Genomic DNA, 72,089 nt, shown 5'->3' with positions numbered 1-72,089 from the left:
TTACCATATCAGGATCAAGCGATAGTGAATCAGCAGATAAAGGAATGGATGGAGGCTGGAATCGTTCGTCAAAGCTTTTCCGAGTATTCATCTCCTGTGGTGCTAGTTTCAAAAAAAGATGGCAAGAAAAGATTATGCTGTGATTACAGATAGCTGAATCATAATAAAAAGACAATTTTCCGACAGCATTAAACTGCAGAGAGGAAAGGTGTTTACAACCCTTGATTTATGCAATGGATTCTTCCACGTTCCCGTAGACGAAAGCTCACGGAAGTTTACATCGTTTGTTACTCAAAACGGCCAGTTCGAGTTTAATTTCGTGCCATTTGGGATAACCAATTCGCCAGCTGTATTCATGAGATACATATTTGCAGTCTTAAGGCCACTTATCGATGAAGGGATTGTTATTTTGTACATGGATGACATTATCATACCATCAGGTGATGAGGAAGATGGATTAAATAAGCTGAAAGAGTATTAAATCTAGCCGAGACTTCAGGACTTAAAATTTAATGGGAAAAATGTCAATTTTTACAAAGGCGAGTCAATTTTCTGGGATACATAATCGAAAATTCGACTATCAAACCGTCCAGAGAAAAGAATATGGCTGTGGAAAGTTACCCAATCCCAAGAGACAAAAGGGGTTTACAAAGGTTCCGATTGTGAAAGACTTTGCAACAATCGCTAGGCCGTTGACGAATATGATGAAAAAGATGTACCATTCATGATGAATGAAGAAGCACTTGCATCCGTTAGACAGTTAAAAGTATGTGTGTCAAATCCGCCAGTATTACGTTTGTTTAATCCGATGGGCTTTACCGAAGTTCACTGTGATGCTAGTATGTATGGTTATGGCGCTATGTTACTACAATTTAATTCTGAAGACCAGAATTTTTATCCAGTGGAGTACATGAGTCGTAAGACTACACCAGCAGAGAAGATGTATCACTCATATGAGTTGAAAGTACTCGCCATAATTCAGGCTTTGTCAAAGTGGAGGGTTTAGGTGCTTGGGAAGAAGATAAAAATCGTTACAGATTGTAATGCATTGGCAATGACGATTAAAAAAAGAAGGACCTTTAAGAGTGGCTCGATGGAAAGAGAAATCATAACTATGGGGCACCGCCAGGGGCATTTTGGAATTAAGAAGACCATAGATGTTCTAGGAAAAGATTATTATATATCAAACGTTGCCAGCAAAATTGAGGTGGTTATCAAATCGCGTGTGGAGTGCATTGTGAGCAAGCAGAAGCATGGAAGGAAGGAAGAAATTTTAAATGTCATCGACAAAGGTGATGATCCATTGACAACGTTTCACCTAGATCATATAGCCCCCATGGAATCGACAAAAAAGCAGTATAACCATGTTTTGGTCATAGTAGATGCTTTCTCCAAGTTCGTCTGGCTATACCGGGAACCCAAAACGTTTTATAACTGACAGAGGAACTGCTTTCACATCCAACATGTTTAAAGAATACTGTACCTCCCAAAAGATTCAGCATTTACTTATTGCTACAGGAGTACCTCGTGGAAATGGGCAAGTCGAGCGTATTAATAAGACTGTTTCAACGCTATTGACCAAGTTATGTGCAGAGGAACCCAAGTCCTGGTATAAAAACGTTGGCAGGGTACAACAGTTCATCAACTCTTCGCCACCCCGGAGTACTAAGATCTCGCCTTTTAAAATTTTCACTGGTATTGAAATGAGAACGACATATGATCAAGAGTTAAAGTCTCAGTTAGAGGAAGATTTACTTATAGAGTTGCAACTGGAGAAAGATGAAATTCGTAGATTAGCAAAAGATAATATAGCAAAAATACAGGAAGAAAATCGTAAGTCATATAACAAGTTCAGAAAGTCAGAAACAGAATACGAAGTGGGCGATATGGTTGCTATGAAGCGTACCTAGTTTGGAGCAGGGCTGAAGCTTAAGAAGAATTATCTAGGGCCGTATAAAATTGTTAGGAAGTTAAGACATGGTAGATATTCAGTGGAGAAGATTGGGGATGGTGAGGGCCCAAATAGGACCAATACCGTAGCGGAGTACCTGAAGATGTGGAATCCATCATTCGGGACGAATGAGACTGTAGAATGGCCGAATGTAGGATTGCGTGAGAACCCCTAATGGTATCAGAATGCCGATAACGATATTAGTTTGATAGATATCGATAGAGGCTTGAGTTGCTGGAAGAAGAGGTTGTGTTGGTCTCGTTAAATTGAAAGTCTTCAATAAGATGGTTTCTTTTTCTTTGGTTAATAATTAAATAAAAATGATAAGCTAAGATACATAAAAGCAAAGCGGTGTGCAGAGTATTTTATTTTGGTCCGGTGGATTCAGCCTTCCTACACAAATAAATTTAATGTAACACAAAAACAAAAAAAAAAATCTATAAGCTTGTGTGTGTGGTGTGAATTTTTGTTGTGCGGCAAGCCGCAAGCTTATAGTTAGGTAAAAAATTAATTGAATCCTGTTTTTCCATTATTCCAGATTATTCCATAAAAATAATTATCGCAAATGTATTGTAATTCAAACATTTGTTTTCAGTTTGGTAAATCAAAAGTGGCATAAATAACTTAACGCTTAATGTTTAATTAAAAAATTTCGTTAATTTTTTGTAACTTTAATGTTAAATTTGACTTTTCGTGAATTATTAAAAGAAAGCCAAATATGTGATAGATATGAAAGTAAGCATCATTGAATTTGATTGTTGTTGCTGTCACTGATGCTGATGGCCTCGCATATAAAAATATATATTTTCATATTTTGCCACGCCCCATTATATTATTTTACTACGCGGAGGCGCTACATACATTTGGTTTTCCAAATTTGAAATATTTGTTTCACTTGGTGTATGGTATACCCAAGTCGGCAAGTCGACTTACTTACTTACTTCATTTACATTGAGTTCTGAACAGAATTCTGTTTGAAGCGACTGAAAGGCATTTTGGACATCCCCTATACAATGCCTGCAAGGAGAGATTAGCATCATACAGGGGCCAGTTCGATAGCAGCTGTGATCATGCTAAGGAGGATAATGACCCTTGCCAGCTATAGAGACTGATTATTCTTCCTATTTCACAGATGGAGAACGATCCATTCATTTAGATCGAGAAACTGCCAACAATAAAAAAAAAAACAGTCATGAAGGATGCCTGCAAAACGTCATCGCATCAATGACTATCAGAAGTTCTCAGTTGTCGAACCCATTCTTTGTTATACACGTTGCTTTTTTCAAAGCTGAGATTATTTGATGAGAAGACGCGCCGTTGGCAATTGGCAGCCATGCGCCGCGACCTAGGCATTCCTCTGCTTTGGGCTCATGTGAATGGATGTAACCAACGTCGGGACAGAAATCCCTGCAGCACCACCTACCAGCAGTTTACCTGTTAAAGATTTTCATGGCCAACTAGAATTTAGAAGTGAGATATTTTGTCAATATACAGACATGATTATATTGTGACCTTATGGAAAATCTTATTCTTAACTAATTTGATTTTGTTTCGTCGACTTGATAATAGTTGTAGATATCAGCTCCCAGCTCATCGGCCACACGTTTGCGCTGCCATTTGTTTGGGGTCGATATCGAACCAGCCCTTCTCGCTGGCCACACAACGCATCAGACAGGGCAACTCTTCGCGTGTCCATTCGCCATAACGTTCCAATTTGTTCAGATCACTATGTATTTATGCGTTCGGGAGTGCTGATCTCCCGCAGACATTTCTCCAATATCTTGGCATCGCCCTCCAAATCAGCTGCAATTGTTACCTATTCGACAATTAGCTTTAGCCAAAAAAAACACACTTTTGTTCATTTACCAAAATGGAGCAAATGCGAGCGGGTAAATAATATTTGAGATCATCATGAACGATCACAATGAACAGCAATGTATAAGATTTCATCTCTCTTCCGAGTCTTCGAATGTGTCGTGGTAGCCAGCCAGCTTTAAGATTTTCCATAATTTTTTTATAAATGTATGTATACACTAAAAAATCGAGAATGCATTGCCCAGCCCGATCAGGCCAAAAAGCCACCACCAAGTACATATATAACATGTGTGGCACTAGGTGGTTGCTAGCTGGCTGGCTGCTGGCGCTTGGGTCTTGGTGGTACCCTTGCGTCAGTTTGCTCTTAAAAAACAAAAAAAAAAATATCAAAGAAGCTAACTTCGGCTATGCCGAAGTTTTTATATCCTTGCAGTCCTTGGCAATAATATTTTTCTTTTTGAAATTTGTTTCTTTGTAACTCAATTCATCAATACACAAACAAAACATTATTACTCTTTTTACTACAATTTTTTTCTTCCTTTTTCATCTTTCCCTAAGCAACGCACGGCACGCATACACATACAGTTCATGTAGCGTTGCGTCTGTGTGTGTGTGTATGCATGTGCTCTTTTGTTTTGATGATGACGTAGTAGGCAGCAAGCAGCGCTACCGGCAGCGGTTGAACCGATTTGTATAGACTGTAACTTGTGTTCTATTTATCCGATCAGATTCAAATTTTGGAATCTGAATTCTTATATCCAATTCTATCATCGTAGTAAATTTCATGGGGATACTCCAATTTTCATGAAAATGTTTCTTCTAGAGCTATATGAAATAGTGGTCCAAATACCAAGTTTCATCTCGATGGCTCTTAAGATGGCGGCGTGAAGTTGAAGTTGGCAATTTTTTTGTGCACCTATCACCTATTTTTTGCGGAGAAAAAGTAAAACATTTTGTTTGTTTACTGTTTTTTATGTCACGCGGCAACAGCACATCCAAATAAATTAAAGAAATTATTCAATTGAATTTATTTATTACCAAAGAATTTGAAAGCTCAACGGCACTTTTGCATTTGTGTAATTAACGGCAGGGTATATACATATAATACACCATATAGGTGGAATGTGCCACAGACAGAGTGGATCGGCTGTGTGGATTGCGTGTAAACTGAAACCGAAGTGTCCAAATGAAAGGATTAGCCTTGGCACAAAATATCTATTTATTGTCTGAATCGAAAGCAAAATGGCAAAAAATTAAGAAAATTATATTCGTTTTTTTTCCGTTTCTCCTTCTTTTTCGTTTATGGAACCAAATTGAACGTTTGCCAGAATAAATCCAGTGATTAGATTACTATAGTTAAGTTAGTGAAATATTTTCTCTCATTCCAAAAATTCTTTGGTTCTCCGATTTTATACCTTAAATCAAGTTCTAAATTGCCCATTAAATATTTGAGCAATTTATATATTTTTCAGTTCTAAATGCTTTCTTGTTGGTAACCAATTTGGCCGAAAGTTTCATTGCAGTTTGTGTTGAATGAAAATAACTGAACTGAAACTATAAAATAAAAATGTTGAATTAATATGTGACTTTGGAAATGTCAAAACAACACACACACATAACGCATTTATCGCGGCACAGTTGGCATCACATTTTTATGCGGCTGACGTCGCCATTCACCATTTACCATTTACATAGCTTCTAACTTCTAGCTTTTAACTTCTAATGTCATAAATTGAACAAACTGCTGCCTCGAACCATCCAGAAGCGTGCCAAATAAAAGCCATGTATTTATTTAAAAGTGCTAAAATACTTGCAAAACGCTTCATAAATGCATTTCGACCACTACCCAACAAAAATTTTTTTTTGGAGGCCGCCAAACGGACACGACTTGGACCATTATATATACACACGTATATATTCTAGTTTTTTACATATGTATGTATAATGTAGATACCTATGCACGTGTAGTTATTGCTTCCTTTCGCTTGACTTTTTCGCCAATATTTTGCGTAGAAAAAAATTCCTATTGAAAATAAATCATATTCTTTTGCCTGACTTTTGGCAGCCAGTAATTGCGTTAATATGCAATCCGACGTAGATGAAAATTCAGATTGAATAGCAAAAGGTTTTACGTCTGGAAATAAAAATTGTATAGTAGCCATATTTAATTAAATGCAGACAAGCCATAATTGATTTTCGAACATTTTAAATGGCCATAAAAAAACACAAACCACTTGGTCGACTTTGTAAGTAAATCTAACTACTAAAAAGTAGAGCTGAAATATAACAATAATAATAATAAAACAATAAAATTTAATGTAACACAAAAACAAAAAAATTAAAATCTATAAGCTTGTGTGTGTGGTGTGAATTTTTGTTGTGCGGCAAGCCGCAAGCTTATAATTAGGTCAAAAATTAATTGAATCCTGTTTTTCCATTACCAGCATATTTCATAAAAATTGATAAAGTTATCGCAAATGTATTGTAACTCAAACATTTGTTTTCAGTTTGGTAAATCAAAAAGTGGCATAAATAACCTTAACAGCTTAATGTTTAATTAAAAAATTTCGTTAATTTTTTGTAACTTTAATGTTAAATTTGACTTTTCGTGAATTATTAAAAGAAAGCCAAATATGTGATAGATATGAAAGTAAGCATCATTGAATTTGATTGTTGTTGCTGTCACTGATGCTGATGGCCTCGCTTATAAAAAAATTATTTTTTTCATATTTTGCCACGCCCACTTCCGCCTCCATAATATTATTTCACTACGCGATCCATTAGGCCAAAATTGGCCGTTGGCTAGCGGAGGCGCTAGAGTGCTCGTGTGTTTGTAGAGTGAGCGTAGTATGGTATGGGCATGTTAAAACAATTTGGTATACATACATTTGGTCTTCGAAATTGGAAATATTTGTTTCACCTGGTGTATGGTATACCCAAGTCGGCAAGTCGACTTACTTACTTCATTTACATTGAGTTCTAAACAGAATCCTGTTTGAAGCTTTCAAGTTGCGAACATGCTCCTTAAAAATTGGTGGCATTGGCACAACAAATCCTTTTGGGTGTGCCAGAGAATAAAATTATTAGTAGAAAAGACTGAGATTAGTTCTGCATGGATAGCTTTTGAAGAAAAGCAAACAAATATGGACAAATATGTTTTGTAGGGAACTTTGCTTCGAATGCGGTACGAAGAAAGAAATGGTCCACATAGATCCACTGCGCATATCAAAAACGGGAGTTCGGCCTGGATCCACACTGTTAGGCGCAGGATCGCTATTAAAACCTTAGCAAGTAAAGTTATGAGTCTTTGGAAGCAATAACGGCATTCTAGTGGCAAGGACGGCCTCCAACACGGATAAGTCGAATATTTTGTGTACCGATCTGTTTATTTGAAATGAGTGGATTTAATTTTTAAAGCTCAGGATTCAGACTTCGTCCTGCTTGTAAGTCCTTTAGTTCTTTCGCAAATACATCACTCTGAATTGAAGAGATTATATGATTAAAAGCCCATTTAAATTCTTCTACTGAAACGCTTTTGGTAGCACTTATCGTATTATTGCGGTTAATACTAGTTCGGTTGAAAACACCTAAAACGTATGCTAAGACTCTTACAATCATACGAAACGATGATAGTTTACTAATGCTCTTCTCAGCTATGCTTTTTTCTTTATAATTAGCATGTTTCGTAGTTCTAACTCTTTGGGCTCGAAATCTGTCTTTCTTTCAGATTTCGGCTAATGCAATGCTTCAAGTGCTACGAACTTTGGTCCATGAAATCAAATTGTCTGCATCAAAGTGCGTGATTCCAATTGATATCCTGTGATTGAGTTTGTATGGTTGATACGGGATCGGCAATAAAGCATTTTAGAGTTTGTGGGTGCATTTTAATCCAATTAAGAACGACAGTGGAATCTGTTCAAATATATGTTTTGCAGAAAAAAATTTTATCAATTTGTGTTTGATTTTAGTCCATGCTTGGCACAAAGATATACTTTGTGATTGGGTGGGCACAACTCTCGTTCTCGAAATGATCAATAAAGTTACATATTTTCATGGATTTCACACTTATTTTTGCCATCTAGTCTGTAAGAGATCTCTGCAAACGGGTCGTCCCAGTCCAAGCGCTGGATCCACAAGTCTTCGATCAGGATTTTGTAGCGCACTGCAACTGGCACTAACAATCTTAGCAAATCATAGAGAACAAATCAAAATAATATAAAAAAATTCATAATTCCATTTTGTTAATTCTAAACCGGCCTTGGAAAGCAACTTGGTAACTTCATGCGTCTTAATATTGAGTTCTTCGATTGAGTCAGCTCCATAAAGTAGACCATCAACGTTGACATATCCTATTATAATTGGATATAATTCTTTATACGACTCTGATATGAATTTTAAGGACCTTATTGCGAGAAATGGAGCGCACGACATCCCATAGGTAACAGTATTCAATTGAAATAGTTGAAGAGGTTCTTGCGGTGACCATCTCCACAAGATTTGTTGAAAACTTCTATCCTCAGGAGAAATTATCTAAACATTTTTGGTCTGTCAGCTGTAACGGCATCACGGTACAAACGAAACGAGAGTAAATGAAAATTTAGTAATAAGCAAGCAAACGAACGATCAAGACGTGTTCTAGCAGTGGCATACACAGTTCCTTGAAGTTAAAGTAAAAATAAAGTTAAGTTCTTATGAGAAATTAAACACAGTGGTTTATTGTTCATCATATTTTGGTCCTTTTAGCCGGATCGTTGGGCATTGTTTGTTTGTTGCTCATTGGTTAATAATTTATTGCAATTCGGTAGCAATTAATTGTTAACCTCAAATTTAGTAGTCGATAGTTCTGGCCTACTATCGAATAGGCAATCGGTACAAATGGTGGCGCCATATGCCTTTCGGTATCTGTTATCGATAAATCGACGAGATCGTGAGAGAACACATCTCTAGGAGAAACAAGCGTCTTAAAATTTTGGGTCCACACAAGCAGTGGAAATTTCTTGGTATTTCATCGTGGAGGAAATGAAAACGTTCATCAAGGCCAGAGGAAGATTGAAGACAACCATTACCCGCATATATGAATATGCAGAGAATCCAGCACAGGATGCCGACGATTTTACAATTGACACCAAATTGGAAACTTTGTCCAATGCGTGGAAGGAGTTCGTCAAGACTGGTGACGAATCGGCCAAATACGACAAACTGGAGGGTTATGTGGACCCTACTGAAGACTACGAGATATACGAGGATAAATATGAAAGGGCGAATGCCCGCCTTAAGGCTTTACGAGCTGCTTTGGCATTGTCTGGCAAGTTGGAAGAAATCGGTGCGGCTGGCAACGATGGTTCGCAGGAAATTCTTCAACAAATGCACAATCAACAGTAACAAATACAACTGCAGATGCAACGTCAAATGGAACAGCAGCAACTATTGGTTGAGAGATTGCTCTCGCAATCTTCGTCTTCGTCAGGCTCACAGTTGGCTACAACGCCGGCAACAAGAGATTGTGAGTTACCCAAAATTCACATCAAGCCCTTCGGTGACAGATTATAAGGAATGGCATGCTTTCAAGGACCTGTTTGAGAGTACCATTCATGGAAAGACAACACGAATATACAGAAGACATGTGTCATAGGAGAAGCAGCGATATTCATCTAGCATTTGCCTGTAGTAAATGCTAATTACGAGGTTGCATGGAAATCGTTGAGTTATCGCTACGAAAAGCCCCGTTATTTGGTGAATTTGCTTATGGATACATTTACCGCCTTGCCAAAAGCTGTTGGGCACAAAATTTCATCGCTACGCGCTCTGACTTGCAGAGCCAGTGATGTAATTCGGGCTTTAGACGCTTTTGGACAAACGTGCCGTGACTGTTGGCTTATATACTTGCTCATCAGCAAGGTTGATGAGACTAACCGACGTGAATGGATTGAGAAAAGCCAGGATATTGAAAATTACACCTTTGAAGAAGGTGTCGACCATGTAGCGAGCGAACCAAGGGATGAAAAAGGAAAACGGAAAGCACGCACCATGCTTGCCATTACAGGTAATTGTATGAAATGTCATAGTACTGAGCACATACTGTCGGCTTGTCCTCAATTCCAGAGCTTGACTGTCAAGCAACGTAACACCTTTGCGACGGAGATGTTTTAATTGTTTATAGACTGGACATGGAGTAAGCGCTTGTGGCTCGAAGTCTTCTTGCAAGTATAGCAAGCGCCGCCATCTTTCTTTGCTGCATTCTGAAGGCTATTCTACACAGCATAAAAGCGCAGAGCAGCATCAAGTCAATTCAAAGCGCTCCTCGAAATGTATCCGCAAATTGGTTTTGTTCCTTGAACGGCAAATTGACTCGAAATGTATCCGCAAATTGGTTTTGTTCCTTGAACGGCAAATTGACTATGTATCTTCCATTTGAGTTGTGGTTGTGCTTATATATGATGGAACTTTCTGTAGTTCCCAAAATCTCTGCAGTAGTCCATCTATATTGATCGTAGTCAGCATTGACGTAGATGGTGGTTGCAATCTTGAAGTGTACACCTATGTGATTGCCCATCCAAATACGGTGTTAATTGCAATATGGTGCCCTTGACCATTGCATAACTTCTCTCCGGTGAGAACTGACCAAATGTTATTGTTGCCCAGCAAAATGTCGATTAAAGCGTTATATCTGAAGTCAGGGTCAGCCATTTGGTATCCATTAAATACAGACAGTGATGAAGCATCAATATTTTCAAGTGCCAATGGTGAAGTGATCTTTCCTAAAACGTGCGCTTTAATATCGATGCAATGACTCGACACACGAGACCTCATCTGAAGAGAGCAGAAACCTCTAGTTATTCCCACATTGACGTCTGAGATGCCATTTGTGGCAATTCAAAATGACGTTCCGAAATGAAAGACAAGTCTGAGGCGCTATCCAATAAAATACGTCACGTAAACAAGGCTGATGCCGCTGGTGCTTCCTCAGAAGCCTGGCCTGAGTTGCCTTTCTCGCAGTCGAGCGTCGCCTAATGAAGGATGCCATCTTGAAGTTAAAATATACTCAGTTTATGTATATAAAGTAGTTGCAGACAAAGCCGCAAACGTGTGCATGATGTCATTCTATTTGCCACACCATGGTGGTGTTCGACGGATTATTTCAAAATCGGGATGAACGATCTCTTCACGACGCACTTCACATTAGCCCATTCATACAACGCAACCTCTTTAACGTTTGTCTCCGTTTCGGGTGGTGTTCGACGGATTATTTCAACATCGGGATGGACGATCTCTTAACGACGCACTTCACATTGGCCTATTCATACAACGCAACCTCTTTAACGTTTGTATCCGTTTTCGAATGCACATCTGTGCATTTTTCCGTATTTTCTGCGGACGTCGTCAAAATGTCTAGATAGATTTCGGTAGCACCTGAACATTAGGATTTCCAAAGAATTCTTTGGGAGAGGGAGAGAACCCTGAGGAACCATTGAAGCTATATTTGACCACAGTTACCTATGGCACGGCATGTGCACCTTTTCTGGCTACAACAACTGGCAGCTGATCACGAATACGAGTTTCCAATAGCTGCTGATATACTTTTGGATGATTTCTACGTCGATGACTTACTGACAGTAGAGGTACTCCTTATGTCACGGGCACAATTGAAGTTAAGCAATTGGGTCTCGAATAGTAAACGAATTGCCAGCAACGAGGGAAATGAAATTGATTTCTCAAAGATGGCAGCAAAGGTGTTTGGGCTGCATTGGACATTTTCACGTTAAGGAATCTGAAGATACCACGATTTGTAGACAATCAAACCGATGACATCGAACTGCATGGATTTTCAGATGCTTCGTTAAAGGCTTACTCTGCTGTTATTTACAACCGTGTGACACACTTAGATGAAAGCATCGGAGTGGCACTCATTACAGCTAAAACAAGAGTTTCACCATTAAAGCAGAAGTCGTTGTTACAATCGTTTTTTCATGGCTTTCGCATCAACCCTGTAAACTTAAAACATTTGTAGCACACGTAGCGCTTGGAGACATGTTAGCACTAAGGAAAATCCTGCGGATTGTGCATCACGAGGCATGCTAGTGAGTGAGTTAATTAACTTTGATCTATGGTGGAACGGACCATCTTGGCTGCACGACTGTACACTGTACTCAGAGACAATGAATAGACCATCAACTTGCTGCTCAATTCTCAAGCCAGCAGCAAAACTTGAGTTCAAATCCAAAGTCTTGACAACTATTTCCAAGGATATTGAGGATTCCCCATTTGATGTACTACTCGAAAGAACATCATCTTGGATCAGACTGGTTCGAGTCGTGGCATATGTACTCCGTTGTGTCCATCGAATCAAATCAAGCAAGTCTGAATATTCAGGGTTTTGCCTACGACAGGCACAAAATCAATTCAATGATGTTAGACAGCTGCTTTTGAGGAAGCAGTCTTTGGAGCGACGATCAACTTTAAGCAAACTATCTCCCTTACTTGACGAAGATGGAATTATACGTGTGGGTGGACGTTTGGAAAGGTCTCAATCGCCTGCAGATGCCAAGCATCCAGTAGTCTTGCCGAAACAGGTCAATCTTCATCCAGGAGTTTCAGCAATGTTTGTAATAATTCGCCAGAAATATTGTATCATTGGCGCACGAAATCTTATTCGACGTATTACACATAATGGTTTAAACTGTTTTAGACAGCGCCATCACACAACAAAGCAGAGTATGGCCAATTTTCCGACTGTTTCCATTTGCTAAAGGTTCGCAAGGGACGAAACCCTAGGAAGGAAAAGGGCTACATTTGCCTGTCTGTATGTATGGTTACTTCAGCTCTTCTTCTGGAGCTGGCCACTGATCTCAGCACAGACACATTCTTGGCGGCATTAAAACGTTTTATGGCTCGTCGTGGGAAATGCTCCCAAATGTATAGCGATAATGGTCGCAACTTTGTTAGATCAAAACGCGCACTGAAATGTTACAGCTTCTCGCTTCACGCGAGCACAATGAAGTCGTTTCGAAAGCCCTTGCGCATCAATGTATTAAATGGAATTTTATTCTCCCATATTTACCAAACTGGGGTGGTAAATGGAAGTCGGCAGTACGCTCGGTTAAGCTGCATTTGCGACGAGTAATAGGAATCAACGTCCTCACCTTTCAGCAGATGCACACACTGCTATCGCAAATAGAATCTGTCGTTAATTCGCGACCATTGGTCACAGCATACCTGTCACCGGAACATTTCTTAATTGGTAGAACTTATACAGCAGTTCCTGAAGAAACTTTTTGCAGACTCAGACCAATCGATTGAGCTACTAGCAGCATGTTCAAGCATTTCTTCAAGGATTTTGGAAGCGTTGGCATCAAGAATATTTGACATCGCTACAACAGCGCCCGAAATGGACCACCAAGTTACCAAATATTGCGATCGGTAATGTTATACTGATCAAGGAATCTAACGCGCCTCCATCGGCATGGTTCTTAGGACGGGTAACTCAGGTGTTCGCATGAGATGATGGCCTCGTACGAGCGGTTCAGGTTCCCACCAAATCAGGAGTAGTCACTCGCCCTATCAAGAAGATTGCAGCCCTACCGGGTTCAGAAACCGAGTTTCAGGGGGGGCGGTATGTTGAGGAACCAATTGTCATACACTGCTATATGCAGCAAAGCAAAGTCTCATGAATGATCTTGCACATCTCACAATGCTTTTGTTTTCGTATTTTCTTAAGTTTTCTGAAATATACTGGCGTCAGTCTGGTACTCTGTCTCTGTCACTCTTTATAAACCTATATAGCCTACGTAGTTGCGTAAGAAATGAAAATTTAGTAATAAGCAAGCAAACGAACGATCAAGACGTGTTCTAGCAGTGGCACGCACAGTTCAGTGAAGTTAAAGTAAAAATAAAGTTAAGTTCTTATGAGAAATTAAACACAGTGGTTTATTGTTCATGAAATGTGTTTCCGATATCAGCAAAACGTCGATTTCACTTGAGTCTAGGAATAGTTGCAGTTCGTTTTTGTGCTTGGAGATGCCGCTAGCATTCAAAAGACATAGACGTAGGGAAGCCATTATTTACTCTCGATAAGCTTCTGGATAAGCATTTTTTGATTCCGCATCAGTTTTGCATGAACGTCATAAAAGCGGTCATGTTTTGATTCAGTGAGACAATAGGGCCTCTAAGCCACTTAGAGTTTGCTGACCAAGTTCTGGTGCGCTAGGTTGCGGGTTCTGTAGATGGTGGAGTGACGTGGCCTCTTTCGCGGGCTCCGTCTGTCCAGTTCGCAGCACACTAGAGAAGGATATTAGGACTGGTTGTAGCGGGCATGTTAGATGATCTAACAGCCTTGGCGAAGAATACCTCCGGTGTAGTTTTAGAGGCGTTGAAGGTGATTTTTGGTAAAGCTGGGGGTTTGCGCCCATTTAGGTGTGATTTAAGATCTTCGAAGACAGGACATCCTAGTTAACCGTGTGGTTCCCTCCACAGTAACTGCATAGTCTTTGTGCGACGTTGTTTCTGTCTTTGGTGCAAATGCCATCTTTATGATGTTCGCCGCAGCCAACACACACTGACCTGAGATTGCAATTGTTAGAGGTGTGGTTGTATTCCTAGCAGTTTTTACACTGCGGTGGTTGGTATCTCTTATGGGGCTCCTATGCCCCATATCTATGCAATAGGAGCTGAAGGTTGTAGATTCGGTGCACTTCACTTAGATTCGAACGCTTTGCTTTTGGTTGGAGCTCGATTTTAAAGAGCTGCTGTGCGACTTTGTTCCTGTTGATGATGTTGACAACAGACTTAACCCCAAAGTTTTTTTTCGGCCAATGAGTCTGCTATTTCTTGAGTTGGGACCGATGGCTCAATCCCCTTTAACACAACCTGGAGCCCTTTACTGCTTTTTAGTTGGTAGGTATAGAAGTTGATGTTAGCATTACGGAGGTACTTTTCCATGATGCGGAAATTGTCCTCAGTTTGGATTTGACATTTAATTTCTTTTATGTTACCCCTATTGAGAGGGGTTACAACAAAGTTATTTGCCCCTACAGTTTCTACTAGCTTCGAAATGTACCTCCCCTTCTCCTATGGCTTTTTCGTTAGAGTGTCAGCTAAGTTTTTTTGACAATTGATGACACTTGAAAGAATCGAGAACAGCAGTACTTGGATCAACTGAGATAACCGACAAGCTTCGATTCGCGAGTCGACTCCATCGACGCAGCAAAGCTGCTGATTATGTAGGGGGAGGAAATGATGGAATGCAAACGCATTGACAGGGCAACTGAATGGAATTCAAGGGATTTTACATTTAAAATGGAATAGAATTTTGATATTAAATGTTTGTTTTGTCTATAAATTATTTACCTTACAGCAATCGCTCATATCGGTTGTAAGTGTAGGTGGGGGTGATTTTGTAGTGTTTCCATTTGGAACTCTGTCCACTTGGCACGCAAAGTTCAATCAGATGGAATACCCCCAGATATCTGCCCCATCTCAAATGCAAACAATTCATTGCCTACTTTCAGGCAAATTGTTCTAACTGTGGCCCATCAGAAATTGATATCAACGGTCTTCACAAGTTCAAAGTGCCAGAGTGGACTCCATCCTACCATCCAGGATTACAAAACAGCTTAAGTTTCCAATTTAACTTCAAATTGGATTGGGAAAATGTTCCCATTGCGGTGAACTCTGACAGGGATGAAGAAACTTTTTTTGATTTTAAAAGAAAGTTTTTATATGTATTGTAACGTAGACAGCCTGGGTGGCAACTCGTATAGTAGGAAAACGCAAACTGTTCCCCTTAAGAAGCAGTCCCATTTTCTACGGCTGGGCACACTAATAACGGCGCCACCGGGAGGGCTAGTTTTTTTGAGCTAGCGCGGCCAACTTAACAAAGAGAGAAAAAAAGGAGAGAAAGAGAGAGGAGGGGCTTGAAAGTTTTCGCTGCCGCCAAGACAAGGAAAATAAATAGATCGAATAAACGAAAGAAACTATCTCTGTTTTCTTTGCGATTCTGCTGAGTTATCTTAGGCCTGACGATCGAACGCCCAACCGTAAACCAACCGCTCGGCCACGGGTGGCGTTATTTTGTTCCACAAAGGTAAAACACGTTACATTGGTGTCAGGTGTGGGGTTATGTTCGGTTACTGCGAAGAACCTCACCACGTGTAAAATGCCTAAAAAATCGACGCAGGCTCGGAACAGCAGAATGGAAGAGGATAGCGGCAGTTCTATTATTGCTATAGCACAATCAGTGGAGGCGGTGAATAAAAAGATCGACCGAATGTGCGAAGCCTTAGAGCGGTCCTTTATAAACGCGCAGCCCACAGCGGTGCCAGGGCCCGTTTCGCCGCCGGAACACACCACGTGGGGTGGGTTACCCCAACCAAGGCAGGACGCGCTGCCACGGGCCGCTTCCACCACCTACGGAGCGGCGTGGGCGCGATCACCCCCCGTCCCGCAATTTAATCCTGGTTTGTTGCCGTTGTTTGATGGAACTGGATCTTGGGGCGAATTTGAGCGACTGGTAGACAAGGTGGCGAATTACTATCAGTGGGCAGAGGATGAGAAATGTTTGGCAGTGGTGTTGAATCTGCGCGGTCGCGCCTCAACATTTTATGGCACCTTGCCTACACAACCTACACATACCTACTCAGCACTGTGTGCCGCCATGCGTCAACGATTCATGCTAGATTGCCGGTCGAGCTATCAACTGTTGCGTCATCGGATCCAAGGACCCAGGGAATCATTGCCCGATTTTGCATTGGAATTGGAACGCTTGGCCCAATGCGCTTTTAGTGGAATGCCCGGACATATGTATGACCAGATTCTGGTGCAACAATTTATTGACGGTATGCGCGAAACTCCGCTACAGGGATTAGTAATTTCTAGTCGACCGATTCAGCTACAAGAGGCATTGGACGTAGCGATGCGAGTGCAAGCCCAGTTTGGACGCACACACGGTAAGCCGGTTCTGCACAGTCAAGTGGTCGAGAGTGGGGACATCCATACACCAAAACGTCGCCGACGAAGACGAGGTCGCAGCCAGCTCACGAAAGAGGCACCGCTAACAACAAGTCACCCTTCGGAAAACAGCAGCATGCCAATGTAGCGGGGCGAACATTGGCAATAGTAGACAACGCCCCCACCCAACAATACAGCTATCCTATCTCCAACACCAGTAAATCTACCGGCGACCCTCAGGCCCAATTCAGTGAAGAACGCATCAGTTGCCCACTAATGCCAAGCCCCCAGGCATCACGAACGGAGAGGCTAGATGAGGGTGAAAGCGCGGCACCGGCAGTGGAAAATATTCTGGCCCCTATCGACCGTCCAGATACCCGAAATTCAGCCGCCAGTACCAGGAACGTTCGCCATTCTAACGTTTCCACCGTTAATGGAGTTGAGCGGTCTGCCATATTTGAGCATTCCGTTCCTACCACATTGGAGCCATCCACGGACCAGAGCAACAGGCATCCAACCACGCCGTTGCACGAGTCACTATGGACCGAGCCCGCGGTTGGAAGCGAGAACCCTGGCTTGAACGAAGAAACCGTATTGGCGCGATTGTTTCGTGAACCCTTGGCCGCCGTCCCATCAAATATATGCGCTAAATGCCCCCCTGAAATAAACAGGAAAGATGCTGCTATCTTAAATGGCCGACGTGGGACGGGGAATCCTATCCAAGCTACGTATTCACCTGTACCAAATGCTAAGGACAGCTTACATTGTATTGTTTTCTTTCAGCAGAGGCCGTTGGCAATAGTGGTGGATACCGGCGCGGCAGTCTCGGTGTTGAATTGGCGAGATGTGAAGCAGCCAATACGAACCTCACCATGCCAGGTAACCATGTATGGTATGGCGTCGTCAACGCTCACCTCCACTGAAGAAACGATGGTAGAGTTGCAAGTGCTGCGCAAGCCCCTGATTCATCGATTTGTCCTGGTGAAGGATTCTACGCCTACACTGCTGGGTACTGATTTTTGGCTAGAACACAAGGTCGTGATCGACTTTGATAAGATGCACCTAAGGTTCCACTGGGGTACCATGCCCTTGCTCCGCGCCTCCGAAGCGCCACGAAATCCGATATACTTGATGACTCCCGTCTGTTTGGCGCCACGCTCCGACACGCATGTCAGAGTGCAATGTGCGACGACTAATGCGGCGTTACCGAGCTTACTGAAGGAAGACTGTTACACAGAGCTGCCGGACGATATCGTCCTGAGCACCGGCGTCGTCCAACCAGTGGCCGGCCAATTTTCTGCCAGGATATCGAATCTAAGCGCACACGAGAGGACGCTGCCACCCACACTAGTTTTGGGCGACTTAGAAACCGTAGAAGTGGTATTACCAGACAGATGGGAAGATGCGAGCTCAGATTCTGTCGGTTGGGACCGATTCGGGGAAGTGGACCTACCGCCTACAAAACAACTAATGCTAAAGGAACTTTTGAATCGCTATCGGCTTATTTTTGCCCGAAACGATGACGAGACTGGTCAAACCAACTTAGCTTCTCACCACATCGATACCGGGCCGGCACGCCCTATTAAACAGATGGCCCGAAGAATACCTCTTGCTCGCAAAGCTGAGGTGCAGCAACTGGTTGCTGACATGGAGAACAGAGGCATAATTCGCCCTTCCGTCAGTCCGTGGTCGTCGCCGGTAGTGCTAGTCAAGAAGAAAGATGGAGCGACACGATTTTGCGTGGACTATAGGCGCCTGAATGAGATAACAGTCAAGGACTCATACCCGCTGCCCAAAATGGACGACATCCTATCCACGTTGTACGGCTCCCAGTGGTTTTCGACGATGGACTTACAAAGCGGATACTGGCAGGTGCGGATGGACGAACCCTCCCGACCAAAGACAGCTTTCACTTGCGATGCTGGACTTTTCGAGTTCAATGTGATGCCATTTGGGCTTTGCAACGCCCCCGCTACGTTTGAACGTTTGATGGACAATCTTCTGTCTGGGGTGATGTGGAAGTTCGCGCTAGTCTATCTTGATGACGTGATTGTTTATTCTCGCACGACCGAGGAGCACCTCACACACCTGCAGGACGTGTTTAAACGACTGGCAGAGGCTGGCCTTAAACTTAGTCCGAAAAAGTGCAGCTTCTTTAAGAAACAAGTTAGTTACCTAGGCCATATCGTGAGTCGTGATGGATTACAGGCGTGCCCCAGCAAGATTGATAAAGTGCTGAGCTGGCCTACACCTCGAAGTACCAAGGAAGTGCGATCGTTTTTGGGTCTTTGCTCATACTACCGCAAGTTTATCCCCAACTTCGCTACTATCGCTCGACCGCTCCACCAGCTGACTGAGAAACTTCGACGCTTTGAATGGGACACTCACTGCAGTCACTCCTTTGACACCTTGAAGCAGTGTCTTACGACAGCCCCCGTCTTGGCGTTTCCCAATGACACCGGCCAGTAGAACGTAACTATTGTGTAACACGTCGAGAGCTCCTCGCCGTAGTCCGTGCCACTAAACACTTTCATCATTATTTGTATGGCCGTCCGTTTCTCGTACGGACTGACCATGCGTCTTTACAGTGGCTGTACAACTTCAAAGAACCAGAAGGGCAGATGGCACGTTGGATAGAACGTCTGCAACAGTACGACATGCAGATTCAGCATCGAAGTGGTACACAACATGGTAACGCTGACAGCCTCTCTCGCCGACCTTGTAGCGACTGTCCCACATGCGAAAGAGTCGAACGGAAAAATGGAGTGGTCGTGTTGTTTACCCAAATCCTGTTACCCGATCTGCGCAAGGAGCAAGAGGCGGACCAGGCCCTCGCTAAGGTGCGCGATTGGATGAACAAGTCCGAACGACCGCCTAAAACAACATTGTGGGGCGAGAGCCCAGAAATTAGAGCCTTGTGGCATCTCTACGACCGATTAGCCTTTGATGAAATAGGAGTGATTACCATAAAAAACTCGGAGAATATACCGGTAGCCCTTATGCCCCGCTCACTGGTAGATGCTGCCATTCGAGGCGTGCACGACTCTCCATCCGGAGGTCACTTCAGTGCTAAGAAGACTTTAGCCAAAGCGAAGAAGCGATTTTACTGGGTCGGCCAAAGTGCCGATATAACCCTCTGGTGCGCACGCTGCACCATCTGCAACGCACGCAAAGGACCACCTCGAAGAACCGTCGGTCGCCTGCAACCAAGCCTAATGGGAGCCCCGTTCGATCGTCTAGCGATTGACATTCTAGGCCCTCTACCCACTACGCCTCGTGGGAACCGTTACGTCGCGGTCGTTATGGATTATTTTACCAAGTGGCCGGAATGTGCAGCCATACCGGACCAGACAGCCGAAACCGTAGCTCGAGCATTGGTACAAGAAGTCTTCTGTCGATTCGGCGTTCCATTCGTCTTACACTCTGATCAAGGACGCAACTTCGAAGCGGGCGTCTTCCAGGCCTGTATGCGGCTGATGACTGTTGAAAAGACACGTACCACGCCGCTGCATCCACAGTCAGACGGCATGGTGGAACGCTTCAATCGCACGTTGCTAGATTACTTGGCAAAGTTTGTATCTACTAGCCAGCATGATTGGGATGAGCTGCTGCCCATGGCGTTATTGGCCTACAGGTCAGCGGTTCATGAAAGCTCCGGTTATTCGCCCGCAAGGCTAACGTTTGGAAGAGAACTTAGACTGCCCAACGATTTACTATTTGGAACACCAGCTCCGGTTCCAACGGAAGTCCCGGAATTCTTGGCTAAGCTGCAAAATCAACTGCGGGTGGTAAATGTGAACGCTCGCCGCCAACTGCTAACGGCTGCCCAGACGAACAAAGTCCGCTACGACCTACGATCGCACCCTCAGGAATTCTGCCCCGGCGACGAAGTATGGCTCTATTCACCTAGCCGAAGAGTGGGCCGTTGCCCAAAGCTACAATGCGATTGGATTGGGCCCGCTACAATAGTACGTCGGATTTCGGATCTTGTCTACGAAATTCGACCCCCTGGAAAAAGAGTTACCAGAACCGTGCATGTGAACCGTTTGGCTGTTTACCGGCCTGATCCTCGCAACGACTTGGTACTCGGGCAGGAGCCTCGAGTCTAAGGAGGGGGTAACGTAGACAGCCTGGGTGGCAACTCGTATAGTAGGAAAACGCAAACTGTTCCCCTTAAGAAGCAGTCCCATTCTCTACGGCTGGGCACACTAATAACGGCGCCACCGGGAGGGCTAGTTTTTTTGAGCTAGCGCGGCCAACTTAACAAAGAGAGAAAAAAAGGAGAGAAAGAGAGAGGAGGGGCTTGAAAGTTTTCGCTGCCGCCAAGACAAGGAAAATAAATAGATCGAATAAACGAAAGAAACTATCTCTGTTTTCTTTGCGATTCTGCTGAGTTATCTTAGGCCTGACGATCGAACGCCCAACCGTAAACCAACCGCTCGGCCACGGGTGGCGTTATTTTGTTCCACAAAGGTAAAACACGTTACAGTATTTTATACGTTTTTTTTATGTATATCGTATTTATACGATATTTGATAGGGTTTGTAACAAAAGTGTAGCATACTTTGCAGCTGTCATCAAAATTTATGAATGTATTTCGACACCATGCTGATAATTCATCGTTTCTTTTACATTTTATTTACTATTTTGTTAAATTTTTGCGATTGTTGTCTGCCTCATTTATTGCCAGTTGCTGATGAGTTAGTCGACTAGTGACAAAGGTCACAAAGGTCTCCCTCTCCAGCTCTCTGTCTCTGTGTGTGTGGTTTTCCTTTGACCTTTGTGCTCTGCCTGGTAAGCACTCCTCAAGGCTATATTGTCCGTGTGGTAGTGCGGGGGGTGTGGGGCTTGTGGCTAATCGCTTATGGCCATCAAGGACTCGCACTCGGTCTCATCAATTTGATCCATTTATTTGCATTTCTGGTTCCTTGTGTTGGCTGTCCACTGGCAAATGTTATTTATTATTTACACTACATATTGATTACTATTATAACTTATAATATTATTTGTTTGTCGGCCCCCTCCCTCCGAACCCACTGTCTATTAGTCTTGTCAACCCCGTAGCTTGTTTATCACATTTTTGTTGCTGCCCTCTGCATTTTTCGCTTCATTTTACTCATTTTTCTTGTTATTTATGAACTCATGACTGCAAGAAAAACGAGCCTCAAGACATTTTTTGAAATAATAAATATTCCATTTTCACTTTTGGAGCTTCGGTTGCTGGCCTGAGACAACTTCTCACACAAAAATAACAACGGTTGCCAACTATCCTTTATGCCAAAAAAAACTTTAATCAATGAGTGATTATTTAAGCAATATTTTAGATAGATTGGTAAGAAAAACTCATAAGAAAGACCAAACATTTGCAATATGAGTTTAACGGAAATATGAGTGTTGCTCGTTCGACTAGTTAATCTAGCTCCGCCAGTGCCTTTGAAATAAATTTAATCCATTTAATCCTCAAGTTAGGTCAGCGTAAGCTTTTTAATTCTGCAAGTAATTTCAGGTTATTTTACAAATTTCTTATAACTAATAATTATACAATCTCATTCCACTTACTCTAGTCTTGGCCTCTTGGCTACGAAAAAACAACTGAACACGCGGTTCTTATGTATGTACTTAGATCAATGCAGCTGCGTATTTTCGCGCTTATGTGTCTACTTATGTATAATAAAGTACCGCAAGAGTAGAATGAGAGAGAGAGAGTTTTAAAGTTTTTAAAGAGCGTCATTCTGTTTGTTCGGACAGAGTTCCGTTTTGTGTTACAGTGGTACGAAGTTTATTCGCAGGCCCGAATTTCGGCAACATTCCCCTCCCAGCAAGCGAGCCACTGGAGCTTGCTTCATTTTTCCCGACATCGAGGACTGCTAACTTTACTGCTGGTCTGGAGAGGACACCTAGTTGTGTCTGTACCTTCGCCTGCCGGACTTGACCATCTTCTGCGGTGGTCACTTCGACCACTCGACCCTTTGTCCAGGTATTACGACGCTGATTTTCGTCCACTATAAGTACAATATCGCCTACACCAATTGGCTTTACTTTTTTATGCCACTTGGACCTTCGTGTTATGTTTGGTAGCATCTCTTTGACCCAGCGTTTCCAAAATAGGTTGGCGAACATCTCACTCTGGCGGAGCGACCATTTATAGTCGATTTGTTCCGGATCGCAAATCGGTTTTTCTCCATTTGATGAGCCAAGCAACAGGTGATTTGGCGTAAGAGCTTCTTGGTCTTCGTCGTCCAGGGACACGTATGTCAGGGGCCTGGAGTTGACCGTCATTTCCACCTCTGCCATTGCGGTAAGAAGACTTTCATCTGAGAATTTTTGATTTGGTGTTATACGGTATAACACGGTTTTAACGGAACGCACTAAGCGCTCCCAGGCTCCTCACATGTGAGGAGCTGACGGTGGGTTGAAGTACCACGATATTTCCTGCTGCGACAATTCTCGGTGCATTTTTGCATCTTCCAGTTCAAGTTTGTCTCTAAGAAAGGCATCGGTCCCTCGAAAATTAGTCCCGTTATCGCTATATATTTCCTTTGGTATGCCTCGGCGCGATATATGGCGTCTTAAGCCCATTAGGCATGAGTTTGTGGTTAGACTATGCACGATCTCAATGCTTATTGCTCGCATTGTGAGGCAGGTTATCAGCATGCCCCACCTTTTCAATGACTTTCTTCCATCGATAACTGTTAGTGGCCCAAAATAATCAACTCCTACATACGTAAACGCTGGCTTGAATGCACCCAGTCTAGCCCTCGGTAGGGGCGCCATTAAGGGTGCCATGGGTCGAGCACTACTCAGCTTACATTGTTGGCAATTTCGACGAATCCCTTTAAGGAGAGGTCTTAGTTTTGGAATAAAATATTTTTGCCTCACCTCATTTACTGTTGTCTCATGATTCATGTGATAATATTTTTCATGGTAGTGCCGGACCATCAGCTTTGTAACCCAGTGTTGGGTGGGTAGAGCGATTCGTCCTTCAGGGATGCCAGCGAAGCGACTGGCTCTATCGCGTACACACAATACCCCATGGTCATTTAGAAAGAGTTGTAACCTCCATAGTGGACTGCTCCGGCAAACGTGGTGGCCGTTTTCGATGGCTGTGTACTCTTCGTTGTAACATTCTTGTTGTATGTTCCGGTAAAGAAACATTCTGGCTTCATTAATTTGGGATGCCGGTCGGTTTGTATTCTCATTTGATATACGTATTTTCTTGATCAATTTCCTCTTATAGGCAAGCCAACATGCAATTGCCCGTGTCAATCGATTCCATTTTGAAAAGTACTCGTAATTGATTCTTACTGATTCCCTTCGCATGTGAAGGAAACGAGGACGCAGTTCCTCAGTGGCTGTCCTTTCATTGGTAGTTTCCGTCGGCCAATCAGCCGGCGGTAGTTTTAGGAATTTGGGTCCTTCGAACCATTGTGTATATGTTTCAAGCCTATGTTGTCGTTTGGTGGCGATGTCCGCAACATTTAGTTTGCTTGGTACCCATCTCCAGTTTCTGGCATCTGTGAGCTCACATATCTCGGCTATCCTAAACATTACATATTGTTGATATCGTCGTGGATCTCCAATGAGCCACGCTAGAACCGTTTTCGAGTCGGTCCATAAGTAACATTCCTCAAAGTCGATTTCATGTTGTGCTATTATATTTTTCATCTGTCGCGCTCCAGTTACTGCTGCCTGTAGCTCCAAGCGGGGTATCGAAAGCGGCTGCAACGGAGCTACCTTGGATTTGGATGAAACGAGACTCAAAAGTATTTGGTTATTTTGTTCGATACGGAAATACGCAACGGCAGAGTAGGCGTCTTCTCCCGCATCCACGAATACGTGAATTTGAACTCGGCAGTCTTTTGCATGCCAATTTTTAAAATAGCATCTCGGAATTCGCACGTTCTCTATCAAGGGTAAGAAGGACAGCCATGATTGCCACATATCCTGCAGATTGGGTGGTATTTCCTCATCCCAGTCAATCTTCGATCGCCAAACTTGTTGAAGCAGTATTTTGAGATACATCATTATACAGGATACAAAACCCATGGGGTCAAAAACTGACATCAAAACTTGTAAAATTTCCCTTTTGGTTGGTGCGACTTTTGTCGCTATTATGTTGCGCTTCAGGCGTACAAACTTTAGTGCATAGGTGAAGGCATCTTGATGTGGGCTCCACCGCATGCCCAATATTTTCTCATAAGAGTGTATCTCTTCACTGTTAAAGAACTGTTTTTCGGCGTAGGTTGTTGTGTCGCAAAGTGCAGCGAGTACCCGTTTGGAGTTCGAACACCACTTGCGCATATGGAAGCCCCCCGCGTGCGTGGACTTCTCTAACTTCCTTCGCTAATGTAATGGCTTCTTCTTCTGAATGGCATGAATCGATGTAGTCGTCTACATAGTGACTTGACTGAATAGCTTTAGCTGCCGCAGGAAACTCGACCGCGTGTTTCTTAGCGTTCAAGTCGCGCACATAGTGCGCTATACAGGGTGAGCACGTGGCTCCAAATGTCAACACATTTAATTGGAAAGTTTCTACGACTCCGGTTGTCTGATTTTGCCATAGGAATCGTTGTGCTTTAGCGTCTTCTTCTCGTACTGCTATTCGATGGAACATTTCGGCGATGTCACCGCTAACGCCGATTGCTCTCATCCTAAAGTTGTACATAATCTGCAGCAAGGGCACGAGCAAATCGGGCCCCTTTAGAAGGAAGTCATTTAGGGCTACTCCTGATGATTGAGCTGCCGCGTTCCACACCAATCTGACCCTGTCAGGTTTATGTGGATTTCGTACAGTAAAAATGGGTAAGTACCATGCGTTTTCGGGTTTCTCCCTGATTTCTTCCTCTGGCAACTTTCTGGCATAGCCTTTGGCTATCAAGTTTTGTATTTGATTATGTAGCTCATTCGCAAAAGGAGGGTCTGCTGCCATTTTCTTTTGCATGCATAAGAGTCGTCGTTTTGCTACCGGCAGGCTATTTGGAAATACACGGGGGCCATCTTTCCAAAGCAATCCCGTGGTGTACGTCCGCGAGCTGTAACTAACAATGTCCTCTAGAATCTGTAGAGATCGCTCTTCATCAGGGGACTTGGTAAATATCGGCGGTGATTTTTCCTCCGTTAGCAAATGTTTTTTAACCATCTCATGCAAATCCAGATCGCATTGACAGCGATGCAGGTTGAGTCCTCCCCCAGATCGTCCCGATCCGCCATATATAGTCCATCCTAGTCTCGTTTTTGCAGCTATTGGTTGCTGCCATTTTCCTTCGCGCACCTTTAGCGAAGCTATGAGATTCGGATTATTACTGCCGATTATCATTTGAGGCATTGCGTTAATGAAGCTCGGGATTGGCAGGTTTTTTAAATGCGGATATCTCTGTTTTATCCTATCTGCTATCATCGTCTCGGCTGAAAGACCAATGGATTTAACCGTACAGACTTCATTTACTTTAAACAATTTATTGCCCAGTCCTTGTTTTGAGATTTTCAAGTTCAGCTGCTTGGATTCCGGCTCCTGCCGACTAACATCGCCGGTCCATCTAATGCATAGTGGATTGGCGAAACCTTTCGCTTCGAGCGCATCGGCCAATTTTTCTTCTACAAGTGTTAGAGTCGATCCGTCATCCATAAATGCGTAGATATCGACGGATTTCGAATTGGAGTGCAAAGTGACTGGAACGATTCGAACAAAGCATTCTGGCTGGTTGGTTAGTGACCCACGATGATTGTGCAGAACGCTTTCCGTCACGTCCTTATGAAGGAGACGGTGATGTTTTGCTTTGCAGCCATTTATGTCGCAAGCTACGCGACTCCTGCAGGATCCCTTGTGGTTTTTGAGGCACTGAGCACATAGGTGATGGTTATTTATCGCGGTCCACCTGGCTTCGACTGACATCCGCAACAACTTTTCGCAAGACACTGGTTTGTGGTGTCCTTTGCATATCGCACAGACTGTGTTTTTAGGGCTATCTGTAGGCGCTGCGGTATGTGTATGCATCACTCCTCTGTTGATTCTCTTCTTGTCGCTTTCTAGTAATATGTTGGGCGTAGATACGCGACTCGCCGCTTCCGCCAATTCAAACAACCAATCCGCTAGGTGCTGTATGTTCGGGTAGGGTATGGATTTTGAATGTAGAGCCCAGTTAAGCATCATATCAGGTCCCGTCTTCTCGATAAGCTCTTGTAATAACGTAGGGTTGTTCAGGTGCGCATCTAGCTTGCTTGCCCTAATGGTAGCGCACATATTTTTCACCGCAAATGCAAACTCGATCAGCGGTTCTAGCTTGCCCTTTGGAGGAGGCAAATTTCGCACATTCTCCATCAACAGTTTTATTATGTGTTCCGGGCGTCCAAAGTACATTCTCAAAGTACTTATAACGCTCGGCAGCATTTCTGGGAACAGTAGGCTGTCTCGCACGGCTTCAAGGGCCCTACCTTTCAGACATCTCTGCAGACGCATAGCGTTCTCCTCGTTGCTGTATCCACCGATCCGGGTGCTAGTTTCATAGGTGCTTATGAAAAGTGGCCATTCTCTTGGATCTCCTTTGAAAACTGGTAATTCCCTCGGCATTGATTGTCGAGCAGCTACTTGTTGTGGTGTTATGCCGTTGGTTTTGCACGGCATGCTCTGCGCTCTGGTACTCGTCGCCTGTGGAGTATTGGTTGCACTATCATTCGTCATCATTATGTATCGATGTATTCCAGCAGCATGTTGTGGATGATCCTTCGCTTCTCCGTTTGACTGTACTCTCGGGTTGAGTAGGGCGTACTTACGGCGCAGATATTCCCTTTCGAGGCACATTTCGTCCTCTAATTGTTGCAAAAGTATTTGCTGATCTTCCGGCATTGCTTCATCTTCCACGTGTTGATCTTTGTTGCCTGGGTGGTTAACCTTGAAATGGGATTCAGTTTCGAGGTTATGTTCACTTTCATCACACACGTGGCGACATGTCTCGCACATCCAGGAACTCGAGGTGGCACTGTTTTCCGATCCACAGCAGGTGCAGTGGAATTGAGATGCACACCTGGAGCATGTGAGCATTTCCTGGTTGGCCGGCTCCTGGCACAGACCACAGTTTCCAGTCGTTGCCATGTCTATATGTACGTAATTTTACGCGTGGTAAAATTAAAATTTGTTCTTTCCTTGGGATTTGTATTAGTCCCTCCTCTTTAGGTCTCCGTAGCTCTACTACACCGTAGGAATTAAAGAATTTGCTCAGAATTCTTTACGAAAGAGTGAATTTAATTTCACGTAGAAATTAAAAAGAATTTCACCATAGAAATTAAAAAGAATTGTTGCTCGTTCGACTAGTTAATCTAGCTCCGCCAGTGCCTTTGAAATAAATTTAATCCATTTAATCCTCAAGTTAGGTCAGCGTAAGCTTTTTAATTCTGCAAGTAATTTCAGGTTATTTTACAAATTTCTTATAACTAATAATTATACAATCTCATTCCACTTACTCTAGTCTTGGCCTCTTGGCCAACAACTGAACACGCGGTTCTTATGTATGTACTTAGATCAATGCAGCTGCGTATTTTCGCGCTTATGTGTCTACTTATGTATAATAAAGTACCGCAAGAGTAGAATGAGAGAGAGAGAGTTTTAAAGTTTTTAAAGAGCGTCATTCTGTTTGTTCGGACAGAGTTCCGTTTTGTGTTACAGTGGTACGAAGTTTATTCGCAGGCCCGAATTTCGGCAACAATGAGTTTAACGGAAAGAAAATTCTTTAAATAAGTTTACAATCCGGGAAATATCAATAGAGTAAGTTTGCTCAATTTGGGCACATTATCATGAGATTATCATCTTGATGGCCTATTTTCAGCTGATCTTCATTGAGAGATTTGCTTATTTAGTAGTTCGCTTTGTAAACTAAGTTAACAACTGTATGATATCAATTCACTTTAAAACCATTTTCTCATTTTGTTAAATAATTGAATGCTCTGGTTGGTTTAAATAATAATTTGTGTTACCTTTGCAGCTCGTTGGAAAATGCTTGTTCTATAAATTATTTTTTCGGCAAGAGCACAAAACAGAAGCGAAATCCACTTAAATACCGTCACAGACATCAACTGGTTCAGCGGTATACAAAAATGTCTGAGCTCTATCTATTAAATACGTATCAATGGGTGGGAGTTTAGGTGATTGCAATTGTTTTTGCGGTGTGTGTGTGTGTGAGTCCGGTCGAATGAAGTCCTCTAAACGACTATTAGTACAACTTTAACGTGTTTGATTTGAAAGAATATGAAGATCCTTTCCGTTCATTATTCTACATTAAATAAACCAGATACATGTCATCCATATTGGAAAACCATTATAATCTTTATGTTTTACGTGTATTATCCCGGCAAGGGCAACCACAAACTATTTCACTCCAACATAGCAATGTACTATTTGCTCTAGTTGGCCACACGGTCTCTTATCTTGACTCAATTATCCGTATCTGGCTTAATCAGTCAACTTCCATCCATTAATAAATCACCAAACTCATATTTGCAGTAACATACAAAGTTCTTATTTTATAAACATTAGATTTAAACTAATTATAGTACAACACTGTACGGCTCTCCTGACCATCACACGTCCTCGTGTGTTACATTAATGTGGGATGTGGATTTGCGATGTGCATCAATCCCACTGTACACGAAGACGAGAGACGAGACGACGATCAAAGAGAGAACGTGAGCGTGTAAGAAGAGACGATCAAGAGGGATGACGAACGAATGAGAGATGACGACGAGAGAGTTGGTTTTTGCGCGTCGAACAAGACGGACGTGTTTTGAGGTCTTGCGTGATAGTCGGATGCAAGGTCAAGTCGAGTACCATAGACGGGTACTATAAGTCGAGTGTCAAGGCCGGACACTAAAAGTCGAGTACCATAGACGGGTGCTATAAGTCGTGTGTCAAAGTCGGACACTAAAAGTCGATCGCCAAAGTCGGGCGTGAAAAGTCGAAGCGTCATAGACGGACGCCAAAGTCGAGCCGAGCCAAATGTCGATTGTCATTTAGCATAGTGTAATCTCTATGAAGTCGTATTATCATGTAAACCCCCTAGACTATAATTATATCGTAAATAAAACCCCACATATTTTGGTTGCTCATCCGGGATAGATTCAAGTTAGAGTGGTTACAAAAGAGTTTCCTCACATATTTTGTCGTGATAGAAAGAGTGCGGGATACAAGAGACTACCCCACATACATTTTTTGTGCGTTCGTGCGGGAGAAGAGTGAAAAAAAAAAAGTGATTTTTTTTCTCGAACAATCGTGTCGTATTAAGTCGGTCCTGCTCTGCTAGTGGTGAAATTAAAACATTAACTATGTCGTGTCTAAATGATTTAATAAGTGATACTCTGAGAACGGGTAAAGCAGACAATATCAGAGCATTGCATAAATTTATCTATGAGAGCGAGGGAGATAGAAATAACCGCAAAAGAATTCGAGAATTTTCTGGTTTCGATTACGACGAAACGAACGCAAAGTACGAAGCAAAGGCGGAATATGTACGACGAAATTTGACGAACGGTGATCTTGTTTCGATTTGCAATGTATTGGGAATCAAGTACAGTGTCGACGACCTTGCATTGCATATTTTCATGAATTTGAAGCTGAACAATTTGTTGGCATCACAAGACGAAGACGAATCAGACGACGAAGTAGATGATGAAATAAACGACGAGACAGATCATGAATCGGTAGCTACAGAGAGGAACGTAGCAACAGAGAAAAATTGGAGGAACAGGCCGCACGAGAGAGCAAGCGAGAACGACAACGATGAGTACAGAAGAATAAACGAAGAGAGAGATAGAATGATGACGCCGCGTTTTGCCATTAGTTTTCGCGACGTGGAAGAGAACATTCGTATTTTTGACGGCACTAATACTATTGCAGTAGAAGTTTGGATTAACGAATTCAATGAGCAAGCAACGTTGATGTGTTGGAACGATTTCCAAAAGTTTCTGTTCGCGTAGAAGGCGTTAAAAGGCATCGCGAAACTGTTTGTCTTGAGTGAGAGATGAATAAATTCGTGGAACTCTCTCGAAAAAGCACTTTTGAGTGAATTCAAATCGTGCGTGAGTAGTAAAGACGTACATGAGCAACTGATGAAAATGAAGCGTAAAAACAATGAGTGCGTTTTTGAGTACTTTTACAGAATGAAAGATGTAGCTTCACGTGGACAAGTAAAAGACGATTCATTAATAGAATATTTAATTGACGGCATTGATGAAAAAAGTGAGAATAAGTCGATTTTGTATGGAGCGAAAAATTTAAATGAGTTTAAAGAGAAATTAAAGCAGTATAAAACAATGAGTGAAAAAGAAAGTAAGAAAGACAATGGTAAATACAAAAACGACGAGAACAGTGCAAAAGTGAAAGACAAAATGATGAAAAGAAATAATAAAGATGTTAAAAACGATGTCGTGTGTTACAATTGTGGAAATAAAGGACATTACTCGAAAAATTGTGATGATAAAGAGAAAGGTAGAAAGTGCTACAAATGTAATGGATTTGGTCATATAGCTAAAAATTGTAATAAAAGAGATATGAACAGTCAATTTGAACCAAACACAAGAAGTTTTAAGTCGAAAGAAGAAATAACCTGTAAAGTTATTAAAATTGACAACATTGAGTGTAAAGCATTGTTCGACACCGGAAGTAAATTTTGTATCATTCGCGAAGATTTGTATAAACGTTTGAAACAACCCGAGTTGAGTAGTTTTGACGGGTTTCTAATTGGATTCGGTGGCGGAGAATCAAATAAGATAAAACCAATTGGACACTTTGTGAATTCCATTTTGATTGACGACCATACGTTCGTGTTAGATTTTCATGTAGTTCCGATTAGATTGTTAGATGTCGAAATGATCATAGGCGAGGAATTATGTTTGCAAGCTGACATTATATTTAGTCGAAATGGTGTAAGAGTAGAAAAATTCGAAAAAGAAAGTGATGAAATAAAAATTCTAAAAATTGATGTCGCGAATAATAAAGGTGAACTTGATATAGACGAATGTGCAAGCACAAGTGCTAAAAAAGAGGTATTCGATTTGATATCTAATTATCAACCGGTAGCAATAAAGACGACCAATGTTGAAATGCGAATAATTTTAAACGATGACAGTCCGATATTTGCTCGACCCCGTAGACTTGCATTCAAAGAGGCAGAGTTCGTGAACGAGAACGTCGAAGAATGGTTGGCTGAAGGCATAATTGAAGAGTCAACGTCCGAATACACAAGTCCGGTGGTACTTGTAAAGAAGCATGACGATTCCTACAGGCTCTGTGTCGATTTTCGCAAAATAAACAAAGTATGTGTGCGTGACCATTATCCATTGCCGCTCATCGAGGATCAGTTGGATCGTTTGCAAGACGCTACGATTTTTAGTACCATTGATTTGAAGAACGGATTCTTTCATGTGGCAGTTGCAGAATCTAGTCGAAAGTATACGTCGTTTGTGACCCACTGTGGTCAGTACCAATTCAAGAGGGTTCCGTTTGGATTTACTAATTCGCCTGGAGTATTCCAAAGACATGTAAATGCAATATTTCGGCATTTATCCAAGAGAGGCATTGCGCTGCCATACGTTGACGATGTTATCATTTTGGCCAGAGATGAAGTTGAAGCTGTTAAGAATCTAAAAGAGGTAATCGTAACCTGCGAAGAGTATGGTTTAGAGCTAAACCTGAAGAAGTGCCATTTTTTAAAGAAAAGAATACAATTTTTGGGGCACATTGTCGAGAATAAGAAGATATATCCATCTCCAGATAAAATTGAGGCTGTTGCGAAGTTTAAAATGCCTCAAACCGTAAAGCAAGTTCAAAGTTTCTTAGGTTTGACGGGATATTTTAGAAAGTTTATTCCAAACTATGCGTGTATAGCGAAACCTCTGACCGAATTGACCAAGAATGCATCAAAATTTGTCTGTGGTCCTGAAGAAGAAAATGCAGTACAGATCTTGAAGAAGTTACTAACTGAGAATCCAGTCTTAAGCATCTACAACCAGTCGTACGAATCGGAAGTCCATACTGATGCATCTATCGAAGGTTTTGGAGCAGTTTTACTACAAAGATGTCCAGACGACGGTGGACTCCATCCCGTATACTACATGAGTCGAAAAACCACAGACGCACAGCGAAAGTATAGCAGCTATGAATTAGAGATTCTCGCAGTCATAACAGCGTTAGAAAAGTTTAGAGTTTATCTGTTGGGCATGCATTTTAAGCTAATCACGGATTGCGACGCATTTACAAAGACGCTGGAGAAGAAGAGCCTTTGTACCAGGGTAGCTCGTTGGGTACTTTTTCTTCAAGAATACGATTTTGACGTTTTACACCGTTCAGGTAACCGTATGAGACATGTCGACGCGCTTAGCAGATATCCAATTTTGCAAATTAACGACTATGGAATCAGCGTTGGTATGAAGAAGGCGCAATCACAAGATGAGAAAATAAGAGCCATTATAGAAGTTCTGAAAGACAATTCGAAAACGTATGATGATTATTTTCTGAAAGCCGATATCCTGTACAAATTGGTCAATGACGTGGAGCTAATTGTTGCCCCAAACGCGATGCAGAAGCAGATTATTGGTCAAGCCCATAACAAAGGACATTTCGGGGCAAAAAAGACGAAAGACTTGATTTGCAGAGAATACTTCATACCGCATCTCGAGGAAAAAATCCAAAAATATATCGAATGCTGTATTCCTTGTATCATCAGTAGCCGTAAAGTTGGCAAGCAAGAAGGCTTGTTGCATCTGCTTCAGAAAGATGATATTCCACTTTTAACTCACCATATTGATTTTCTAGGTCCTCTCGAGTCTACTCACAAGGACTATAAGCATATCCTGGCGGTCATAGATGCATTTACGAAGTTCTGCTGGTTATACCCAACCAAATCGACGACTAGCAATGAAGTTATTACGAAGCTGACGATGCAAAGCACGATTTTTGGCAACCCTACGTTTATTATCTCGGATCGGGGTTCCGCCTTTACATCCCAAGATTTTCTGAAGTACTGCGACAACGAAGGTATCAAACACGTTAAGACGACTACAGCACTTCCGAGAGTAAATGGCCAAGTCGAACGTTTAAATGCGATTATCATTCCTGTTCTGTCGAAGTTAAGCGTTGATGATCCGACGAAGTGGTATCGACATGTTAGCAAAGTTCAGCAGGCTATCAATTCGACGTACACCAGAAGTATTGACACTTCTCCATTTGAGTTACTAACTGGGGTAAAGATGAGGACCAACGATGACCATAAACTGAGAGATCTTATCAACCAAGAAACGAAGGCAATATTTACAGACGAAAGAAGCGAGCTCCGTGCCAAGGCGAAGGCACACATCTCCAAGATCCAAGACGAAAACAAGAAGTACTACAACCTACGTCGTAAGCAAGCTCGATCTTATGATGTTGGCGACCTGGTTGCAATTAAGAGGACGCAATTTGGGAGTGGTCTCAAATTAAAACCGAAATACTTTGGACCCTACCAGATTAAGAAGGTGAAGCACAACATCGCATACGACGTCGAAAAAGTTGGCAAGTGCGAAGGGCCTAAAGTGACGTCAACATGTGCAGAGTACATGAAGCCCTGGAGCCTAAACCGAGACGACGAGGAAGATGACCCAGCATTCGGGTCGAATGCGTAATCAGAATGGCCGAATGTGGGATGTGGATTTGCGATGTGCATCAATCCCACTGTACACGAAGACGAGAGACGAGACGACGATCAAAGAGAGAACGTGAGCGTGTAAGAAGAGACGTTCAAGAGGGATGACGAACGAATGAGAGATGACGACGAGAGAGTTGGTTTTTGCGCGTCGAACAAGACGGACGTGTTTTGAGGTCTTGCGTCATAGTCGGATGCAAGGTCAAGTCGAGTACCATAGACGGGTACTATAAGTCGAGTGTCAAGGCCGGACACTAAAAGTCGAGTACCATAGACGGGTGCTATAAGTCCTGTGTCAAAGTCGGACACTAAAAGTCGATCGCCAAAGTCGGGCGTGAAAAGTCGAAGCGTCATAGACGGACGCCAAAGTCGAGCCGAGCCAAACGTCGATTGTCATTTAGCATAGTGTAATCTCTATGAAGTCGTATTATCATGTAAACCCCCTAGACTATAATTATATCGTAAATAAAACCCCACATTAATAACATTACGACATGCATTGCTCAGTCTGAAATGACAATTTGACTTTCTCGTGAAGTAACATATGTCCCGGACACCAACCATATTGGGCTCCTATCATCTCACCTCTCCATACTGATACTGAACAAGAAAACACAATAACTCGTGCTCTTACCAGCACCCGCAGAGTAGTGCTTCAGGTAACCTTCAGGAATGGAGTCTGTTATTCTGCGTTAAAAACCATCAATGCCTTTCACCAAATTGGAGTCCACCAATGTCTCTCACTCGTTAGAACCCACTAACGCATCACCGGAGTCTCTTTCAACTCTGTTCTTCTTGACGTCTCTTTCAAAGCCGTCTTTCTTGACGTCTCTTTCAACGTCGTGACCCGTATTAGAATCCACTAATACATCACTATCAACACACATGTCCAACTCAGTGGAAATCCCTTCCGCCGGCATATCTCTCCGTTGAGAGAATCGTTATTCGTGCGAATATTTATAGGTTCGCTTATTAGCCATGGATTTTGAAACACATCTGTCGCCATCGAGTATCTCCGCCACTTGGAATGGTCCCCTGAACTTTGGGTCTAGCTTCGTCTGATGTCTCTCTTCATTTCTGAGCAATACATAATCGCCCGCTTTGAATTTTACAATTTTGAGTTTGTTTTTGTCAAATCTAGCTTTTTCATAGGAGGCGGATTTATCTATGTTTTCTTTAGCTATCTTTTTTTATAAGACTTACATCGACTTTATTCTGATTCTCAAAAACATGTAACATATTTAAAGGTCAAACTTCTTTACCAATCGGCAATTCCAAAGGACTATTTTTAGTGGTTCTATTTGTTGTGCTATTTATGGCCAGGTGTATTTCGCCTAAAGCATCCTGCCAGGATCGCTTACTGGTCTCTATAGCAGTTAATATTCGCACGACTTGCACCCGTTGCAATCAAGTGTAAACCTATCTTTTGCATGGTGCAGAACTTGCTAAAATCCTTTCCAGTAAAACATCTGCCCTGATCAGCAATGATTCTATTCGGCACGCCGAAAAGTGATATCGATGACTTTAAATCATTGACGCAACTTTCAGTATTTACGTTTACAGTATGATACAAATAAACAAACTTGGTAAACGCATCGATTTGTACTACAAGGTACTACTTTTTATCGCTTTTTCCACTCATCTTGCTATTTATATCTATTTGCACCGTGTGCCATGGTATATCTATTTTAGGAATGGGATGGAGCTCTACTTGTATTTTGCCCGACGGCGGTTTAGTGAGTCTGCAGGTAATATAAATTATCTACAATTTTACGGACATATTTACGCATATTCTCGAACCAGTAGAACTCGTACATTTTATGCAAAGTCTTTTCCCAAGCGACATGTACAATTGCCTCATGAACGTGATTCACTACCGACCACCAAAATGGTCGGAAGGCATCTAGATTTACCATTCCGTTGGATTTTTCGGAAGAGCATTTCTGAACGAAGTTCGTACGTCTTTGCCAAACCCTTCTCCAACTCGTCATTTTGAAGTCTAGAAATGATCGAAGAAGTCTCAGAATCTCTTTGTTGCTCAGCAAGAGGCCAATTGTGTGATATCTCAGTTAAATGCAAACGTTTAATGGGAGCCTGAGCAGACAATTTAATAGGTTATGGAAAACCAGAAAAGAAATCCACATGGGCCATCTTTACACCAGGTCAATACTGAATTTCAAAGTTAAATGACTGCATATTAGCCCACCATCTATGGACTCTCGGCGTCAGGTCGACTTTACTGCGTGAAGCCTTTAACGAATTACATTCGATGTAAACAACAAAATGTAGGCCCTGCAGGTAGTGACGAAAATGCTTCGTGGAATCGAACAATGCCAGCGTCTCTAGTTCGTATGACTGATAACGAGATTCTGAAGGTGAGGTTCGTTTGCTGTAATATTCAACAACATGAGGTTTGGTATCGATTTTATGTAATAAGATCGCTCCGTAGCCATCCATACTAGCATCTGTCTGTAATTCGATGGGGTGCTTAGGATCAAATATAGTGAGCACATCTGTTAATGTTTTTATTACACTCTGGCGAATTTGCTTGTGTTCCAATTTCCACTCGAATGTCTTATTCTTGCATGTGAGACAATACAACGGCTTCATTGTTTGTGAAAATCCTGGCACAAACTGACTAAAATATGACGCCAGGCCAATAAACTGTTTAAATTGAGTAACAGACTGTGGAGGCGGTAAGTGTATTAAAGCTTGTTTCTTGCGAGGATTAGGTCGAATTTCTCCTTCTCTGACCTCAAAACCTAGGTATTCTACACTCGACTTTAGAAAAGAGTACTTTGAAACATTAAGATAAAACCCGGATGGTGACAAAACCTTCAAAACAGTTTCTAGTCTTTGAAACGCCTCTTCCTTTCACAATCATTATGTCATCCATGTAAACTATTGTATCATATAACCTGCTACAATTTTACTGCGAGCTGTTGGAAACTGGTAGAACCTATTAGTAGTAAGCGCTGCACAGTGGGCCAACTGAGCGGTCTAGCGGGACAGAGATTTTTTCAATGCACCCCTGATCAGCCGCGGGCTTTCAAAGTGAACAGATGTTCAGCACGTGGCATGCAAATATTTGGTTGCACTTTTTTATCTTTCTTGGTGGATCTTCAACTTAAACAAATTGTCCCAATTACTTTTGTTTTCGTCTAGAAAAGGTATGTATTCAAAAAAAAAAACAAAGGGCCGGGGCTAACTTCGACCGCGTCAAAGTTTGTATACCCTTGCAACTATTTTGGTAACTCTCTCATTACCTATTAGCCATCAATGTGGAAGAACGTTTTGTCTAAAAAGGCTTATGTTTGCGAAAGAATGGCCTACAATCATAGGAAATAACGAAGATATTGATCAAAGTCACTGTTTTCCACCGATCGTTCCTATGGGAGCTATATAATATAGTCACCCGATCTTTATCAAATTCGACGCAGTCATTAACAGATATATTAAACTAATAACTGTTTAATTTGAAAACAATCACGTTAAAAGTAACGAAGTTATTTACAAAAGTCACTGTTTTCGCCCGATCGTTCCTATGGGAGCTATATGATATAGTCGCCCGATCTTGATCAAACTTGGCACAGTCATTAACAGATATACTAAACTAACAAATGTTTAATTTGAAAGCAATCGCGGTAAAAGTAACGAAGTTATTTACAAAAGTTACTGTTTTCGACCGATCGTTCCTATGGGAGCTATATATAGTCCTCCGATCTTGATCAAATTTGGCACAGTCATTAACAAAAATATTAAATTAAGAAATGTTTAATTTGAAAACAATCACGTTAAAAGTAACGAAGTTATTTACAAAAGTCACTGTTTGCGACCGATCGTTTCTATGGGAGCTATATGATATAGTCACCCGATCTTTATCAAATTCGACACACTTATTAACAGATATATTAAATTAGGAAATGTTTAATTTGAAAGCAATCACGTTAAAAGTAACGAAGTTATTTACAAATGTCACTGTTTTCGATCGATCGTTCCTATGGGAGCTATATGATATAGTCATCTGATCTTGATCAAATTTGGCACAGTCGTTTATAAGCGTAATAAACTCTCTAATATATGTGAAGAGGTGTTGTGCAGATCAGAAAGGTTATGCCCGTCCCTGGTAATTGAGAGAGCGTCTACAAGAAGATAGAGAGAGCGAATTGGAACGAGAGTCGACGGTAGTCAGTTGCAGTTGAGAGTTGAAAGTCGTCAGTTGTCAGTTGAAAGTTGTCAGTCGAAAGTTGTCGCAAAACTCAATTAAAGTTGTTCTCAGTTGTATTTCACAAAACCAATGTATTGTAACCTAACCACTCAGAATCGTCTATAATACTTTAGTTAATAAACATAATCAATATAATAAACTGTACATTTGGGGGCTCGTCCCGTTCTGAGTTGGATTAGGAGTTACAACTGTGTCGTCAAACTCGTCCCGTTCTGAGTTGGATTGGGAGTTCTGAAAAATCGTTGCCTAGTGTAGGAGAGGTGTAAGGAGAACGGAAAGTGGACAAAGTTGAACCCGTAGCAAGCAGACAAACTACCCAATGACAGAACGCACACCACCTTACAAGTCAAAGTCTCAGAAAACGCCAAGGAAAACGCGAAACGCCGTGGATGTGGCGCCAGCGTCAGCAGAAAAAGCACCGTTTTTGCCGCCAAAAAATCAGCATCAGAAGCCGAAAGAGGAAAGAAAGAAACAGATAGATACAGTGCCCGAAACAGTGATCGATACAGTGCCCGAAACAGTGATCGAAACAGTGACCGATACAGTGATCGAAACAGCGAGCGAAGAAATCACAGAAGCAGAAACCGAAACAGCGCTTGACCTAATGAACAAAATTGAAACAGTGGAAGCGGAACAAGCGATGGCTAACGCCGCGGAAATGCAAATAAAATACAAGTCGACGAGCAGCGAGAAAGCCAAGTTCATATGGCATCGAATTGCCTTGAAAACATTGTTGGAGAATTTAAGGGATCCGGCCCAAGGAAATGGTTTGAAGTTTTCGAGTATAATGCAGATGCATTTGAGCTTAACGAAAAGCAAATGTACGCACAGGCGAGAGGCAAGATGAAAGGTGCTGCCAAACTGTTTTTGGAATCAGTAAGTGTTAACAATTATGCCAATTTGAAAAGCTGTCTAATCGAAGAATTTGAGTGCGAGTTGAGTAGCGCTGAAGTCCACCAACTGTTGAGAGAACGGAAAAAGCATAAACAGGAATCGATTCAGGAGTATATTCTCAGTATGAGAAAGATCGCCTCCGATGGGGATGTAGAAGAGTCAGCTGTTTTGCGATACATCGTCGACAATCTGTTTCTTAAGAACGAATTCAAAGTTGGTCTATATGCATGTAAAACCTTTAAGGAGCTAAAGGAAGCCTATGAAATCGTGGATAAACTGGCAAAGAACGATCCAAGGAGTATTTTTAAAACCACAACAGATGTAGCAAAGACGCAGCTTCCAAAAAGGCAGTTTTGTTTTAAATGCGGATCAGCTGAACACAAAATAAAAGATTGCTTGGGCGAAACAAAATGTTTTAAGTGCAATGAGAATGGACATTTTGCTAGGAATTGCCCTCTTAATGTTGGAAACGATAAAAAGGATACTCGTGGAGATTTTAAAGTCCGCAATATAGTTAATCGTCGACGAGTTAAAAAAATTTCTGTAAATGGGGTTTTGCTTGACTTGCTTGTAGACACAGGATCGGATGAGTCAATCCTCTCGGAAAGCACTGCGAAACAGTTGCCAAACATCGAAGTGCATAGGAACGAATCTACGTTGACTATGCCTTAATTGGTTTCGACTTCGTTGAAAAGTTCACCGTCACATACGCCGATGGGGAATACACATTTTCGAAGGGTGACGCCGTTGGAGACTCAGATAAGGAATGCATTGCAGGCTCATACAACGTCTTTGAGGTTGCCAGTGTATACGAAGCACCAACAATCTATCAAAAAGCAGTTCGCGAATTAATAGAAAGCATAGAAGAGCAGCCGAAACAAACCCAGATGGAATGTCCAGTTAAACTTCAAATTATTCCGGATGCAACAACAATGAAGTCGTTTCACCAGTCGCCATCACGATTGTCTGCCTGCGAGGCAGAAGCAGTAAAAAATCAAGTAGACGAATGGCTGACCCAAGGGATAGTACGGAAATCAACATCGAGTGTGGCTAGTCGGGTAGTTGTTGTTCAAAAGAAAGATGGTACACCAAGGATTTGCATTGATTATCGAAAACTCAACAGTATGACCCTGTCTGATCGTTTTCCAGTCCCATTGATAGAAGAAGTTCTGGAAAAGCTTCAAGCGGCCACATTCTATTCAGTTCTGGATTTGGAAAATGGTTTTTTCCACGTGCCGGTGGAGGAATCCAGTAAATACCTAACAGCATTTGTAACAAAAGAGGGTCTTTTCGAATTCAATAAGACGCCGTTTGGATTTAAAAAATTCACCTGCCGCATTTATAAGATTTGTCAATTATGTCTTTCAAAATTTAATCAACGATAATATAATGCAGTTGTACATGGACGATATAATCGTGTATGCCCATTCCGCTGAAGACTGCTTAGAGAAGACACCGAAGCTTTTGTAGTTGGCTGCACAGTATAAGTTGAAAATCAAATGGAAAAAATGCAGTTTCTTACAGTCGCGAATTAACTTTCTTGGTCACATCATTTGCGGTGGGAAGATTTGGCCAGGCAAAGAAAAAAACGGATGCCGTCAATCGATTTGGAACGCCCAAAAATGTTAGAGCAGTTCAGTCTTTTCTTGGACTCACCGGATTTTTCCGAAAATTCATTAAAGACTACTCTCAAATCGCAAGACCATTAACAAATTTACTTCGAAAGGATGTAAAATTTTATATAGGTACAGCTGAACTACAATCTTTGCAGAAGCTAAAGGAGTTGCTAACGAGCGAACCACTGTTGCATCTATACTCGAGAGATGCTCCCACCGAGTTGAACACAGACGCATCAAAGCATGGTTTTGGAGCGATGCTACTCCAAAGTTTTGAAGATAAACTTTACCCGGTGTACTTTTGGAGTAAAAAAACGACCGAATCCGAAGCTCAACGTCACAGCTACATATTAGAAGCCAAAGCTATGTATCTGGCTCTACGAAAGTTCCGGCACTACCTGATTGGGATGCACTTTATATTAGTGACGGACTGTTCAGCGTTCAAGCAGACGACAAAGAAGGAAGACGTTCCAAGAGAGGTGACATCGTATGTGCTGTATTTGCAAGATTTCACCTGCGATATTATTCACAAACCAGGAAAAAGTATGCTGCACGTGGATCATCTGAGCCGCTATCCACAATCAATTTATAATATATCAACGGAGGTATCGGCACGCATCAAAAAGGCGCAAGGTATTGATAACCACATTAAGGCTGTGATAACTATTCTCAATCAACAGTCGTACGAGAATTACAGGATCAAAGGCGGTGTACTGTACAAAGCAATAGATGGAAATGATTTAATCATGGTGCCAAAACAGATGGAGACTGAAATAATTCGAGAAGCACACGAAATTGGCCATTTTGCTACCCGCAAGACAATGCATTCGATTTGTCAGCAGTATTGGATCCCTCATTTAGAGCGTAAAGTGTCTAATTTTATTGATAACTGTATCCGTTGTATAATTCACAGCAAAAAAACTTGGCAAGCAAGAAGGTCAGATGCATTTAATTGATAAAGGTGACACCCCGTTGCATACTCTGCATATCGACCATTTGGCCGATGGATGCCACGTCTAAGTCGTACAAATATATCCTTGCCATGGTAGACGGATTTGCGAAATTCGTGTGGCTCTTTACCACGAAGTCAACAGGCCACGATGAAGTCATAAAAAAGCTGACAGAATGGTCTCACATATTTGGTTTCCCGAAACGTATTATAAGTGACCGAGGTTCTGCCTTTTTGTCGAACGCATTTGCAGAATTTGTCGCCGAGAATAAAGTCGAACACATCCTTACAACCACTGGAGTTGCTCGAGGCAACGGGCAAATAGAACGCGTGAATCGATCCATACTGGCCGTCATATCGAAGCTGTCTGCAGAAGAGTCGAGCAAATGGTACAAATATGTCCCAGAGGTTCAAAAGGCTCTTAACTCACAGGTCCACGCATCTACAAAAGTTTCACCATTCGAGCTGATGTTTGGGACGAAAATGTGTGCACAAGCAGGAGATCGAGTATTATGTCTAATCAACGAAGAATTCATCAATACCTTTAATGCTGAGCGAGAAAGTTTGCGTGACGAAGCCAAGAAGAATATATTAGAAGCACAGATGACTTACAAACGCAACTTTGACAAAGGACGCAAGCAGGATCATGGGTACTTGTTGGGTGATCTCGTCGCAATCAAGCGAACCCAGTTTGTCGCGGGCCGGAAGTTGGCCAGTTGTTTTCTTGGTCCTTATGAGGTAACTAAGATAAAGAGGAACGGCCGCTATGATGTACGCAAAGCAGCCCAAGTGGAAGGACCAAATCAGACCAGCACAAGTTCCGACAATATGAAGCTGTGGAGGTACGTTGTTGACAATGACGATCCGGAATCATCTGGGACAGATGATGATGATCAGGAGGGCCGAATGTGAAGAGGTGTTGTGCAGATCAGAAAGGTTATGCCCGTCCCTGGTAATTGAGAGAGCGTCTACAAGAAGATAGAGAGAGCGAATTGGAACGAGAGTCGACGGTAGTCAGTTGCAGTTGAGAGTTGAAAGTCGTCAGTTGTCAGTTGAAAGTTGTCAGTCGAAAGTTGTCGCAAAACTCAATTAAAGTTGTTCTCAGTTGTATTTCACAAAACCAATGTATTGTAACCTAACAACTCAGAATCGTCTATAATACTTTAGTTAATAAACATAATCAATATAATAAACTTTACATATATAATATATAGTTTCACGGTAATAACATAGAAAATAACGAAGTTATTGAGAAAAGTCACTGTTCGTGACTTTGTGGTTTGTATGGGAGCTATATGATATACTGGTCCGATCCGGCAGAATCCGAGATACACAACGCCTGCAGTATATACAAGCCTACGTGCAAAATTTCAGCTCTGTAGCTCTTACGGTCTAGGAGGAGTTTGCGTTGATCCAGACGGACGGACGGACGGACATGGCTAGTTGAACTCGTCTCGTCGTGCTGATCAAGAATATATATACTTTGTATGGTCGGAGATGCTTCGTTCTATGCGTTGCACACTTCTGACCAAAATTAATGTACCCTTTTTGCAAGGGTATAAAAATTATTTTGTGACCTGTCTATTCATGTGTAGCAAAATAAATGTGGTTGAAGTATGTTGTTTTAACAAGTACGGTTTTGGGCCTTATACTAACTTCTCTGAACTATAACCTACTTTATTCAATCTTATTCAAGCTAGTATTAGCAACGTGTTCAAAATGGTAGCCATCTACGACCATCTGCTAAGTTTATTACACTTTTTAGGTTCTATGTCGGTCCCAAAGCGCATGCTGTATAGCACTTGGCTTGGCGAAAATATCGCCACAAAAAAAGTTATTGCTTTAAAAGAACTTATATTTGGTACAATTTTAAAAAACAGAAACTTTTCAAAAAAGGAAATCGAGAAAAGAGGACCTAGAGGACCTGCACGAATGTGCCTTGAAAAAGAAAATGGCAAATATTAAAATAATTTGGAATTTCATTCCAGCAAATACACCAATAGGCTGTTTTAAACGGGCAATTGAAGCAATTTTAGCAGTAAACGCAAATCTCAGCGATGAAACGTTGGAAACAATTTTTATGGAGGCAGGATATCTGGTCAACAGCAGACCATATATAGTGGAATCTGATGACCCCGACGACGAACTTGGTCTACGTCCAAACGATATTTGTATCCCGCAAAGCTGCATACTCCACGGCCCAGGCAACTTTACTTCCAATACGATGGAAAAAAAGATTGGAGAATCTCGCAGTACCAGATATAGATATGAGTATATTGGGGTATCATTGCATTTAAAAGTTTAAATCAGTTCGCGTACCTCGTTCTTTGCGTAATTGCTTACGTTAGCTTCAGTATTTAATTCAATCTCGTCGACATTTAATGTATTTAAATTATTCTTATCAACACCGAAATTTCCGTTTTAAACTCGACGCTGTCACGTTTTTTACAATTATTCATGATTTATTTTTACTTTCACACTTTTTCAAAATTCTTCGCGTTAATAGCAAGTCTTCGTCAAGAAATTGTGGATCAATTACTCAAAATACTGATTTTAATTTCTTGTCCGTTAATTACGAATGGTTGTTTGATTGAACCCATGGCTTTGACCGCGTCGCTACTACCAATCCCGATTAATAATATGTTGCACTCACATTTCTTTGGCTGTTTGGCTGTTCTTTTATAAGTCTTTTCGGACATAAGATTGTATTTACTTCCAGCATTCATCTTTAAACGGTCGATTATTATCTCTTTATACATACGTGAGATTGATGTGTTTAGTTTTCGTGTATTACTCACTTCGCGTTTTTCCGGTTTCTTGGGACACTCTGCCAATTTGGCCAAATATGTTGCATTCAAAACCCTTTTTAACTTGGTTTTTACTTTCACAAGAAGCGGCTGTACCTCTGCATTGGTTGAGAGTTACGTTCACTTTTCTGGATTTTTTTGTTAAATCATAGAACATTTTTTTTTGATCACTCTTAGATTTCTCTCGCATTATTTCGGCGGATTTCAATTTGTCTTTGAAGTCTTTTAACGTCAACGTTGACTTGTTCCTACCAAAGTCTTCAATACCATCAATAACATACTGAATCAATGCAGATTCTTCGATACTTCCTCCTTCATCAGCAAGAAATTCTCCTTTTTACTCATTTTTAGATCAGCCATCATTTAGTGCAATTGAGCACTGTTCGTAGTCGACTTGAATTCATTGAAAGGCGCCTTATTATACCCTTGCAAAAAGGGTATATTAATTTTGGTCGTGTGCAATTTGGAAGTGTGCAACGCATAGAATGAAGCATTTTCGACCATACAAAGTATATATATTCTTGATCAGCACGACGAGACGAGTTCAATTAGCCATGTCCGTCCGTCCGTCCGTTTGGATCAACGCAAACTCCTCCTAGACCGTAAGAGCTACATTTTGCACGTAGGCTTGTATGTACTGCAGGGGTTGTATATCTTGGATTCAGCCGGATCGGACCACTATATCATATAGCTCCCATACAAACCCCAAAGTCACGAACAGTGACTTTTTTCAATAACTTCCTTATTTTCTGCGTTATTATCGTGAAACTTAATATTAGAAAGTTTATTACGCTCATAAACGACTGTGCCAAATTTGATCAAGATCGGAGGACTATATATAGCTCCCATAGGAACGATCGGTCGAAAACAGTAACTTTTGTAAATAACTTCGTTACTTTTACCGCGATTGCTTTCAAATTAAACATTTGTTAGTTTAGTATATCTGTTAATGACTGTGCCAAGTTTGATCAAGATCGGGCGACTATATCATATAGCTCCCATAGGAACGATCGGGCGAAAACAGTGACTTTTGTAAATAACTTCGTTACTTTTAACGTGATTGTTTTCAAATTAAACAGTTATTAGTTTAATATATCTGTTAATGACTGCGTCGAATTTGATAAAGATCGGGTGACTATATTATATAGCTCCCATAGGAACGATCGGTGGAAAACAGTGACTTTGATCAATATCTTCGTTATTTCCTATGATTGTAGGCCATTCTTTCGCAAACATAAGCCTTTTTTAGACAAAACGTTCTTCCACATTGATGGCTAATAGTTAATGAGAGAGTTACCAAAAAAGTTGCAAGGGTATACAAACTTTGACGCGGTCGAAGTTAGCCCCGGCCCTCTGGTTTAGTTTTAACTAGTTAGAAATACAACTCGCAACAAAAAGCTTTGCCAATTTTTTTTAATGACCGCTTTGCAAATATAAACATTTGTAAATCATTCCGTCAATTACAAATGGTTGTTTGATTGAACACATGGCTTTTTTCCTCATCTTCCGATCAGCCATCATTTCGTGCAATTGAGCACTGTTCGTAGTCGACTTGAATTCATTGAAAGGCGCCTTCTTTAGTTTTAACCAGTTAGTAATACCTCGCTCGCTCGCAACAAAAAGCTTTTATATGTAATCCTTTTTAATGACAGTTTTGCAAATATAAATATTTGTAAATCATTCCAATAAACTATGGTTACAAGATAATCGAATTCATTAATTTATACTTTAATGGAAATTAATTACATATTCAACGTTATGAATATTTAAAGCAAATCTTGGCTACTGAAGGGTTAAGGGTTTTGTCTCTTTCATCTTGTACATAATTATCGTTAACTTCAATATTACCATCTTCTTCTTATGAATATTTAAAGCAAATCTTGGCTACTGAAGGGTTGATTTTGTCTCTTTCATCTTGTACATAATTATCGTTAACTTCAATATTACCATCTTCTTCGTTGTCGCTTTCGTCATTCACGGTATTAAAGTTAGCATCAGGTAGTAAATTTCCCCATTTCAGATTACAAAATATAAACTTGAAATTCACAATTTCAGATCTCAATTTGTCTAAAGAAAATCATTATACCCTTGCAGAGGGTATTATAAAGTATATATATTCTTGATCAGCGTGAGAAGCTGAGTCGATATAGCCATGTCCGTCTGTCCGTCCGTCAGTGCGTACGCGTTTTACTCAGCCGTCTTAAGGGCTATCGGGCTTATTACCCGGAAAAAAAAGTATGAAAACCATAAGGATCGGACCACTATATAAAATAGCTCTAGAAGAACTAGAAGAAACATTTTCATAAAAATCGAGTATGCTATGAAATTTACATATTTGATAATATGAGAGTAAAATTGTTTTGTTTGTATATTGATGAATTGAGTTGCAGAAAACAAATTTTGAACATGTAAAATTATTATTACCAAGGACTGCAAGGGTATACAAACTTCGGCATAGCCGATGTTAGCTTCTTTGATTTTTTTTACATAAATTTGTTCATCTTAATGGGCGTTTTAGCACTATATTATTTCTCACTCATTATATTGTTATATTTTTTAAGTTCAACCTAACGATTGAGCCGTCATATTTTCCTTCGATTAATTTAGTCGATAATAGAGAGGACACGGGCACACTTACTCAAGCACGATAAAATTTATTCATAAAATAAATAAGCATTTTCACACATTAATAAAAAAAGAAACTGAATTAATCTGTGAATAACACATTTCAGTAATTTTGCCAATAAAGTAAGGGTTAATGTAATCAATTACCACGTTTTTTAATCGATTACTTTACTTCAAAATTTAAAAAAATGTGATTTAAAATCGTTCATCTTAGTAGTCCTTTGTTCAAGATCAAAGCAATCCATGACTTAAAAATTAAGGCCCTCGAACTCAACCTACTAAAAATCGTTTCTAAAAAACATCACAGTCAAACACTTCTTTTAGATAATATTATACTTTTTTTTCTATCTTGTAGTTTTCGTCCTTTACAAGTTTTTTAAAATTGAAAATGTTTTACTTGTAAAAAAGCGAAACGTGAAATATTTTGTTAAAGTTCGGTAAGTGTAACATAATTTTTAAGCGATTTAGGTATTTAAGTGACTTGGTCCTTAGGGATTACCAATACGGGCGGTACTTATTAATTTAATCTTCTAATGTGGCTGACCATCTCATCCTACAGGACTATTAAACTCCCAAAAGTATACAGTTCTCGAATCTGAGATTGAATTTTTTGATAAGTACTTGGTAAGTGAACATACATATAGAGCAACTTAAACAATGCGGAAGCAAACTACCACCATTCTAGGTTTTTATGTTCCTTACGAAATTATATTACCGATTGTAAAAAGTAAAAAAAATTAATTATAGGTTTTCTAATGTTTATTACAACACCCCCACAATATTGTCCCATTCGAATTCAGCTCTTGTGTTGAAACACAACACAATGTCGAATGACGAGTCAATTGCTTGTCTTCACGGTATGATATCCGGGAATACTTTGTTATTATGCTCGTTTTTTGATGAGTCGAAATTGAAAAATTTTGGGGAAATGATATTTAACCGCTCTATTCGTCAGCAGGAACACGGCTATTACCAATACTCAGCAATTGCTTAGAGAAATCATCAGCAGATAGATAGTTTAACAGTGCAATATTCATGCTTACAGACAGTTGGAGCTTCTTTATATATCGTCACAAGATTTTATATAGATCTTGGAATGGTAGGTTTTGTAGAAAACCGCCAGATAATAAAATCATCACCACAAAAACATCTTTCAATGTCAAGTGCTTCCAATGCGCGTTTGTGTGCCATTCTGCACTCGTCCAATTTTTCATGCTACTAAAACTTTGGCCATTGCGGAGTGTTTTGAAATGCTGTATGTCGGTTGTTCAGTAGTTTGAAGGTCAATTTCGGATCTCGCACGTTCAGTGGTTAAACTCAATGACATGAGGAATGTCTTCTTAGTTTCACCAGGGGCATCCGAAAAAAAGCCACAATTTCCATCAAAAATTTTTTATTAATCAGTGTATCAAAGACTTCCCTCTGCTTTGGATTTAGCAGTGCTAGATTCCATTAAACTGATTGAATTAGTTCATGCGGATCATATTCACGTTCACGTTTAACTGTATTTTTGAGTGTTTGCTAGAAAATTCCGTCATTCTAGTGTTGGTTGTGGGACCAATAATGGAAATTTTACTTCACCATTAAGGCAGCACAAACCAGTCGTTTCAACAGCAATGTGCCAAAATGCTGGCAGACAAAGTTCATAGCACCAATGCAAACTAATCGATGGAAGCTTGAGTCGTTGGTGCAATTATAGAGAAAGTCTGCTGAATTCCAATCAATACTTGAACCATTTCTTCTTCGAAGTTTATTTCTCTGTTCATCTGTATGATAAGCTCGAAGATTTCTTCTTTCTAACCTAACCGTTTCAAGGGTTGCTTCTCTGTGCTCTTGTTTGAGAAGCACGAACCAAGGCCCTTCTTCGTTTTATTATGTCACTGCACAAACAAAAATATTAAATAACCTCAAACTTTGTTTAGGCGAAAAAAAATTAACTGTTTTAACGGATTTCCGGCAATTATTTATTGTTCTTAAGGTGTATTCTGCTATTCGGGGCAGAGACAAATACAACAAATCAATAACCATAAAATTTGCTTCAGCAGATCTCGAGTTGAACAAATCGGACTTTTTATACCATACACTCATAGGGTGAAATGGTATATTAAAGTCTCCAAAATGTATGTAACAGGCAGAAGAAAGCTTCTCCGACTCTATAAAATATATATTCTTGATCAGGATCAACAGCCGAGTCGATCTAGCCGTCCGTCTGTCCGTTTGTCCGTCCGTCCGTCCGTTTGTATGAACACGCAGATCTCGGAGGCTATAAGAGCTAGAGACACCGAATTTGGTATGTATACTCATGTAGTATGTAAATGTATCACATAAAAGAATCACATAAAACTATTTTTCTTAAATTTTGCCACGCCCGATTCCGCCCTCGCAAATCAAACAAAACTGATTTTGTCAAAAACTAACAAAGCTAAAGTCACCAAATTTAATATGTACACTGGCATAGTATACGCGCAGAGTATACATCTTTTCATATTTTGCCACGTCGACTTTCGCCTCCATAATTTGTAAAAAACCGATTTTCTTCTGTAGTTTTTGATTTCGCATTCAAATTCGCCAGACTAACTATGTATTTCTACCAAACTACCAAATCGGACAAGAAACATGCAAAATATGAGTATGAACGTATTTTACTACGCGGTGCATAAGGCTAGGATTGGCCGTTGGCTAGTGGCGGCGCTAGAGTGCTCGTGTGTTTGTGGAGTGAGCGAGATAGCACATAGTATGAGGCATGTAAAAACAATTTAATAGACATACATCTGGTTTTCGAAATTTGAAATATTTGTTTCACCTGGTGAAACCCAAGTCGGCGAGTCGACTTACTTCATTATATATATAAGATTAGATACCTATATAGATCGGCTCTGATCAACCGCTGCTACTACGTGCATACACACAAGCGCAGCTCTATATAAATTGTATGTGTATGCGTGCCGTGCTTTGTGAACTTATCTTTTCTTTATCACTAGAATTGCTTTACTTTCAGTTCTCCTAATAGTGTTATGGTTTACTAATCCTAATAATCCTTTCAGTTTATGTCGAAAAGAAATGTTACTGCGACCAGCAATCAATTCGATGGCCGTTATATACCCCGAACTGAGCATCTGGAGTGAATAAATGGAAAACTGAATTCAAATTATATGCATCTAAATGACTTGTGTTCCGGCCTATTTTTAGCTCTTTGATATCTTTAAATCTGATGAAGAAAGTGAAATGGGCAACCACTACGGATTTTGATCGTATACAGAAATTCTGATTATTGAAGATGAGTTTCCATCGCACGTATGGGCAGAAGAATATTCCTGTACACTTGCTGAATTAAATTAACAATCATCTGCTGCAGTTAATTATGATACCCCGGCAAAAAGTAGACGCACTCTCCCAGTGGAGATCGTAAGCTCAGTCGCAATGCCAAGCGGACTACAACACAATTCTCGCTTAAAATTACATAATCGAAGATCTTGAAACCGGCTCTACCATGCAACTTAGCGAGAGACCACAATTGAGAATCGCTTGAGTGCACCACCAGTTCAGCGCAAGCTAGGAGTCAACAGATCATCAACGAGGACAAGCAAAAGATTTCCAAAACAAGTCGAAGACGGTTTCAATGAGGTTAAATTGCCTGAAATATGGAATAAGTCATAATAATCCGATTCCATATATGTGGGAATGGGTCGAGAGACGAGAAGTGGTCGATTGTACTGAACCAGTTCAGAGGTGCATAATTTAAAGTTTATCAACGATATCGATGACAAACCATCGATATCAATTGAGAAAAGAGTTTTTTGGCGTCAAGTTGTGTCGACCGGTTGTGTTCCTCGTGGCTGCTCGAATAAGAAGAGTGTAGTTATGAGGTAATTAAAAGATAAATGTATAAAGAAATAATGTTGAATAAAACTGATTGATTGTGAGTAAAAACGGCCTAGAAATTCGGGAGGAAAAAGTGGGATTGCACTAACAGTCCCACAAATTGGTGTCAGAATTGGGATTGCACTAACAGTCCCACAAATTGGTGTCAGAAATGGGATTGCACTAACAGTCCCACAAATTGGTGTCAGAATTGAGATACATATGTACATTTACATAGTGCATCGAACTTACGTGCATTTAAAAGAAGTTGTTAAATAAAGAACACTAATAATTAAAACAAATCGTTCGAAGCGAAAAATTCATTAAAATTGAGTCGCCAAAGACAGAAAGTTCGAAAAAAATGTACAAAGCGCGGTAAAAAAAAACCACCCCAGTTGATGAATGCTTGTATGTTAGAGAGAGACAGCGAAACGTCCAAGTTCAAGTGAGAGTGAAAAGTGTGGACGTGCGAACAGTACAGAACCCTGAAGTTTGCGTGGCAAAGAGGCTGAAAACGCAAAGAGATTGACGATCGTTGGAATTTTGCACAAATTTACGTGGCAATGAGGCTGATATAGCGTAATTTTGGTAAATGTGTTGGAGTATCGTCGTGGGAACTATTCACTGAGATTTATGTGGCAAATGGCCTGGAACATAGAATCTATGTGGTGAGAAGCTGTACCTAGAGTGGGAAATTCTTGAGAATTGGCGGCAAGAGAAGCTACAACAATTGGCAAGAGCGAGAAAGCATTAGACGCACAAGTTTGGCGGCGTCAGTGGAAAAATTTGTACAAGAGCGAGGCATCGGCATTGGCGTCACGAGCGAGACATCGGCATTGGCGTCACGAACGAGACAGCGTTAGTGAGAGCATTCGTGAAAGATCGGCATATCAGCAGAATTGGCTCGAATAAACGGCGTTGGTGAGTCAACACGAGCGAGCGAGAAGGCAACATAGTGGTGAGCCAGATGTTTATGTTAATTAACATTATGTTAACAGAACGAAAAATGTTATAATTTAAATTGAGTTGATGCAATCATTAAATTAAATCAAGATAAATTTATGTCAAAATTATAAATAATAATTTAAAGATTGGCTTGAATAAAAGTAAAGTAAATTAATGTTGATTCAAAAGTAAAGTAAATAAATTTGGAATTCAAAAGTGAAGTAAATAAATTTGGAATTAAAAGAAAAGTAAATGTTAAAAGAGAAATAATTATATTTTGTAATTGCTAAAAGAAGAGAAAATTAAATTACTAACAATAGAGTAAGATTATACTTTTGTAAAATATATTGAAATTTCAGCTGTAACGAGTAAGCTACGACGAATACAAAATGAATAGAGACGAAGTATTAAGTTTAAATGTAAATGAGCTCAAAGCAAAGTTAGCCAGTTTGAATTTGGCAATAACTGGTAGAAAGCAATCGTTGCAAGATCGTCTTCTCGAACATTTCGGTTTGGTGGCTGACGAAATCGAGGTTGAATCCGAAAGTGATGATGCGGGATCATTTCAGTCTACGGCACCAACTGTAGTTAGAAATAATTTTACTTTGCGCGACATTGAGGATTCTCTTTCTTCGTTCAATGGGTCAGGTCAACCATCTATACAAAATTGGTTACGGGATTTTGAAGATAAGCAGTTCAATGGAACTCTTTACAGAAATTTATCTATGCGATGCAATTATTAAAAGGTGCAGCAAAAGTTTTTGTGCGTAGTGAGCGAGGAGTGACTGATTGGATATCATTAAAAAGAATTTTGTTAAGCGAGTTCGGCGCAGAAGTATCAGCAATCGAAGTACATAAATTGTTGCGAAATAGACGTAAACGTCCAAATGAAGATTTTCGTGAGTACCTTTATAGTCTGAGGGAAATAGGCAGTTCCATAAATTTAGATGAAGCTAGTCTTATAGAATATTTCATAGAAGGAATACCTGATTCAAAAGCTAACAAAAGTAACTTGTATCAGGCAAAGACAGTCATTCAGCTGAAGGAACAGATTACAATTTACGAAAAGGTTTACTTTGGTCACCCTCAAGTGGTAAATAGAAATAGAAATCATAATGAGAAGGATGATAAAAAAGCGGAAATATCTAAACAACCGAGAAAATGCTATAAGTGTGGCGAAGTATCTCATTTGATGAGTGAGTGTCCGAAGATTAAGTGCTTTAAATGCGATCAGATAGGGCATAAAGCATCAGTATGCCCGACACGTAAATTAGATACTAAAAAGGAATACAGTAGGGCTAGTACAATGTCAAAAGAAATCAATGTAAAAGGAAAAGCTATTTTCAAAACAATATCATGTGGAAACGTTGAGCTGTCTGCACTCATAGATACAGGATGTGATCTATGTTTAATAAGAGATGATATTATCAGAAAACTTCATGGTATAGAATTAAACAATTAACGAAACCGTTTATTGGGAGTGTGTAAAAGTGAGCTAAATACTATATGTAGTTTTAAAGCGCAGGTGACTATTGATGGTCTTCAATGGCCCTTAACGTTCCACGTTTATAGAAAAGAGGATATTGACTACGAAGTAGTGATTGGAAACAACATTTTAGAATTAGCTAATTTGGTTATCACAAAAGGAAATGCTACTTTTAAGCCTAGAGAAGAAGAAGTGATGCCAAACACAGAAGCGAAAAAACTGTACACAATGAAGAAGTGAAAACTCCGAAGGGTATGTTACAGGAATTTGAGAGTTTGTGTTTATTAGCTGAAGAAGAAAAGAGTGAAATTGATTTGTGCCATTTAACTAAATCGGACATCAAAGAAGTCAAGCAGCTTATTCACAGTTATGTACCACATTCTTCAAAGAAGAGTCCAGTCGAAATCAAAATATTATTAAGTGACGAATGCCCAGTATACGAACGGCCGAGGCGTTTATCTTTCGTTGATAAAGGTATCGTGGACTCAACAGTAGAAAAATGGTTAGCCGAGGGTATCATTCAACCAAGTACATCAGAATATGCGTCTGCTAAAGTTCTTGTTCCAAAAAAGGATGGAGGAAAAAGACTTTGCTTATAGACGTTTGAATGCTAAGATTGTAAGAGAACATTTCCCAATGCCACTTATAGATGATGTAATTGAGAGATTGCAGGGTAATACAGTGTTTACAACCTTGGATCTTGAAAATGGATATTTTCATGTGCCTGTGGAGCCCAACTCAAGGAAGTATACTGCTTTTGTGACACATAGCGGTCAGTTCGAATTTTTGTATGTCCCATTTGGAATTTCGAATTCTCCTCATGTGTTTTCCCGCTACATCTTTGCAACATTTATTGATTTGATTAGAGATGGCACAGTCGTAACATATATGGATGATCTAATTATTCCTTCAAAGGATATTGAAGAAGGAATTTACAAGCTAAAATGTGTGTTAAATAGGGCATCTGAGTTTGGTTTGCGCATTAAATGGCAGAAGTGTCAGTTCTTAAAAGAAAGTATAGAGTTTTTGGGATACATTGTCGAAAAGGGTTCTATAAGGCCTTCTAAAGCAAAAACACAGGCGGTGAAAAATTACCCAAAACCACAGAATTACAAGAGTGTACAAAGGTTTCTTGGGCTAAATTCATATTTTCGTCGTTTCATAGAGTCTTACGCATTGATAGCGAAACCACTGTCAGACTTGTTAAGAAAAGATGCAACGTTTGTGTTCGGTGACGATCATCAAATCGCATTTGAACAGCTAAAGGCAGCCTTGATTAGCGCACCAGTTTTACGATTGTATAACCCAAAGGCAGTAACTGAAGTACACACTGATGCGTCCATGTTTGGTTACGGAGGAGTTCTTCTACAAAAAGATAGCGATGATCAGTTATTCCATCCAGTACAATATCTCAGCCGGAAAACCAAGCCTGCGGAAGAAAAATATCACTCATACGAATTGGAAGTGTTAGCAATAGTGGAGGCGTTGAAGAAGTGGCGCGTATATTTACTAGGAATAGAATTCAAAATCATAACAGATTGCAATGCTTTTGCAATGACAATGAAAAAAAGAGACATTCCAGTAAGAAGTTCGCGTTGGGCTTTATTTCTTCTGTATGTCCTGTATAATGTTAGAGGATTCAATGCACCACAGACTTAAAATAGCTCAAGCTAGTGATGATTGGATTAGGGCAGTGACAGCTGTTTTAGAGCATCAGACTTATGAAGATTTCTTTATAAAAATCTGTGTTTTGTACAAGGATCCCATTAAGGATTTAATTGTAGTCCCATCACTTATGGAAGAGGAATTAATTAAGATTGCACATAGAAAGGGTCATTTTTCGGCCAAAAGAACTCAAGAGGAAGTTGAGAGAAAGTTTTACATACCGAAGTTGTTCCACAAGGCCTCTGAGATTGTAAAAAATTGTATCGAATGCATTGTTTCGGAAGGTAAAGCAGGCAAGAAAGAAGGTTTCTTAGCTCCAATAAATAAAGAAGTTAAATCTTTAGGGACTTATCATGTTGATCATGTAGGACCTATGGATCCGACAGCGAAGAGTTATAACTATCTATTTGTAGTTGTCGACGCGTTTTCGAAATTTGTGTGGCTCTATCCAACAAAAAATACGGCATCAGAAGCGGTAGTAGATAGACTCAGGCGTCAAGCATCAGTTTTTGGAAATCCAGGGCGTATTATATCAGATAGAGGTGCAGCATTTGTTTCTCACCAGTTCGGAGATTATTGTAAAGAGCAAAACATTCAGCATTTAATGATAGCTACCGGAGTACCTAGGGGAAATGGTCAAGTTGAACGTAGAAGCACAAAAGTGTCGCCATTTAAATTATTAACCGGGGTTGAGATGAGGACTAATAGTTTCCCTGAGTTACAAGAACTTTTGGAAGAGGAAGCCATAGAAGAGCTAGAAATTGAACGCACTAACGTTCGTCAGGAAGCTCAGCATAATATTGAGAGAATCCAAGAGGAGAATCGTAAAAGTTATAACAAAAAACGCAAAAAGGTAGTTGAGTATAAAATCGATGATTTGATAGCAATTAAACGAACGCAATATGGTTCAGGATTAAAAATTAAGGCTAAATATTTTAGACCATATAGGGTGGTGAAAGTTAAGTCTCATGGACGCTATGACGTAGAAAAGGTAGGAGATCACGAAGGTCCTGGGAGAACCTCAACCGTCGCAGAGTATATGAAGTCGTGGAATAGTCAAGTGAATTCATCAGACGATTCAACATTCGAGGCGAATGATAAGTCAGTCCGGCCGAATGTGGGAATGGGTCGAGAGACGAGAAGTGGTCGATTGTACTGAACCAGTTCAATTTAAATTATTTTAAATTATGCACCTTTAAAGTTTATCAACGATAAAAGAGAAAAGAGTTTTATGGCGTCAAGTTGTGTCGACCGGTTGTGTTCCTCGTGGCTGCTCGAATAAGAAGAGTGTAGTTATGTGGTAATTAAAAGATAAATGTATAAAAAAATAATGTTGAATATGTAGTGCCCAGTTTCTGCCGTTAGTTTTATTTTTGAAAATTAAGACGTTAATTTGAATTTCAGTAAGGGTTGGGTAAGTGCGTCGATAATAATGATCAGCTGAGCTTAGAAGTTCGATAGTTCTACAAGTGCAACCCTAGCGAATAGGTATCATGCGCGATCGCATGCATTGGTCACACTCTTTTCTGACGAACTTCCGCCCTGGCTAGACGCCTTAACCACGCCGCTCCTCAAGAAAAATATATAAATTTAAATCTGAAATTTTCTCGGCCATCAAGCCTAATGATTAACTTTATACTAATTTGGAGCATCAAGGACAACTATTATTATAAAGTTTTGTGAATCTTATTATCGTAAGTTATATTTTTTGTGGATATTTGAATCATTGTAAATTTCTAACAAGTTCGTTTGAAAATTAGCCATAATTGATTTGTATTTTGGAAACCTGGAAAAAGGAATCACAGTTGGAATTCTGTAAATTTGCAAAAGATACTTTTCTGTTGAGACACCGCTCAAAAGCTGCACACCGTGAAGGGCACAGAGACTTTTTAAGGAAGTTAATTAACTTGGAATAGTCGCCCGAATCGGATACGGGCAGAAAAAGTTTTTTCGTTGCGGATTGAGAGTCCCGTGGACCGAATTTGTTGCATAGGAATGCCAGTCGCTTGATTTAACCTAATATTTTATTCCTAAGCATCATCCAGCGGACGACGAAGGCCTTCGACGGACCGGACGGATGGGTAAGTTCTAAACCATAAATCATGATCGATCTGGTATTTTCCTGTTTGTTTTATGCAAAAAGAAAGAGAGTTCATTGTCAATTAATCTGCAAATAAGAAAAACCATCTCGAGTACAGTAAAGTTAAAAAGTATTGGAAGTATTGAAAAGAAAAGGAAATTGTCAATCCTTGTGTTAAACTTAAATCGCTATCGATAATCGCCTTTGACTGTGTGAGCAGAGTCGCCATTTATATTTGAAATCATAATTTAAATTGAATATTTACAAATTTCAATTGTCATTTTTATTTTGAATATCTATAATTTTATATACATATATCCACCTTACAATTAAGATTCAACAAAACAAAACATATTATTCCCAATTTGGCTTTTGGATGCCTGAAATGATCCAAATATTTAATTTGAGTATCGTTTATTATAATAATCATCATTTTAGTTTAGTTTACTCGGATTATGTTTCCGACTTATCGAAGAATTTTAGTATTCCGTAACCCTCGTGAATAAATATCGTTTATAATGTTTGAGTAAAGAGTGCGTAATCTTCCTTGTGGCGAAATGTGAGCGGTGAGCTGTTTATATTGGGATTTTCCAGAATCTTGCGATATGAAAATCATTGGTTGGGTGGGTTAAGACGCGAAGCTACAATAACATCTTAGTAGCTTCCCTATTCGTGCGATACTAATATCCCTTTTTTTTTCTATCTCTTAGTTCATTTCTTTCAATAGAGTAATTGTGTAATATTAGTGCAACAGGGACTTTGTTTTATTTTATGTAATACAAGTGTGTTGAGAACATGTTGGTCCAAAGAACCCCCCCAAAGACTGTTTGCTAGCCGACAGCCAGAAGTCCCAACCGGATCCAAACTTCTCAATACATTAAGCCCGTATGTGTTGGCTTCGGCCTGATTTGTGGTGCTCTTGCCTATCGTAACATCTGATGTACAGGGACTGCAAGAGAGAGGCCACCTATTTAGGCCGAACCCGACCTCCTCTTTGATCAAGATAGATTTATTTTTTTTTGACTAAGAGGGATGTACATGATCTGGAATTATTTCCGGTTGTGTACATTACATAATTTTGGCGCCCAACGTGGGGCCTTGTTAGACTTGTTACAGTATTTCGGTTCAACCGTGTTTCTCTATAGGATTCAGGCTGAGCTGAGTTGTTCAAGAATTTCAGGTTCCTTTTTTCCTTCTCCTACTTCTTATTCTATCTCTTAATGAAATCCCTAGTCTTTTTATCTATTCCTTTGCTATCAAATTTTTATTTTCTTTTCATTTCGCTTTCTTTTTGTATTCATGGATGGTTGTTTGAGTAACTTATTTATTAGGAATGCAGATATTTGGAGAATACGAGTTCTGACCAGTGATGAGGAGCTTTAACATGAATTTGTGAATATATTTAGAAACATATACAAACTCTACAATATAATGACAGACGTATATTATAGGCTGTGTTTTTTTTATTGGAATTCGTCAATTTGATTGTTTCGAATTTACGACCAGTAAGGCATATTAAGCTTGTGATGTCGGCGTTGGCATTGTAGTTTATTGATTTTGTCCATTTCTTTTTAAAAACAATAGAACAAATATTTCATCATATACTATTGAATTGACTGCCTGATCATCTGGAACTGCAGATATTTGGCGAGGTCCGAATTCTGACCGATGAAACAAAGCTAGTTCAGTTTAGGAGTTCGTTGAGATCAGTCTTTTCGTTTTGGATTTGATATAGATGATTAGGTCTACGACGACAAGATTTTTCTATCCCTTCACAAAAATTTCTTGAGATTGAACTATCGATTAGTTCATTTCTCCCTCGATATTAGTATAGCACCTATAATTTTGCTCACCCTCACTTTCAAAACAAGGAAGATAATAATTATATGTTTAAATATATTAAAACAAATTAAATAAACTATGTAAAGTAATTTTTTTGTGGAAAAATAATCAAAATGCCAGTAATTCGAAGTAATGAAGAATTGAGTGTGCTACCAGAAGCAGAATGCACAATTTGTTCAAAAGTAATTTTTGAAACAGAAGAGCTTAGGATTACTAAATGTAATCATATTTTTTCACCAAGAGTGTATAGAAAGTTATATACAAGAACATCAGGAATGTCATTGCTGTAAGAAAGTATGCCACCAGAAAGATTTAGTCCAGTTCATAATGTCTGAGCAAGCGGAGGGTCACATAGATAATAGAAACAAGAAGACCCATAATACTAGAGCTCACTCACAGTCAAATAATGTAGCATCTCCGGCTTGTCCATTAAAATCAGGAGCTAGGGGAAGAAAACCAAAAGCTTCAACGGCACGTAAACAGGAGAACGCGAATCAACACAACCAGCGATCAGCTCGGTCGCAGCAACAATCAACTTCAGGCAGAGCAGCTGAGGTAAATGTGAATGCAATTTTTGAGAGAATGGAATATTTAATTGATCAGAGACTAGGAAATTTGAATTTAAATAATTCAGTTGGACAATCTAGTAACCACGATCAGCATCGCGCTCTGACGCCAAGATCGAATTCAACATCTCACCATTACATTAATCCTGGAAAAGCTGCCCAACTAGTACAAAGTTGGAGTATTAAATTTGATGCGTCTCCTAAAGGTCCTACAGTTTCAGAATTTCTTTACAGAATAAAAGCGTTAACTGTAGATAACTTTCAGAGTGATTTTACACCGGTGTGCAGAAATTTGCACCTATTATTAACCGGAAGAACCAAGGAATGGTATTGGCGCTATCGAAAAGACCATGACGAAGTTATTTGGGAAGAATTCTGTCTGGATTTGAAACAGGAATATGACGATTTTAAGGATGATGATTTGATTCTTGAAGAAATCCGCAACCGAAAACAGAGGATTGGTGAAGCATTTGATGTTTACTACGAAGACGTAATGATTTTGGTATCGAGATTGACAATACCTATGGAGGAAAAACGACTCGTTCATCAGCTACAAAGAAACCATATTTCTGAAGTACGAGAAGCGTTATTATACGTTCCCATAGGATCCGTTTTATAAACTTCGCCAATTGGTGCACCGCCGAGAGCAATTTCTCCGTGAAGAATCAGGAAAACGCATCACAAAATATACAATACAGCCCGAGGAGGAAGATATTCAACCTGAGCTAAATGCAATTCACGTCAAGGAAAAGAAATACATTTGTTGGAATTGTGACATCGAAGGACACAGATGGGACATGTGCTTAGAAGAGCGCCGCATTTTCTGCTACGGATGTGGAAAGAAAAATGTTTATAAACCACAATGCGATGTATGTCTAGCTCGTTCGAAAAACTCCGATCAGGGCCTATCATTCCGTCGCAATCGAATGGACCCTCAGTAGATGATAGCAATAATACAGCGACGAAGAACAAAACACCAGATTTGACAGATAATAACGAAACGAATCGGCGAGAAAATAAAATACAGCCATATCCCAGACTACCATACCATCAACGTCTGCAAAACTATTTAGCGATTCGAGACAAAAATCTTTGCACAGGAAGTTGCAACTTCCCCGTTCATTAGAAGTCGCTCGAGCGAACGTATGCGTCGCTTTTGGAAGAAAGTAAAAGATGCCCAAAAACTAATAATATCGTCTATGATCAATGAAGCCGCAGATGGCCGTTTCTACGCTTCAGTTAAATTTCTCGAATTTTCTGAGCTTGGTCTATTGGATACTGGAGCCAATATCAGTTGCATCGGATCAGATTTAGCAGCAAAAGACTGGACGAAATACCCTGGATTTTCAACTATTATATCAAGTGTGGCCACAGCTGATGGGAAAAGACATCCAGTTACCGGTATAGTAAGAACAGAGGTGCAATATGAAAGCAAGCAAAAACCTCTTTCTCTTTTTATTATCCCGTCATTAGCAAAACGACTTATTTTGGGAATCGATTTCTGGAAATCTTTTGAGTTATGTACAGAATTTTCATTTCGTTGTAAGACTCCCACATTAGACAAAAAATATTCACTCGGTTGATGACGAAAAGAAATGTGTATTAACACCAGAGCAGGAGAAAAGATTAAGTGATGTTATTCAATTGTTTCCGGATTTTAAACAACAAGGATTAGGTCGAACTCCACTTATTGTACATGACATAGAGATCAAAGAAGCAACTCCAATCAAGCAACGCTTCTATCCTGTGTCGCCAGCGGTTGAAAAGTTGATGTATAAAGAAATCGACCGAATGTTAGAAATGGGAGTGATCGAGAGAGCCAATAGTCCTTGAAGTTCTCCTATGCGTATGGTGGTAAAACCCGGAAAAGTACGATTATGTTTGGATGCACGAAAAATAAATGAAGTCACAAAAAAGGATGCATACCCTCTGCAAAGCATAGATGGAATTTTCGCGCGACTGCCAAAGGCCAATTTTATAACAAAAATCGATTTGAAAGATGCCTACTGGCAAATTGCTCTTTCAGAAAAATCCAAACCCATAACAGCTTTCACGATACCCGGCCGCCCCCTTTACCAATTCACCGTAATGCCGTTCGGATTATGCAACGCTTCGCAAACCATGGCGCGTTTGATAGACGATCTAATCCCAGCAGATCTGAAATATTGCGTGTTCGGATACCTAGACGATCTCTGCGTTGTTTCAGAAGACTTTGATACTCACTTGGAGATTCTGATTCGTATGTCTCAGCAATTTAGAAAGGCAAATCTAACGTTAAATATAGAAAAGACCAAGTTTTGTGTTACAGAAGTACCATATCTGGGCTATATTATAGGAAGAGGAGGAATTTCAACAGACCCTGCCAAAATAGAAGCAATAAAAAATTGGCCGGTTCCGAAAAACTATAAAACAGACCAGAGGTTTCTTGGGTGTTGTTGGTTGGTATCGTAGATTCATTGATAATTTGTCTGACATTACATTTCCGATTACCCAATTGCTAACCAAGAAAAAGAAATTTTTATGGACACAAGAAGCTCAAGTTGCCTTCGAAGAACTTAAGGAAAAGTTAACCTCGGCACCGATCTTGATCAATCCAGACTTTAACAAGAAATTCTACGTGCATTGTGATGCAAGCAACTACGGCATTGGCGCAATGTTGGTACAATTGGACGAAGAAGGAGCTGAGAAACCTATAGCGTTTATGTCGAAGAAGTTAACGACAGCTCAACGAAATTATAGCGTGACAGAACGCGAGTGCTTGGCTGCTTTGGAGGCAATAGAAAAATTCCGCTGTTATCTTGAACTACAAGAATTCGAAGTTATAACCGATCACGCCAGTTTAGTTTGGTTAATGCGACAATCGGATTTGAAAGGAAGACTTGCGAGATGGGCGATGAAGCTGCAAGGGTACAAGTTTGAAGTAAGTCACCGAAGAGGTCAAGATAATGTAGTACCAGACGCATTGTCCAGAATGTTTTCGGAAGATTTGTGTGCTTTGGAAGAACTCCGCCCCTTAGTCGATTTGAACTCACCTAGTTTCAATGACGACGGATATCAACAACTGAGAGAGAAAATTGAAAAAGAACAAGACAGATATCCGGATTTGAAAATAATGGATCAGTTTGTATATATACGCACGGAACATGATGATGGAACAGAGTTCAGCCAAATCAATATTTGGAAACTATGGATTCCACAAAGTTTATCAAAGGAAGTTATCAAAAGAGCGCATGAAGATAAAATATCTGCACATGGCGGGATGGCAAAAACTTTGGAGCTCATACGTCGGACATTCTATTGGCCTGGCATGGTGATACAATTCCGTGATTATATCCGGAATTGCGAGACGTGTAAGTCAACGAAAGCACCCAATCAAATCCTAAAGCCACCGATGGGTAAAGCTGTAGTATCAGAGAGACCTTTTCAGCCATTATATATTAATCTCTTGGGACCATATCCGAGAAGCAAACGTGGGCATATCGGACTTCTGATAGTGGTTGATCATTTATCTAAGTATCATTGGCTTCAACCCCTTAAAGTATTTAAGAGCAATGTGATTCAAGAGTATCTGCAAGATAATATATTCTTTCGATATAGAGTTCCCGAGATATTGGTTAGCGACAATGGTTCACAATTCAAGGCAAGCGAATTTAATGCATGGTTAACGACATTGGGCATAAAACATGTGTATACAGCAATTTATTCCCCACAGTCGAATGCCTCTGAGATCTATCATTGCAGCAATCCGCGCCTACCTCAAAGAGGACCAGCGCGAATGGGATCTACATATACCCGCTATAAGCTGTGCACTAAGGAATTCGTATCATCAGAGTATAGGATGCTCTCCTTTCCATGCTTTGTTTGGCTTTGACATGGCCACACATGGTTCCCAATACACTCTTCTCGAAAGGATAAATATGCTAAATGAACCGAATAACGTATTACGAAAGGACGATCAGTTAGCACTACGGCGTAATTTACTCAAGAAAAAAATAGCAAAAACAGCGGAGCACAATGCAAAGGTATATAACCTGAGAACCAAGGAGGTTAATTTCAAGGTTGGACACGAAGTCTTTAGACGTAATTTTGGTCAAAGCAACTTTCAAAAATGTTTTAATGCCAAATTGAACTTGCTATGGTTAAAATCTCGAGTAAGAGAGAAATTAGGAAACTGTTATTACGTGTTGGAAGATTTGAATGGCAAACTGCTAGGAACTTATCATGCTAAGGACATTAGGCAGTAACTGTCTTTTTCAGGTTAATACTCCGAAGCAAGCTCTAGTATTATCCTGTGGTTGTAGTGCCCAGTTTCTGCCGTTAGTTTTATTTTTGAAAATTAAGACGTTATCAAGCCTAATGATTAACTTTATACTAATTTGGAGCATCAAGGACAACTATTATTATAAAGTCTTGTGAATCTTATTATCGTAAGTTATATTTTTTGTGGATATTTGAATCATTGTAAATTTCTAACAAGTTCGTTTGAAAATTAACCATAATTGATTTGTATTTTGGAAACCTGGAAAAAGGAATCACAGTTGGAATTCTGTAATTTTGCAAAAGATATTTTTCTGTTGAGACACCGCTCAAAAGCTGCACACCGTGAAGGGCACAGAGACTTTTTAAGGAAGTTAATTAACTTGGAATAGTCGCCCGAATCGGATACGGGCAGAGAAAGTTTTTTCGTTGCGGATTGAGAGTCCCGTGGACCGAATTTGTTGCATAGGAATGCCAGTCGCTTGATTTAACCTAATATTTTATTCCTAAGCATCATCCAGCGGACGACGAACCGGACGGATGGGTAAGTCCTAAGTTCTAAACCATAAATCATGATCGATCTGGTATTTCCCTGTTTTTTTTTATGCCAAAAGAAAGAGAGTTCATTGTCAATTAATCTGCAAATAAGAAAAACCATCTCGAGTACAGTAAAGTTAAAAAAGTATTGGAAGTATTGAAAAGAAAAGGAAATTGTCAATCCTTGTGTTAAACCTAAATCGCTATCGATAATCGCCTTTGACTGTGTGAGCAGAGTCGCCATTTATATTTGAAATCATAATTTAAATTGAATATTTACAAATTTCAATTGTCATTTTTATTTTGAATATCTATAATGTTATATACATATATCCACCTTACAATTAAGATTCAACAAAACAAAACATATTATTCCCAATTTGGCTTTTGGATGCCTGAAATGTGCGTAATCTTCCTTGTGGCGAAATGTGAGCGGTGAGCTGTTTATATTGGGATTTTCCAGAATCTTGCGATATGAAAATCATTGGTTGGGTGGGTTAAGACGCGAAGCTACAATAACATCTTAGTAGCTTCCCTATTCGTGCGATACTAATATCCCTTTTTTTTTCTATCTCTTAGTTCATTTCTTTCAATTGAGTAATTGTGTAATATTAGTGCAACAGGGACTTTGTTTTATTTTATGTAATACGGGTGTGTTGAGAACATGTTGGTCCAAAGAACCTCCCCAAAGACTGTTTGCTAGCCGACAGCCAGAAGTCCCAACCGGATCCAAACTTCTCAATACATTAAGCCCGTATGTGTTGGCTTCGGCCTGATTTGTGGTGCTCTTGCCTATCGTAACATCTGATGTACAGAGACTGCAAGAGAGAGGCCACCTATTTAGGCCGAACCCGACCTCCTCTTTGATCAAGATAGATTTATTTTTTATACCATACACCCATAGGGTGAAATGGTATATTAAAGTCGCCAAAATGTATGTAACAGGCAGAAGAAAGCTTCTCCGACCCTATAAAGTATATATATTCTTGATCAGGATGAACAGCCGAGTCGATCTAGCCATGTCCGTCTGTCCGTCCGTCCGTCCGTATGAACACGCAGATCTCGGAGACTATAAGAGCTAGAGCCACCAAATTTGGTATGTATACTCGTGTAGTATGCACATGTTCAGAGTTAATTGGAATTTCGGCCAGGCCCCCTTACGCCCCCAGAAATCACATAAAACTGTTTTTCTTAAAAAGTATGACAGCTAGAGACATCAAATTTAGTTTGTATACCCGATTAGTTAGTGCGCAGAAATAAATTGTTCAAACTTTTTGCCACGCCCCCTTACGCCCCCAGGAATCACACAAAACTGTTTTTCTTAAAAAGTATAATAGCTAGAGACATCAAATTTGGTTTATATGCTCGGTTAGTTAGCGCGCAGAAACTAATTGTTTAAAATTTTTGCCACGCTCCCTTCCGCCCCCGGAATTTACATAAAAGTGATTTCCTTAAAAACTATGATAGCTACCGACATCAAATTTAGTATGTAGACTAGCTTAATAGACGCGCAGATATTGGCTATTTAAACATTTTGCCACGCCCACTTCCGCCCCCGCAAATTAAACAAAACTGATTTTATCAAAAACTAACAAAGCTAAAGTCACCAAATTTAGTATGTATACTGGCATAGTATGCGCGGAGAATTTAGATATTTTCACATTTTGCCACGCCCACTTCCGCCTTCATAATTAAGAAAAAAACGATTTCCTCCTTTAGTTTTTTGACTATCGCATTTAAATTTGGCAGACTAATTTATCTTATCTATTTCTACAAAACTACCAAATTTTATTGAAATCGGACTAGAAACATGTAAAATATGCGTATGAACGTATTTTACTACGCGGTCCACATGGCCAGAATTGGCCGTTGGCTAGTGGCGGCGCTAGAGTGCTCGTGTGTTTGTAGAGTGAGCGAGATAGCACAAAGTATAAGACATTGAAAAACAATTTAATAGACATACATTTGGTCTTCGAAATTTGAAATATTTGTTTCACCTGGTGTATGGTATACCCAAGTCGACGAGTCGACTTACTTGCTTCATTTTGTTTTTGACTAAGAGGGGATGTACATGATCTGGAATTATTTCCGGTTGTGTACATTACAAATAAAACTGATTGATTGTGAGTAAAAACGGCCTAGAAATTCGGGAGGAAAAAGTGGGATTGCGCTAACAGTCCCACATATATATATCATTACATTCGACAAGCAATACTGATCAAGAGGTATCTAAACAGGTTAAGTCCGCCCATGATACTGTGATAAATAAACTAAAGAAGGCCCAAAATAATAAAACGATTTGTTACAAGTAATTAAAACGCGCCGGAATTTAATTTTAACCTAGTTTCAAACACAATGATTTATTTACAGGCAAGTATTCACCCACGATATGTTTCGGGCTAAAGTAAAACTGGAGTTAAAAGTGCGGGTGGTCGGCGTAACCGTATTCGCTTTTGGAAAAACATTTCTACCACTCCCTCCCTGCTGTTCACTCAGTGGCGTGAATACTAATGATGACAAATCAAGGCAACATGAAATCGCTTCGAAGTGGTTAATGAAAGGATTAAGCCACACTGATGGAAGATAACTAACTTAGATTTCATATATTATCTTAATATCAATGTAAAAATCCTCTTTGAACCGAGTTGAGATCTTAACTATGTTTTATGCACAAGAGTCTATGGATTCCAAAAATTATTAAGTTTTCTCCAAAATTAACAGTTGTGTAGAGCAATGCTTATAACAAACAACATTTTAGAATAAACTAACTTTTAAGTGTGACTACATCAGCTACTTATTTTTGCACGTCCGCACACTGTAACGTGAAGCTATACACTGATTTGTCCCTAATAAATGCCTGTATAAATGAGCGTAGTTGTCGGTATCTACCTTATTACTAAGTCTTATATTTGTCAGGGTATTTTTTATCTGCAGCATTTCGAAAGTGAACCGTTTGCTGTAATGTTTTTCTTTATCTACCATGTTTGCTGCAGTAAAATGGAAGGTGAATGTCCACTGGCCGCACAGTGCCATAAGTGCCGCTTTTTGTATATTGAAGTGTACCTATATAATTTTCTTCAGTTTTCTGCATTATTCCCGTTGCATGGTATTTTATAAACTACATTGCTCTTGTCCATTGTATACATCTTGCTTTTTGTCCTGTTGAATATACTCCGTAACGTGTTGTTGGGTTTTGTGTGTTATACAGTGTTGTAGCGATCCGAGTTTGCTAGTCTTTCCGACAGTTGTGGGACGCATGTGACAGACATAACGCGTTTTGTTATGGGTTCTCTATTTGTTTTCTTACTGTGAGTTATTAGTAACGTCCTTATCCTTTAAAATTTGTCTTATTTCTACCTCTGTTTTTTTTGAAAAATGGTCCGATACGTTGAGCATCCGTTGTATACAACCTCTTGCTGTATTCATTATCAGCGACTTCGGATGTTTTGAGTTGAAGTTGATGATTCGTTCTGATGCTGTTGGTTTTTTTTTTACCATTTTAATTGCAGCTCGTTTCCTCGTCTGTGTATTGATGAATCTAGATATTGGCTTTTCCGGAAAAAGGTCAACCACAGGACCCAAACATAAAGTACCAAATATCCGTATTTTTTTCATTATATTTTATTAAGAAATGTTCCAAATGTACAGTTTTGAATAGTAGTAGTGAAAAAAAGTACAAATGTACAAAATATTTGTAAGAAAAGTTGAGTTTGTGTTTTTAGTAAACTTGTTAAATTTTAAAGATATTACTCTTTTTAATTATTTACGGCATTAGAGGTTCTGTTACCGTAAATGTTCTGCTCTTAAATGAAACTTAGATACGTGAACTAACCGTAAAAAAATATAAAGAGAGCCGTTGGAGTACGATTTTACCTTAATTTCGCTTATTTGTCAAGTCTTTTTTGTCGTGTGAGTTACCGAAAAACAGTAAAAAGTTTTCTTAGCACATACATTTTTCCAGAAACAATCATATAAACAAATTGGATCATCTGCTCCATCACATGGATCAATTTGGGTTATAGTGTGCACGTGGCGAATCAGGCACTTGTCTCTGCAGATCCCATAATCTAGAAAGTCCGGTAGGCACTGGGCACTGTTTTAAACAAAAATTTAAAATTATTTGAAATTCCGAAATTACTTTTTCAGCGTTATTTCAAAACTCATCTTTAATATAAAAAAATATATTCCACAACATAAAAATATATACATCAACTTCTCAACTAATCGCAAAATTCAAATGGTATCCTCCAGAAGCTATATTTCAAACGATAAGAGCGTTCTTTGATCGCATCGGCACCCTCCGCATCCGTCCAGATCTCGACCTGTTCATTAATGCAAATATCCCATTTCTCTGTCGAAATATTACAGTTCTGGCTTTCTAGGAGCTTAAAAACGCTTCTATAATCCTGTAAACTGCCGAAGAAATCTTCAAGATGGAAATAATTCTTCGCACAATCTGAAGAGACCACCAGCACAAACGGCCTGTTTTCTGGCAATATATCCATGTATGGCGGCCGCAGTCCATTTTCCTCCATTTCCAGGTCCGATTCGGATTCGACTGGTTTAGTCCTGGACTTAATCCCGCAGCCTCCCATACCACAAGCCTCTATCATGGCTCCATCGGATGACGTGCTTGGAATACTCTCCTCACTAAATTCGACATCATTTTTGAACCTATTTTCAATAGACAGAATATTCAGTTATATCTAATTCGGATTTTTTATTCCTTGCGCTTACTTCTTAGAAGGCATAGGATTTTCGCGTGTATTGCCCTTTCGCTTTAGACCGCGTTTGCAATATTATGTGGAATCGCTGCTAGACCCAGAGCAAAGATAAATGACTGAAGAATCCGACACCTGGTTATCGACTAACGGAACCGCAACATCCTCTGCTTTAAGAGAAAATAGTATTAAGCCCACCATATTGTTTCCGTTATAGCATGACAACACCGGCTTGCTGCGTTTCTTGTTGCCTAGACCAGCTACTTCTGTAACGAGATCGGATTCCGCTAACGTAACACCTGATGCGGATATCTTCAACATTTCCGATTGCACTTTTAGATGCCGTTCAAGTTCTGACTTCAGGTCATATATCGTAGCTGAGATCGGCAGCTGCATAGCCAATTGCTGAAAAGGAACACTTAGACATGATTATGAAAAGTTATATCCTTACGATCACCAACCTTCCCGGATTCCATGATTAACTTAACAGTCAACATTTTTTCACTTTTTTTACTTTTCAGTTTTCACTTTTTAGATTACAGGGATAGGGATAACATTTTAATTAAAGTTACAAAGAATAAGAAGCAATTGGTGCATAAAGATAGGTTAAAAATTTTAATCAATTAATACACATAAAACAAAAAAAAAAAAAAAAATAATAAAACAAAACAAATAAATTATCTACATTTAATGACACTATACATATTTACAAAAATACTTTTACCACATATATCATTAAACAAACAATTTTTTTTTAATAATACATAAATAAATTTCCATATAATAAAAATTAGCAAATAACTCCATATAATTACGTTATTTTTTTTAAAGATGGAGGTTGTGGCATGTTCTAGAATAACATAGTAATAACATTACAAACATATTGTAGCAACTAGTTACAATATTTATGTGCGCAACATTCAAGTGCATTTGCCTCTTTAGTAACATGACCACCCATGAGTGCATGGTGCTGGACAATTGCTGTGTCGGCATATATAACACGCGCGGCCGCTCTGGCCGAATATGCAATATGATATATCCTCACTCTCCCCGCTGCGGCGGCATATACACATACATACCCTTATGTAAACATTTATACATTTATACATAAATATGTTTATACATAAGCATACCGTTCCTCTGCCTGCATTGCTAGCAAAGCAGCTACGCGGTCTTAGCTTTAATTAACAAATGTATCAGAATCAAGAATCATTGAATAAACTGAGCTCAAATGCAAAAGACATATTTGTGTCCCATATAAATATTCAAACTTAATATAATCTTGGATGATTATCCTACAATTGTTTGGGTTTTTTTTTAACATATTTTAAAAATGCCATAAATAAACATAATCGTAATGTAGAACTACAAATAACCAAGGACAACTCCTGTAGATTCAGTAAAGAAATGCTGAAATGGCAAACCGTTTTGCCAAATTATAATGTAAAGCGCACACACACAAAAAACACACATACATATATAGATATGTAAATTAAACACTTCCTTCACTCACGGTATAAAAAAATATAATTTTTATTTAAAGTCACTTTACAATTACAACTAATGATAACTGAAAGATTCTGACTGAGTGAATTCCGCGGAGCTAAAGCGAAGTTTTACCGGATGGTTTCGACTAAGGCTTAAGACTGATTTTCTATGATTTGATTATGTTGGATAAAGGCTTGGATAATTGACGTCGTCGCAGGCGGCGGCGTTGGCTGAGTCCAATAGTCCACTAAGAGCGTGGGACCATTCTTTGTTTACACAAGTGTTCAGGACCATTCTTTGTTTATTGCCGAAATTTGTGGGGTGATTCTGGGTATCAGGTTTGTTGTTTATCCTAACGATCGGACTGTTGCTGGGGATAGGCGATCATGCGACAAATTGGCATCTGACGATTGAGTGGGGTGACTTGTTGTTTATCCTAGCTATCGGACTGTTATTTGAGACAGGCGATCATGCGACAAATGGGCATGTGACGACTGGGTGGGGTTGACCAATGGGAATTGCTTGTGATGATGAAATAGGATCGGCCAATGGGCATGTGTTGACGGACTTGGGTTTTTATGGTATAAGTACTTGACTCCTTGTTATGATAGAAGTGCTTAACTCCTCCCCTTTAAGTGCGGACGTCCTCGGTCGCAACAACATATTGAACTGGTGCGATTGAGACTTCCATTGGTGGACCATGGTTGCCTGTTTCGTAGCTGCAGAATTTTTTGATGATGTAATATGTTATCACTGCGGCTGCCAGAAGGGTTAGAATAATCCAGCTTGACGAAGACATAATCAAGTTGTTTCTTTGGATTCTCTCCAGATTATTAGTATTATTGATGTGTAGTTCCTTGATCATTTCCAGAGATAACCTTTCACCTCTTTGCTGCTTATCTGATAGTAATTGCAACAGCGGCGGTTGAACCTCGACTTCAAAGCGTGTCTTCACAATATACCAGGAGTCTTCTATGACGACTGTCGCGTTTTCCGCTTCGAATTATGAAGGTGCCTTCTAGGGTAATATTTTCTCCATTGATGTTGATGTCTTCTTGAAATTGGTTCAGCAGCAAGGTACCGGGCATTATTTCCGAATGGGATTTTACGTGCTGGTTGTTGATGACCTTACATTGTGGATTCCTTCTTTG

General features: G+C 40.0%; 2 protein-coding genes and 1 long non-coding RNA gene across 3 annotated transcripts; 2 read left to right on the top strand and 1 right to left on the bottom strand.

The window, feature by feature from the left end:
* Positions 1–24,926: 24,926 nt before the first annotated feature.
* LOC137579793 (uncharacterized) lies at positions 24,927–27,797 on the bottom strand. The gene has a single exon (XM_068293608.1). The coding sequence runs from the start codon at positions 27,795–27,797 to the stop codon at positions 24,927–24,929; it is 2,871 nt and encodes a 956-aa protein (XP_068149709.1).
* Positions 27,798–39,616: 11,819 nt separating this feature from the next.
* On the top strand, positions 39,617–42,970 carry LOC137579806 (uncharacterized). The gene is made up of 4 exons (XM_068293616.1): positions 39,617–39,814; positions 40,189–40,744; positions 41,239–41,817; positions 42,312–42,970. Exons 1-4 carry the CDS (start codon positions 39,617–39,619, stop codon positions 42,968–42,970), a joined length of 1,992 nt encoding a protein of 663 aa, XP_068149717.1.
* A 4,803-nt stretch (positions 42,971–47,773) lies between these two features.
* LOC137579804 (uncharacterized) lies at positions 47,774–51,064 on the top strand. Its single transcript, XR_011032892.1, has 3 exons — positions 47,774–47,927; positions 47,983–48,114; positions 50,535–51,064. It is a non-coding gene; the product is annotated as an uncharacterized lncRNA (long non-coding RNA).
* The last annotated feature ends 21,025 nt before the right edge of the window (positions 51,065–72,089 follow it).

The sequence above is a fragment of the Drosophila tropicalis genome, unplaced genomic scaffold (assembly GCF_018151085.1).
Source record: "Drosophila tropicalis isolate 14030-0801.00 unplaced genomic scaffold, ASM1815108v1 contig_789, whole genome shotgun sequence".
Classification (NCBI taxonomy): Eukaryota; Metazoa; Arthropoda; class Insecta; order Diptera; family Drosophilidae; genus Drosophila; species Drosophila tropicalis.
This window is presented reverse-complemented; position numbering and strand designations above follow the sequence as displayed.

Bases quoted from the DNA above. Each gene is read 5' to 3' on its own strand.
- LOC137579793 (XM_068293608.1), bottom strand. From the start codon at position 27,797: ATGGCAACGACTGGAAACTGTGGTCTGTGCCAGGAGCCGGCCAACCAG.
- LOC137579806 (XM_068293616.1), top strand. From the start codon at position 39,617: ATGAGAAAGATCGCCTCCGATGGGGATGTAGAAGAGTCAGCTGTTTTG. The intron at 40,745-41,238 runs GTAAATACCTAA...AATTTTATATAG, and splicing joins CGTGCCGGTGGAGGAATCCA to GTACAGCTGAACTACAATCT. The intron at 41,818-42,311 runs GTGTACTGTACA...ACGCATTTGCAG, and splicing joins GAATTACAGGATCAAAGGCG to AATTTGTCGCCGAGAATAAA.